Below are 72089 nucleotides of genomic sequence, written 5' to 3' on the forward strand. Positions count from 1 at the left end.
CTGGGCGAGTAAGTCCATTAGCTTTGTTTTGCCTTTTTAGAGCCATCTGAACCGACCTTCGGCACAGTTTAATTCTGCACACCGCCAAACATTGGGGTTATCTGTTCGGTGTACACTGCGCCGGTAAGTGTAATTGAACTCATTACTTTACTACGGTGCTTTACCTTGATGTATTTATAATTGGTCCCAGCAGTAATATTGTGAGTCAGATTATTGAGGACTTTATTTATTTTTTGGCAGCTGGGTAATTTGATCGACTTCGAACGTTTGATGTTTACCAGGCGGCCCACATTGATTATTTCACAGGACATTAGCTGAGCTTGACCATCAGGTAGGGCATAAGGCTGGCTTTTCCGGGAATTGTATTTATTTAGAAAAGCATTAAGTTTGTGTTTTTAACACTAAGCCCTTTGTTTGTCATTGGTCTTAGTTGGTGATTAGCAGGATTCAGTCAGGTACACCTTGTTAACATTCATCTCACTCCTTTGTGATCTTTTATTTTTCCAAACTCCACTCCTTTTTCTATCGTACAGTTGCTTTATATGTTTGTTGGCAGCTATTTGAGGTGTATGTGTCTCTATTAATTTCACTGGTACTCTAGAATTTACGCTCCACAGCTCAGCACAGTGCCAACCTTGGCAGTATCTTTTTGTTTTCATGTCCCCCAGCACTTGAGAGGCAGCTAGTGCTACGCTGCGGCACCTTTAAAAGAATTGTTCAAAATTTGTTTGAATCTTTCTGATTAGTTAAAGCAGGTAGTGCGCTTCCAACCCCCTTACTTCTGAAATAATCTCAGTCATAGATAATCACTCTGGGCTGAATCCCTGTCCATTGTCACTCAGTAACAAGGCAGAGACTGTTCTGGGTTTGGTTGGTTCCCCGCTGGAGGGGGCCTTGTCTGGCAGTTTGGGATAGCTGTTCTTAGGAGGAGATGGGTAAGTACTGATTTGCAAAATGCAAGCATTTGACTAGATTGGCAGAGTGGGTGAAAAACAATGAGTTGGAATGCTTCAGAGCTATTGCCAGTGTTTAGACTTTTTGCAAGCATTCCTCTCATCTCATTTCGCTAGATTGATGCTATACCCTACGAGGCCAAAGGTATACCCACATAGACGTCCATTGCTCAATGTACTATAGATTCAAGTTACACCACATTGACAAGAGATAACAAGGCCAAAGCTAGTCTGGGGTTTCTTGTGTTCCCTTCTGAAGAGAACCTTGTCTGACTGTTTGGTATGGATGTTTCCCATGAAGGTCTGGGTCAGTACTGATATGCATAAGTTTGACCTTATTGATGACATAACTTAAGTTGTCAAGGGTATTCCCAGGCATGAGTCCATTGCTCTCCAAGATATAGGATCCAAGCCATACCTCACGTACAAGCTCCAGCAATACTGAAACTGGACTGGGGTTACTTGTGTTCCCTTCTATAGGGGGCCTTGTCTTGCAGTTTGGGATTGATGTTTCCCACAAGGATCAGAGGCAACCATGTTTTGCAAAAAGGTGGACCTTTCTTTAAAGCAATACAATGGGTAAATAAAATGGGTTGGATTGCTAAGTCAACCCATGGACAGCATTCTTCCCATCTCCTTTTGTGTCATTGATGGTATTGCACTAAGGGGGCAAGGGTATGCCCAGATATTGGTTCTTGTTCACTGTGCCATTGGAATCAACCTCACTGATGAGGCATGACAAGGCCAAAACTTGATTGGGGTTGATGGTGTTCCCTTCTGGAGGGGACCATGTCTGGCCGCTCGGGATGGACTCTTATTATGAGGAGCATGGGCAGTACTGATTTGTATAATGTAGGCCTTTGTTGAATGTAACACAGTGGGGAAAAACAATGGGTTGGAAGGCTATCCTGAATGATTGCCAGTGGCAAGATATTTTGTAAGTATTTCTCCCATCTCCTTTTGTGTGATTATTGTTACGCTCTAAGTGGCCATGAGCATGACCAGCTGAAGGCCTCTTGCTCACTATTGCATCTGATCAACGCTCTGCTGAACCTAGCCTGGGGTTGCTTATATTCCTTTCTGGAGGGGACCTCATCTGGAAGTTTGGATAGTCTGTTTCCTTGAGGAGCAGGGTCACTACCGATTTGCATAAGGCAGATCGTTCTATAGAGTGGCACAGTTGTTGATAGATCATGGGCTGGAATGCTACCCAAGTGATTGCCAGTGATTATACTTCTTGCAAACATTTCTCTCATATCCTTCTTTATGACTGATTTATGCCCTAGGTGGCCAAGAGCATGCCCAGACGTATATTTTAATATTTAGAGGATTGAGCTATGGTCAAGGTAATGTAAAACGTTATGTTTAATATACCTATGAAAAATGTGTCATTTCTTTCTGTGTGCTATCGGAGAGTGAATCCTAAGAATCACTAAATGAAATGCCAGGTCAGAACACTTTTAGCTGCCCAAATCCTTCTGTACCGGATATGACATCAGCAATATTACAACTACAGTATTGTCACTGTGTACCATTTATATTTTGAAGCTCCAATTTGTGTGTCATAATGTGTCTATCTGCCTTATTGCATTTATGTGTGCCTTTTATTTAATTCACATGTTGTAAGATGGACGGGATATCAGTCATATTTGGAATTGGATAGCTGTCCAGAAGAAACAAAAGCCCCATTGTGTGCCCTGAAATTGAGTTTTGCTGCTGGGTTACTCATTCACAACATGATGGCTATCCCATCTGCATTATTATAAGTGCATAGTGTCATAATGTATTTGCACTAAAGCAGACATGAAATTAGTCACATTGTGACAGGCTAATCCGCCTGCAAATAATAAAGACTGGCCCAAAACCATGGGCAAAGTACAATATAGTTTATGTGGCTGCTATTCGCAACATGTTATAAGCTTGAATGTCCTGAACTCTATTTATTTGGGTTTTATAATTCCACACAACCTGTCAGATGTCACATCAGTGTTTTAGCTATTGCGTTATATTCGATTCTGTGGCAACTGGATGTGATATGCATGATGCTTAAGTTGGTGTAACCTTCGATAAAACCATAAATGTGAACCTCAGATTTATGATTTAATATTATTTTTTAAAAAACTTTTTTATTTAAGTATTTTCCCCATTTTTAGTACAGGGCACAGTAAGTCATAAACAAAAGACAAAATCAACATTTAGACCAAAGTACATATACATAAGCATACATAAGATGAAGCACACAAATGATTTTAAAGTGTTAACCAAACATATTCACTCCAAAAATGCTCTCAAATGATAAATAAACAAACTAGGGTTGGCTCTCCTTCCATTTTTTTATGGGTTCCCATATTTGTAGTCCTAGTTTCCTTCCCCTTTTGCCCCTCTTTGCATAGATTGTCTTCTCAAGATTATAAGCCGACAAGAGTTTGGCCAGCCAATGATGAAAAGTAGGTGGAAGTCGATCAAGCCATGCCGAGGCAATGCACATCCGCAGAACTGCCATAGCTACAAATAATAAATGTCCGACTTGAGCCTGCCTGGCGTCATTGTTTACCCCAAGCAGGATTATTGGTGATGTTAATGTAATTTCTATTTCAGTGACCTTTTAAAAAATACTTCTATAGCATCCCGGGTTGGTTGTAAATGTAGGTAGGTGGCGAAAATATGTACTATATCAGCCTCAAGGCTGTCATAGCGAGGGCATTTAATTCCATTTGTTGCTCCCCATTGCGCAATCCTTACAGGTATATAATACAATGAATAGAGTGTTTTGTAATGCTATGCCAGAAGGGCGGCTGAACATAAAATTCTCTGCCCCAGGTCTAGTGACACACGGAAACATTCCTGCCCTATACCTAACTTCTGTGCCCATTTTTTCTTCATTTTTCTCCAGGTCATCTTGCTTGCATTCAATTAGTTCGGCATAAAATCTTTTTATCGTACAGTCAACTCCACCTTGAATGACTTCCAAGATTGAGTTCTTTCCAAACCCAGCCGGTCCACCTTTTTTTGCCACTTGAAAACTTCTAACTTGTAAAAATGTAAAACAATTGCTTGAGTCAAGGACATATAATGTTCTCATATCAGAGAATTGCCTCATCCCTCCGCCCCCATCATATCTCCCAACTTCCTTATTCCCTGCCTCCCCCTTTCTACAAGCACAGCATCTGAGAATATCTCGCGAGGGAGTGTAGGGTTACCAATCAATCTAGTATACGCATTATACTTCCCCAGGCCAAATTGTTTCATGAAAGCCTTCCAGATATTGTATGCTGCAATCACAGTTTTGAATTTGGTTCTTTTGAAGTAGCTAGGGTCAGTATATTTCAAAAAGGCGTTCGCTGCCTCAGCACCCAACACCAATGCATATATAGCTACAGTTCCTAGTGCATCCTCCACTTCCGACTCTGCTCCCCCCAATAAACCCGTCATACATTGTTGGGCTGCTGCCCAATAGTACAACTTTAAGTCTGGTAAGGCCACCCTCCTCTCTCCCTAGGAAGCGACATGTACCTCAATGCTCGTCTAGTCTTGCCATGTGCCCAATCGAACCTATTTACCATGTGTTCTAAAATAATGAACCACTTTGTTTCGAACAAGTGCGGGTTTGCCCTAAATAGATAGAGAAACTTCAGGAGGAGGATCATCTTGACGATGTTGGTGCGCCCTACTATGGAGAGATATGAAGATTGTGCAATCTGTCCAGATCTTTCTTAGCTTTAGTGACTATTGGCCCTATGTTTGCCTCAATTAACCTATCCAAATCTGCAGTGATGGTTACCCCTAAATAAACTCCTGATTGTGCCACACAAGGATCAAAGCATTCTACATTCCCATTCTTAATGATTTGCATCTTGGAGGTGTTCAAGGCATATCCTGAGACCTGACCAAAGCGCAAAGCTTCTGCCTCCACCTGTCTTATAGCCTCTGTGGGATCTGGGGTAATGACAGCCATGTCATCAGCATATGCCAAGATCTTGCAATGTCCCCTATGAGTATCCAATGGGGGAATGCTGTCATTCAGCTCCATTTTGCAAATTAAAGGTTCCATATACATGGCAAAAAGGAGTGGAGAAGACAGACAGCCCTGCCTCATGCCTCGCTTAATCTGTAACGGCATTGTATATCATGCATTCACTCGAATTCGAGCTGTAGGGGCTACATAAAATACTTGTATTGCTTGAATAAAACCCTCCCTGAAGCTGGCGCGCCATAAAATTGACCATAGAAATTTCCAGGAGACCCGATCGAATGCTTTCTCGGTATCTAGTAGCATAACTGCCATCGGGTCTCCTGTAACTTCCATGGCATCAAATAAAGTAATGACCTTACATGTGTGATGTGTCGTGCCTCTTCCTGGGATAACGCCATGTTGATTAATGCTCACCTGTGTGCCTATTATCCTTGCAAACCTGAGTGACAATGCTTTAGAAAAAATCTTCGCATCTGCGATCATGAGCATGATTGGCCTGTTGATCCTGGTTCTGCAGGTGGCTTTCCTTTCTTTAGAATAATCACTGTATCTGCCCCTGCCCAGGCACCTGGTATAGATGCCCCTGATTGTGCCTGCTGTATTGTAGTGATTATATCCTGACTAATTATATCCCAGAAAGTTTAAAAAAATTAAATTGGGATCTGGTCTGGCCCTGCTGCTTTACCAGAGGGGAGACTTAAGAGGGTGTCCATAATCTCTTCTGGCTCCAAGGGTGCATCTCATTTCTTCCCATCCTCCTCAGGAAGAGTGGAAACCGGAATATCCTGCAGGTATGCCTGTATTTCAGAGGGGTCTTTTACTTGCGCCTCGTCTGTAGCGTGAGGTAGAACTGTCTAAAGACTTCACGTATCCCTTCAGGGTCTGTAAGGAGTCACACAGCAGTGTCTGTGATTTCCTTCACTTCACCTGTAGCTGCTTTCTGTCTAGCATGAACCACTAATGTGCGACCCACGGTTTCACTAAACTCGTAACACTGCTCTCTGTTTGCTAAAAAGATTTTGGCTGCCTTAGTAGCTATATTCTCATGTGCCTCCGCTTTTGCCCTAGCTACTTTAATAAGCACCTGCTCTAGCGGTACACCTGTTATCACGCAGTGAGCCAACTCTTCTTCAGCCTTTAATAACACCCTAGCTAGTTCTACCATCCTTAACCGCTCTTGCTTCTGATTAGAGGTGCTAAAGCTTACTGTCTCCCCCCAAACACCCACATTAAAGGCATCCCAAACAATTCCTGGTGCAGTGCTACCCCTATTAATCTCCCAAAAATGTTTAATCCACTGTGTCATGTGTCGGGTGTAGATATCATCTTTCAACAACCCTCTCTCAAAAGTCCACACCTGTTCCAACCTACTTCTTGCTGCTACATCTAAGGATAAAATCAGAGGGTTATGATCAGAAATGATCCGGGGGAGTCTTTCAATTTCCAATTTGGATAAAAGAGAGTTTGATACAAAAAAATAATCTAACCTGACACACACCTAGTGGGGAGCCGAGTAGTAAGTAAACCCTTGATCCTTAGGTTTTAAACTTCCCCATACATTTGCCAGTGCATTATTCCTTGCGAGACTGAGGATTGCTTGACAAATTCTCTTCTTCCGGCCCTGATATCGCCCATAGGAATCCAAACCCAGTCCCCCCGCCCCATTAATATTAACGTCCCCAGCAAGAACAATACATGGGAACCATGTGGCCAGTTCCAAATCTAAAAGATCAAAGCGCTCAGGATCATCTTTGGTTGAGCCATAGATTGACACCAGAGTAACCCAATCACCATCAAGCAAACATTCTACCAGCACCCATCTGCCCCACTTATCTTCAAGCTTCTTCCTTATTGCAACATCCTTATGTTTTGATAATATAGCCACTCCTCTGGTCCAAGCCTCCTGTTTCGAATATGCGAGCAAGTGAAATCCTAACTGTTCTAGTAAAAGCACTTTTGTTCCCTCAATGTGCATTTCCTGCAGACACACAAAGTCTACACACATAGGCCTAGATGCAGGTAATTTTATTTTACCACTTCTTAAATACCGAATTTTACCGATTCGGTATTTAAGAACTGGTAAAATAGAGGGGGGGGGTGTAGGTATTACAGAATCGGTAAATACCGAATTGTTAAGATTCGGTATTTACTGATTCTGTAAATACCGATTTGGTAATGCCCATTGATTCCTATGGGCATTGAAGCCCATAGGATTCAATGGGTATTACCGAATCAGTATTTACAGAATCGGTAAATACCGATTCCAGCAAGGGTGCAGGGGGTGTCACTTTGACACCCTCTAGCACCCCAAATACAGGCATGTGTGCCATGTGGCAGACAGACATGCCCTAAGGGCATATCTGTCTGTCACATGGCATAGGTGTGCATGCACACATGTGCATGCACACCTGGATTCGGTATTTTACCACCCAATTGGATTGGGTGGTAAAATACCGAATCTGAAAGGCCTTTGGGACTCAAAAGAGTCCCACCTACATCTAGAAGTTACCAAGTAGGTAAAAATACTGATTCGGTATTTTACCGATTCGGTAAATTTACCGATTCGGTAAATTTACCGGATCGGTAAAATTGGCCCCCTACATCCCAAAAACCCATTTACCGGTCGGTAACGGCCGAAATCGGCCGTTACCGGCCGGTAAATGGCCACCTACATCTGGCCCCTAGTTTTCAATAGAGTAGCTACTCATTGTCTCTTGAGGCTATCATTCAAACCACACACATTCAATGTTTCTATTCGAATACCCATTTAAAAACATCCGGCGATTGCCCTAACCAGTTAACCAACCAACATTTTTTGAGGTTTCCTTCAGCCTCCATTGCTTCAGCCAAGTCTAATTCCGCATTAAATGTGCTCTGTATATTACAAGTTGTGCCTTCTCCGTGAGCAAAATGATGCAAAGATGTGCCGTGCCCTGTCCCCGTGCCCCCCCAGCTCCCCACAGGACCCCTCCCTCAGGACCTCCCCCACTTACAGGCAAATTGGTCAATCCTTACCTATATATGACAGCTAGAGCCCAAGGAAGTCCCGTCCCCCCTCCCATATGTATCCTATTCTGATCCTAGTGCTGTGCTGGTGCTAGTGCTGTCTGTTGCTCCATCTAATAAACATAATACCATATTAGCTCATATCAGATCATAACTCCTTATCACTACTAATGACCTTTTTCCATTGGTTGTCTCAAAGCGACAGTCATGCTATTTTGGTCCCTTTTTTCTCTTAGCTTAGTTAGATATGCTTGAGCCGTAATTTTCCAGAAACCATCCTAGCTTGGCCATTTACCACCACCTTAAGATGACATGGAAACATCAAAAAGGCCTCGCACCCCAAATTTTGAAAGGGAGATATTAATTGTCTCACTCGCCACCTTCTCTCAACTGTGGCATGACAGAAATCTGGGCGGGCAAAGAATGTTGTGCTATTATAAGATCGTCTGGCCTCAGGTTTGGCTTTGTCCATGAACTCTTGTCTAAGTAAGTAGTTCCCCACATAGACCAATATAGCCCTAGGCTTGTCCGCCTGAGACGCTGTATATCCTTTCTTCTGGACAAGAGGGAACCGGTGGGCGCGCTGTATTTCACTCTCCCAGTTCCATGCTGTTATCTCAGGAAAAGCCCTCTGAGCAAAGCGATGACATTTGCCCGTACATCTTGCCCTTCCTTACCCTCTGCAACCCCAAGCAGTCTAATGTTATTCCGTCTCTGATGGTTCTCGAAGTCCTCGAGCTTCCACTGAACATCCGCCGAGATTTTCTCCTGATCCTGCTTAAATTCCTGCCACTTTGAGACTTCATCCTCCGGTTTCCCTGTCCTTTCTTCCACCTCAGTTATTCTGCCTGCCATATCTGCATAAAGTTTGTTCATTTCCCTTAGCGATCCCTGTATTTTCTTATTTGCTTGCTTGGCCCTTGGGCTTTCAGATCTAGTCTCCCCTTGCATTTGTTTCAAGGTAGTATATGACAAATCCATGGTGGTGGCCTGTGGTGAACTGGTGGAATGAGAGTGATGTACATTGCTTCCTCCCCCTCCTGATATAACTGGGAGGTAGCGGAGTAGTCCCAATCCAGCTTCTTAACCACCTCCTCCTGCGACGGCCTCCATGCCATCTTTGACTTGGTACGAGATCTGCTTTTTGTATATTTAGACTTTTGGTGAGCAGAGGCCCTATGAACTGAAGTACTTTCTACAGCCGACGAGTCAGATTCCAAATCTGATTCTCCTGTGCAGCTCTCTTCTGCTATTGATGATGAACCTGAATCGTCATCGTTTACAGAGAAGAAACCGTCGTCACTGGGTGATCCCAGTATTGAGGTAGCAGGATCCTTTCTCTGTGTGGGAGCCGCATATTTAATGGGGACACTCGTGATTTTAGCTATGGCCGTATTTTCTTTTGATCGTGTTATTTTTTCCTCTGCTATATCCCCCATATCCTTGGCGCCACCATTATTGCCAATCTCTTTAATCTGCGCGCCTGCTCCCGTGTCAAGAATATTGTTCAAATCAGCGCTGGTCGTATGGGTATCCTGTACTATGAGCCCCCCACCGCTTGTGTCAGTATACGCCTTACTGCCTGTCTTAGTTCCAGCAGGCATGTGTGATTGCAAGTCCGGTTCCGGCCTTGTGTTACCAACGCCCAATACCTGTGGTGTCTGTTGTTCTACCAAGGGGTCTGCCAAAAGGTCCGTCTGTGCTGTAGGCTGCTCCGTGGGCAAAAACGCCAACGGCGAGGTCTCCTCAGCTGTCATCCGTGTATCGGCATCCGCGATGAGGATCTCTCTCTGTTCATCCACGCTGTCGTCGCTCGGCTCTCTTTGCCTTTCGGAGATCCTGCGCGTTGAGCAGACTTTCTCGGAGAGAGACACCTCTGAGAAAGACTCATACTGGGTAGGTTGCCGCAGATTATTTTCTTGTACTGCAACTTCTTCATTCTGGCATGTTTTAGAGCCTTTTTTCGCGGCGTCCCCTTTATCCTTTTTTTCTTTTGATTTGTCGCTGGTGAATCCTTCTCCGGTCTCGTCTGGGTTTTTACCAATGTGTCTCCGAGTTTGTACCGTCGCTCTAAGGTTAGAAGTAGAAACGGGGGCCGGCGCGCCGGGATCACTTAAAACCGCCTTATCCTTGTCTTTGTCTTTTTGTTCTTTCTGGGGCTTTGGTCCTCTCATCGCCATGGCTTGCATCCAGCTGTGCCGATCTAAAGGAGAGTAGTACTTCTTTGTTCCAATGACCAAAGAGATAATTCGCTGGTGTGTCAACTTAATTTCACTTCTAGACAGCCAGTCCAGAAAGCGCTGAACTAGAATACATAGGCACAGCATACTCCAGGGTAAAGCAGCTGCATTTCACAGCAGTACTTGAAAGTCCTGGGGAGAGCGAGAGGATGCGACTGCTCCCTACAGTCTGTCAGCGGCCATCTTGCCTCCAGAAAAGCGGTTTATGATTTAATATTACAATGTACTAAATGTAAAGAATTGATAACTGGAACATGAAAAGATATGTGTGTCCATACACTTACACCAAATCTACAAATGCTTGTTCCAGATCCCACGCACATCGTTGGACACACATTAGATATCAACTTCACCAACTCAGACCTAGTCCTGTTCCAAAGAATTACACCAGTCATACGGTCAGGCCACTACCTCATTGCCTTCCAATACAAGACACCACAACTCACCCCAACTAAAATCACCTTACCCTCTACTATATATCAATCTTGGAACAAGCTGAATTTGGAAAACTATAAATTTGCTTACCTCCAACATAGATCTGGTCACAATCAGTTCTCTACAACACTCTATGAATAGCTGCAGTATGCTTTGGATAACAAATTCCCCTGAAAACATTTATGTATAACAAAATAAAAATCACCTTGGGTGAATGCAGAGCTAATTTACTAAAATAAATATAAAAAAACAAAATGCAGTGTAACTGGGTCAAAACCAAAAAATTCAAGACAAAATATGGCTACACAGACATAACAGAATATTTAAATCAACAATCAAAAAGGCAAAAAATGATATTATTCCAGTTGAATCAACATTGCAATTTGTGACAATAAGAATTTTGCAAAATACAGAATTCTGTAAGCCAAAATCCACAGAAGCTACCAGTCCCATTTCACAAGAATTCTTTGTCAAACTGGCAAATCATAATACAACTAAAGCGAACATGTTGGATTCTTAAAGAAAAAACAACAGCACCAACCCATTTTCAATAAGACCCTCCAGCGAAAAGCAAACACAGCCTCTACGTTCCTTTAAAGAATCATCACCAACTGATTTTTTGGATCTTCTAAAAGCGAAAAAGCAAGCTGTCTGCCCCTCTAACCCTTGACTCCCTAAAATCTTCTAAAACATTCTACTATCATCTGTAGTAACATTCCCAATTATTAACCTACCCTGAACAATCAAGATTTTGATAGCTACAAACCATGGACAATTCCTGGGCAAACTTACAGAAAGAGCTGCTTTAGCTCAGATGTCATGATTCCATTCTTTCTGACTACCAAACTGGATTATGTCCAGGAAGTGGCACTGAATCGGTCCTAATCTCTAACTGAGATGACCTTAAAAGGCACAAAAGACAAGAATGGACTGCTTTTCGTCTCTTGGAGCTTCAGGTGGCCTTTGACACTGTGGATCATGACACACTAATCCAAAGACTTAAAGAAACCTGAATAGAGTGCACAGCTTTCACTTGGATCACCATATACATTCACACTAGAACAAATATTATACATACTCTTCCATTCTATTCTAAACCATACAGCATTAAAGCACATGTCCTTCAAGGCGTCTTCATCTCACCAATGATTTTCAACATCAATATGGAAGCATCACCAGATCTTATCAATGAATTTGACTTCATCCGCTATATCTATGCAGATGACACACATTTGGTTCTGAAATTGAAAATTCTCTCAACAATATTGGCCTACCCCTTATAAGCTCTATGGCTAAAGGAAATTTCTGTTTTACTAGGACAGAGGATGTACATAAGCCTTCTGTCTGTATAAGCTGCACTGTGGTACAGATTTGACCGGCGCTAGTGCCTATGTGTGTGTGCCTAAGTGGTCCACCACCAAACTATATATGCCCTCTTCCTTCCAACCGTGAAAAAAGGGGGAGGGAAGGTTGACAGTGCCTCACGAAAGCAACACTAAGGGGAGGATTCTACCAGGCTGGTACTCGCCTGATTCCTCACTTCTCATCATCAGCTACTGTCAACCCAGAAATAAAAATGGGAGAAAAAGAGAAAGTGCATTCAAACCAAAAAACCATTATGTGTCACACGTGTTAGAACCCAATGTGATGTTGCCCATATCCCTAGTTGGTGGAATACAGATGTATCACAAATAATATGAGCAAAGCTAACTGGCAACTACTATCTTTATTCTGTGCTGTTAGCTCACTCTGTTAAAAGTCAACCGACATGTTTCATCACTGTTTTTTACTTTACCAGTGATTTCTTCAGGGTTTTGGGTCAGCATATGAATTGCACCTTTAGAATTCTTCCCTTATTGTACCTGTAGTCGGGTATAGGACACACAACACACACATTTATTATACATTAGTCCTGTCTCAACAAGTAGCACCGTTTCCGGTGCACATTAAAAGTATATAGTGCACTTCTGTTTTCCTGATATGAGTAGAAAACACGTTACCAGGTGGCCTCCTCTGACATGCCTACCCAGCCCCCGTGGAAGAATGTATCGTCGTTTGCAAACCCCTAACTCAGTAGTGGGTCCCTGTCAACCGCCAATCGGTCGGTATCTGTGGCAAGACAATAAATAGAGGTAAGTCATATAGTACATTTTACCCTCTATCAATGCCTGCCTCAAGACACCCATTGTTCCCACGGCCGTGTCACTGTTTGTCAAACTGCTCATAGTTCCACCCCTAGGTTCCCCTCAGCATGTAGTGAACCGCCGCTGAAACTCCTTACCATTAGTGCGCACCGGTGTGGTCTCAGCTCACCCCTCGTGTGTTTGAGCCTCGGTAGCGTACTGCTTACATCCACGGTCTTCCGGTCATGTGATCTGAGCGTGTGAACTTGACGTGACGCGTCATCGTAACACGACCGCGGGCACCATTTTGGATCTGGAGACTGGTACATTGACGTGACGCGTCGTCGTAATACAACCGCGGGCGCCATTTTGGATCGGGAGACTGGTGCATTGTATCGGGTCCCTGCCGATTTTCGGTGTATATCGTCAGTTAAGGACTGGAAAGTCACAAAACAATGGGCAATTGATACCTCTGTGTGTTTTTCTTGGAATGTCAAGTGGCATCAGGCATTTTTAAATTAGTTACAATTTCGTCCATATTGTTTATTATATCTGATGTTTGTATAATGCCTATACAGACTACAGTATCTAATCCTTGTTCTATACAGTTTAGGAGTTTTCTAATTAAGTCCCTAGCTTAATGCAAGACGGGTCAATATTAGTTGCAACACTGTACTTAACTATCATACACATGTGTCTATCTTTGCAGGTCAAGCATTAACTATTGGTGTGTCTAATGGGGGATGAATCCCTAAATTGCTGATACTTTGTTCCACTCGATAATTTCATTGAGGCCATGTTCATCTGTGGATTCTTCAAAAATCCATCGTGCCTCCTTCTTGAGCAGTCTATTACTCATGTTGTACAGATCTCCTTGTACTCTTTCAATCACTACCCAGCGTAGGTCCCTTGGTTTGTGCTTTAGGCTGGTAAAGTGTTGCACCAGTTTGGTCGAGAGTTTCGCAACTTTCAGTGTACTAAGGTGTTCCTGGATTCTGACTTTGATTTTTCTAGTTGTTAATCCAATATAATACAGTCCACAGGGGCATGATAACCTGTATATCACATTGCATGTGTTGCAGTTGCTGAAGCTATTTAGGTGCCAGGTTTTACCATTGGTTCTAGTGATAGAACTAGTTTTTGTGGTAAGGGGGCAAATGGTGCACTCTCCACATGGGTAGTGGCCTGGAGGGAGATTGGAGTGGGGTATCTTTACCTGCGGGCGTGTATGGACCAGCCGGTCCTTCAGGCTAGATCATCGCTTAAAAGCAAACCGAGGTTGTGGCATTCGCATCGAGTTGGTGCTCAAGATATGCCAGTGTTTCCTCAGTATTTGACGGATTTTGGTGGAATGTGGTCCAAAGGTAGTGATTACCGGAATACAATCCTGCGGTTCTTTGGTATGTCGATCAAGCAAAACCTCTCGAGGAGTGTTTAGTGCCCATTTCTTGGCTTGCTTCACCGTTTTTAGTGGATAAGCTCTGGCAGTGAGTTTATCGGCCGATCCTGCGGTCTGCTCTAAAAAACTGTCAGTTGTGGAGCAATTTCTCCGGTATCTCATGAATTGCCCCACCGGGAGGTTGTCTCGCAGGGCCCTGGGATGGAATGACCTATAGTGTAACAGTGAGTTCTTATCTGTAGGTTTTTGATGAACTGATGTTATGAGCTTATTATCTGTGGCACATATGTCTAGGTCTAGATAGGTGGCTTTATGGCGGTCCATGGACCATGTAAACCTGAGGCATCTATCGAGACTATTAAGCCACGATAGGAATTGATCCAGTGTCTCAGAGGAGCCCCTCCAGATGCACAGGATGTCATCTATATATCTCTTCCAGAGGACAATGTTCCCCTGGAAGAGATTAGATGCATGATGGATATAGTTTGCATCAAATTGGCGACATAGATGCATGCCAGGCTGGGGGCAAAAGTTGCCCCCATCGAAGTTCCGGAGGTCTGCAGGTACAGTTGTTGGTTATATGCAAAGAAATTGTGTGTCAAGGCTATTTTGATGCACTGCAGTACTTGGATCTGTGCTGTGTCATAGAACCACTCAAGCTCCCCCAGGGAGCGGGCTGCTGCCACCAGCGTCGCCTCCTGGGGTATATTAGTGTATAGTGACTCGATGTCAATAGTCACTAGGAGGTTCTCTTTAGGGTTATATGTGACTGTCTGGAGATGTCTCAAGATATCAGTCGTATCTTGCACAAATGAAGGCTGTGTAATTCACATTGACGTAAGAAAAAGTCTGCAAACTGGGAGAGTGGCTCAAGTATAGAATTAATACCAGAGACTATCGGCCTACCAGGAGGTGGCCGTTGTGCTTTATGGATTTTCGGCACAATATAGAACGCTGGTACCCAGGGGGATGGATTTACCAGGAACTCAGCCTCCTTCGCCGTTAACCACTTCTTTTCTCTGGCAGTGGCCACCATGGTTTGTATTATAGTTTGTAGTTCAGGCGTAGGGTCTCTGGCTAGAGGTTGGTAATGTTCTCTGACCCCTAAGAGTCTGTTTACTTCTGCCTCGTAGTCGGCGGTATTCATTACCACCACCGCCCGCCCTTGTCAGCCAGTTTGATGGTGATAGAATCATTATCTTGAAGTGACTTCACTGCCATACAGTCAGCTTTAGTCATGTTACTCAATTTAGTGGAGTGCTGTTGTCGTTCTAAGTCCGCGATGTCTTGTAGGACTTTTTGCTCAAATACTGCTACCTCAGGACCCACTTGCTGGTTCAAGGGTGTGAAATGGGTAGGTCCCCGTAAGTCTGTCGAAAACGTCATATCAATAGGAGTGTTCTCTCTACCCTCAAAGAATTTTCGGAGTTTGAAATTGAAAAGCCAAAGGGTATTGCACCATCAAAAATCATCAGTTGCCTATTGGCTGTTGACCAAATGGATGACAAGGAACCCTCTCAAATTGATTGTCTCCAAAACCAAAATACTCACCTTTGGGGACAGGAAAACTATGACCTTTGCAACCCCCTAACGATCTAGAATGACCACCAAAAATATCTAAGGAGGATACAAGAAACCTCAGAGATACCATGGGCGCCAAGCTGTCAAATGCACAAGGGTGTAAGGTTGCCAAAAGGAACTTTCTCACAATAAAAACACTGCAGCCCTGTCTTGAGGGCACTACACTGATTATCAGTCCCGAAAATTTCCACCTTCTAGCTGCTTTGTATCACACACAAAGCAATACATAACAAAGGACGACTCTTCATCTGGAAGGAAATTACCATATACAGCCAGACGAGGAAGACACCGTACCTCATGCGGAGAGAAATGTCCCTGCAATTGACCAAGAGAGATCCCAGCAAAGCGATACACAGACTCACACAGAGCCGATAATCAATCTATCAGATCACACCTTTCTTTTGTGCCAACCGTGATACCAGACTCATTCTAAGTGAAACTGGAGCTTCAGACTGAAATATTATTGCAGTAAAAAAATATATTCCTCGACACCGGCTGCTACAGATTTCAGACCTGCGCCTACATTTACACCAGCATCACATCTGATGAGTGAAAAAATACTGGCCTTTGAGAAAATTGTTCTCCACGAAGCTATGCAACTCTTGGATGGAAGGAAATACATACAATATAACCTCAGTAAGGTTGAGAAATTGGCACAGCATTCCCTTGGTAACAACAACTCTATTGTTATCAAGGCAGCAGATAAAGGTGGTGCAGTAGTACTTTAAAAGACAGAAGACTATGTAGAGGAAATATAACTGCAATTGGGGGTACTGGAGAGCTACCAACCAATTCCTCGTGACCCTACCTCGGATCTTAAAACTCAGATAGAAGAAGTGACAAAAGGCGGATTGACAGATGGGTTCTTTAGTCCCCACAAATATGATTTCCTTAACAAAAAGGAACCAAGGATCCCAATACTTTATACATTACCTAAGGTGCACAAACGGTAGGTGATGCCTCCCAGCAGATCATAGGTTTCTAGCTGTGGTTCAAAATTGGAACCACTAAACCAATTCTTTGACCATTTTCTTCAACCTTGGGTCCCTGAAACGAAATCTTTTGTGAGGGACAGTATGCATATCATACAATTGTTGGAGGGCCAGGCATTCGATGTCCACACACAGTTACTGGTACCACTGGATGTGTCCTCACTGTATATATCAATCCCACAAGACAAAGCACTGAGGATCATCAGGACCACACTGGAATCACGCCCTAGGCCACACTGGATCCCAACAGACTTTCTGATTTCACTACAGGAGATTGCCATGAAAAAAACCTATTTTATCTTCAAAAAGCAGTTCTTTTTCCAGTGCAAAGAAGTGGCAATGGGAGCCACGTACGCACCCAGTCTAGCGAACATTTTTATGTACCACTAAGAGGTGGAACACCTGTACAGTCAGTCCAATCCATACCTCAATAAGGTTGAGGTTTGGAAAAGGTATATTGACGATGTGATAATGGTATGGACCGGTAATACAACTGAGCTGACTGATTTCCATGCATGGCTAAATACCAGGACGAGAGATATTCAATTTGTAATGACAAGTAGCAGTGTTGCAATAGATTTATTAGACCTAACATTTCGGGTGGAGGATGGTCTGTTATACTGTGACCTCTTCCGAAAACCAATGGAAAGGAACACACTGCTATTGTATGGCTTACATCACCCACGGAACCTAAGGGATAACCTGCCATATGGGCAGTACTTAAGGCTAAATAGAAATTGTTCCAAAAGAAAATACTTTTTCAGGGAAACTCTGACATCCCGCCTAAAGGAGAGAGGATACCCAACCGGGTTACTGAAACGGGCAAAAAAGCGAGCCTGGTACTGCCCCCGGGATCAGTTGCTGGAGTTCAAGGAAAGACCAAGAGAGTCAAACAACATTGTCTGTGTAACAACATTTAATACGAAGAGCAACGACGAAGAAGATTGTAAAGAGGTATTGGAACCTAGTTGCAAGTGAATTACACACAAACCAAGATCCAGTATTTGCTTTTAAGAGGGGAAGAAATCAGAGCCTTCTTGGAACCCCCCAAATAACAGGATTTGATGAGCCACCTGGGCCTCCCACCCGTGACGGGTCACCACAGATGTGGCCAGTGCAAAGCATGTGATATGTGTTATGAAGGAACAACTTTTATATACAATACCAGAACTTACAAACTGCCACACTTTACCAACTGCCACAGTTCCCATGTGATATACACTATTCCTTGCCCCTGTGGCTTAATATATGTTGGACAAACAACGCAGAAAACAAAAGCAAAAATCCTACAACACACGAGCAGAATAAGTTGCAAAACACAGGTTGCACCCATGGTCGAACACTTTTCAACACATAACCATTCCCCTGAGAATATGAAATGGTGGGCAATAGAGAAAGTGGGCCTTAAACTACAGAGAGTGCAAATGGATCCATTCGCTCAACTCAGTACAGACTGGGCTGAACGAAATGGAAGAAACTGCAAAACAAACGGGACAACTGTAACCATGAGGTCACATTATATTGATAGATCTGTGCTCATTTACACTAAATAATTTCCAATTTTATCTCACTAACTGTTGTTACTGTACATATATGCACCCTGAACGTCATATGTTGGATAAAATACACGCCTGTTAAGCGTTTTATTTACATGTAAGAAGACCCTTCTATATCATTGTTTTGCCTGTCCCAGTGGTATGCTTTCTCAAATAACATACACCCTTATTGTGCAACTTTTCGTTTTTTTTCCGGGATTGGGACTACATGTCATCATATGTATGTGATCTATGATTTCAGAATATCTTTATGCACAACCCTGAATGTTTTCTACATTAACAAACATGATCGCTTTATTGAAGGGATGAAAGCAGGTATGTATATAATGATCAGATCTGTACAAAGTGGTACGTTATCAAAGTCACACTGAAGGGGGGACCAGATTTGTACAATACGGTTACACTGGAAAATACGGTACATTGATAAGCATAATCACCACATTTGAAGGGATTTTAGCAGTTTTGTACTTAGTGTTCACACTCTGCATGACCTTTCAATTGCCTTTTAATTCCCCTTTTAAATAACACTGTATATACATTCACGGCCTGATTATTAGACATACCATTCCTATTGGGAATAAACCGTGGAATCGGGTTCGGGCTGACACTAGCAGGGAACAACAAAGACAACATTCTCGGTCACTAATTGCCTCTTTAAACATCACTGTACATAAATTCACTGCCTGCCCAATTACCGTGGAATTGGGTTTGGGCTTTTAAACATCACTGTATATAAATTCACGGCTGTACAAATTATTAGGCATTTTCCTCCGATTACCAAAAAACTAAGTTTGAAAAGGGTCAAGGGAATATATTTAATGACCTGTCATTTCGTTTCCCTACATGAGACTTTATACATAACAACGAGAAATGACCGGTCTTGTATGTGTTGCAGTACTAGTGACTAGGAAAACAGGACTCATGCAAACAGTGAAATAGTTACAGCTCGCTGAGATATTCCCATCAGACCACCCTTTGGCGGAGTCTCATCATATGGGGTATTTGTTTAATCCATCCAACCAACCGCCCAAGCCATCAAATAATGGTGCGGATATGGATGTGGAGTAGAAACTCTAGCCAGACTGTTACTCAAAGGGTAGTGCTCAAGGTGTGTGGTGCAGTGCAGTGGTGAAGACTTAAAATTAACGACTCAGACAAAGAAGAATATTTTAATAGGGTTTGTCTGAGTGCCAAGGTTAAAATCACGCCTGGTAGTATGAATATATAACTACATTATGGCGCCGTGCAGGACGGTCAACATGTTTCAGCCAAGTAGGACATTTTTATCCAGCTTTCGTCAGGACCTAGATGATGAGCAAAGCCCATTGGTGTATTGGTATGGGAAAAGAAGCCAATGGCCGATGTTCAGCAGGCTGGCGATAAAGTATCTGGCTTGCTCTGTTGTAAGTGTCTCTTCTGAGTGTGTTTTCAGTGCTGCTGGTGCCATTGTAACTGTGAAAAGAACCAGTCTCTCGTCCAAAAGCGTAGAGAGATTAACCATGATCAAAATGAATCAGCACTTCATACCACCGGACTACAAAATACATGAATCACAGCAGGAAGTGGAGAGCCACTCCATAGACATAAGTAGTGGGTTACATGACCTACTTCTGTCTCAACCACCAGAGTTTGAGGACAAGCTCCTCATCCCTGACAACTAGACTTTCAAATTGTTACTTTCTTCCTTCCTTTATTTGTGTGTGTATCTGTCTTTCTGGTTCGAATCAAACCACAACAAATCTATCACCACCATCTCCTATTTTTATTTACCTATTGGAGTTGTACATCTATGCATTTAACTGTCCACTCCACTCCTCAGAGTCCTGCTCCATCTTCCTGACTCGCCCTAAATACATTTCCATCAAGCCAGATATTGGATGGAGATGGAGAATAGTACAATAGTGTAGCCTCTAACTGTCCCTCCATAACAAGTTAAACATATATGACTATAGTCATCTTCTCTTTTGTTTCCAAGCCGAAACTCATCACTGTAATAAGGCTACCACCGCTGTCTGCAGGCATCCACAACTCTTCACTGTCAGAACTTGAGCAGGCATCCAAAAGTAAAGTAAACTCATCATCACTTTCAGAAGGCTCAGCATCTCTGATCTGACAGCCAAAGAGAAGAGCAAGACAGGTATAGGATTAATGAATGATGCCATGCATTGCATTGGATGCTTGCTGACTATGAGCGAATGTACATGAAGTCAAACCATACTAGTAGTTAATATACAAAGTAAAAGTGACTCAAGTGACAGTCAATGTTTCCTTGTTGTTTAATAACCATATTGTACTCCTACTACTGCAGGTGCAGTCTGGACTTACTTAATCGGAGTCACTCACTACAGACTGAGTTGGTGTTGGAGAACACATACACTTACCACACCATGATGCTGCCCATACTATCTTTGCACGCAGTCAGTCAGTTGGATCTGAGATGATTGATGGAATAACTGCGTTTCATGAACTGACATAAAAGGTAAACACAACAATTCAACAAGAACCACAGCAGACCTAGGCTACATGTCCATGCAGTGGTGGTGTCGAATAGTGGTATGATGACTGACAGTGGCGCATTGATTTAGTCACTTGATTTGGAAAATGCTAGTTTGCTGTATATGCCTCTGTCAAAGTTTAATGTAAATAGAGTTTGGGTCACGGCCCGGTGCCGTGGGCCTGTTCTGTGCTGGCTCCTGTCCTGTTGTTCTTGTAGATTAATGCTGTGTAAATAGTACTAGAGTAGACACAATGTATTTAAGCTGCCTCAGTCTGAAAGTGTTCTCGCTCAAGAGTCTGCACGACAGCGTAATTGATGCTTTTTTAAAATTTATTTATTTTTAAATACCCCTTTTGTTTTTCCATCTACACTTACAGACCGGCCTTTAGCCAGTGCTATTATACTTGGAGCAACAACTCACACTTACCTTACCAATCCGCATCAGCCAGCCAGTGGCAGCCAAGAATAATATGCAGAGTGTTCATGGAAGGGAGGTCCAAGATGAATGACAAGATACAACTCCACAATTGAACATGAATAATACATAGGGCTCCCTGTTTTCCATTTTTACTGATTTTTACAGATAAATACAGACAGAAAACCTTTATTTTCATGTCTGTATTTATTTTTAAATGTGGATAAATATGGAAATTCGGTTGTTTTTTGAGTAATTCTAAATTCTGCTGCCATGACTGCCAAGTCAATAACTGCGTGGGTTGATACGAAAGGGGGTTAAAAACAAAAAGGGATTTTAGTAAAGCTAAGTAAAGAAGTAGATATACACAAGGCTGATACTGAAATTTGTACGTTTTCCTTTAAGTGCATTCATTTATCTTCGGCAGGTGTTCACAGCACTGAAACCTGGCAGGTATTTAAGCATGAGTGCATATTTATCAGTTAAATGAATGTGGAAAAACTCTAATTTCAGCTTCAATTTTTCACAATGACCAAAATAAATATGGATGAATACGGGAAACACCCGTTACAACGGACATATCGCAACGCAACTATTACATCGCGGCTGGCATCACAACGCATTTCATTCAGACGCATGGTACTACATCGCACTAACATACACATCGTTAGCGGTGACATCGCAACAGATGATGCTTACATGTAGATGAGCACATGATGCGTAAATGATCTGCACTAAGCAGCAGTGGCTACATAAAGCAGCTTGTCTATAGCGCAATATGTAGCAATATTTCAGAAGGGATATCTATTTTTATTGCTTACTGGAATCGCACATGATGGCACATTTTCATATTTAATGTTTTTTAACGCTACCTACATCACTAGCAATATGTAGCAATATTTCAGAAGGGATATCTATAATCTTTGTATGAAGCGCACATGATAGCACATTACAGAAGGGATATCTATAATATTTGTATATAGCGCACATGATAGCACATTTTCATATTTAATAGGTTTTTTAATGTTTTTTAATGCTACCTACATCGCTAGCAATATTCCATAAGGGATATTGATAATCTTTGTATAAAGCGCACATGATAATCTGTATTAAGCAGCAGTGGCTACATATTTCAGCCCATGCAAGGGATGCCAAACATATACATCGCTAGCTGATTATATAATATGATTGATAATAATTAGCCTTGAAAGAGGTATAATGCCCCACCTGCAATGTGGTTACCTCTAATGGTTAGGTTGAATTAGACGTAATTTTCACACTTGTGAAAAGAGGTAGGGTCTAGTATTGTTTAATATGTTTAGGCTTTACTACAACAAATGTACACAAATAAATGTAAATGTGGGATACTTGTATAGCGCACAGTTACTCTACCCGAGTGTCCCGGCGCTGTAGACTGCTGGGGAACCCGTCCTGGTTTTCCCTGTGAGATGGTCCCATTTGGGTATCTCCAGGGTGAAACCAGGCATCCCTGGCGTCTGTGGGGGCCGTTGTAGAGATGAGGCAAGCTAATGCCCAGAGTTGCCGAGTGTGCTCCCCGGTCGGAGTGGGCACCGATGCGAGAATTATCAGTCCGCTGATCCTGGTCCAAGACCCTGCCGCGTCGGGAATCGAACCCTGGTCCCGGGCCGTTCTCTGCACTCGGGTCTGCCGCCTCTAACCAGTGAGCCACACCTCTCTACACAAATAGTGCCCTAAAACCATTGGACAATCTTGCATGCTGTGGCCTGTGTAGTGAGCCTGTTCCAATGAACCCACTTAATGCATGATCCCCGCTCCCCCTTTCCCCCACCGAGAATAAATAAAGGCCTTTTCGCATTTCGGATGTATGTAATGACCCAGTAGCAGCCTTCTTGCATCTTAGTACCTATGAAAGGCGGTGGAGATTGCATTGCCTCCACAGTGCATCTCTTGTTAAATCCTGTGATGGCTCGGAACATAGGTGAGCCAGGTGGGGAGTGAAGTCACCTTTCATAATTTTCATTTCCTTAATGGGGGTGATCCAGTTTACATTACTCAGCGCACACCTACGGTAACATGTATTAACAGAGAACACAGGGTCAGATTACTACATAAAGGATGTGTTGTGGCCAGTCCAATACTTTATTTGCTCTTATTCACAAGCATATCGTACGACTATACAATTGAGAACCAAAAGTGATTCCGCTGCCACCAAGCGGACGATACTATAAACGCCCTGTGGCCCGTAACTCCCTTTAGCTGCACAACTCAGACTTGATTGATTTACATTTTTTAAGGCCATGATGTGGAGGAGAGCATATTTTGGGAGTTTGGCGTAAGATACAACTCCAGGACGGACACCACTGTGGCACTGAACTCCCTTTACACGCGGCTTCCTCCACATTTAAGTTTTGTGCTATAGCACACAACACTCCAACAGACTTTAAATCTTTGACTTGTGACCCCATTACAGTATTTCGAGCGTAACAAACGCAGAAATGGATAGAGCAACGGCGTGGGGCACCTTTTATACCACCCCCATACTTTGATCCTAATATTCAATGTAAGCCTTTTAATAATGAAGTTATGGCACGGTTATAAATGTATTGCCAAAATGTTAATTAAAAAAAAAAATCGGGAGAATAAAAAGGGAAGATTGATCGTTGTGGAGTCGCCTGGGGTCGGGGGTGAGAGGGGGGCAGTGGGGGCCAGGGGTTAGAGGCGGGATGAGGCATTCAAAAAAAAGAATGCAAAAACTGAGGGGGGACACCACAAATCGCATTGTAAAAACGTGTGATTTAGTGGTGTGCGAAGTAACCTACATGCGCATAGAAGTCAACGCATTGGCGTTGCAACATCGTACGATGTTAAAGTACGTGATCTTGTGGAACACGCGATGTAATGACCGCGTGGTTAAAGCATGCGGTGTAATGGTTTACGATGTGCGAACATACATCCGATAAATACAGATAAAATTAGCAAAGAATAAAAATGGATAAATACAGACGGAAATGTGAAAAAAATAAATACCATAAAACTGGGAGCCCTAATAATACAGTAACTTTAGTATCATATTCATCATTCATATTTTAAATAATTTGATTCTTTTTTCTCTTCCATCATTTTACGACTGTGTGTTGTTGTATTGTTGCTTGTTTGCTTATCGATCCCTACAACTATTTTTTCATTTTCTTTGCTAGCTTTCAGCCCGGTACAGTAGGTAATTAGGGTTTGTCTGAGGGCATACAGGCAAGGCAATTTTCATATAATACTACTTCCCTGTACTGCCTAATTGTGTAGTAGTAGTTAAGTACTACTCATTAACAATCAAGTTATCTTCATCATGCATGCATTTCCTTTTTCTGCCTTTATAGATTTATTGGATAGTGGATCATCGTCATCTTAAAAGATTGTTTTACTTTTTCTGTGTCCATGCGAACTATTTTTCTTAGTCAAACCTTTCCCCAAACCCCCCTTCCCATCCATTCATCAACCCCAAACCCTCTTTCCCTGGGCTGTGTGATTTTATATTGAGGTGTGATGTGTCTACATTAAATGTACACCAACAATTGATCACACGCTTGCTTGGGCAGATGTGGTGAAAGCAACACTAATTCAATTTCAAGGCATGGCGAGGATCTTCTTCTGCTTGCCCACCCATGCTCAGTCTATGTACAAGCCAATTTGTTTTCCAAAGGGATCCAGTTCGGCAGGGCTAGGAGAGCATCCTCAAAACCTAGACCAAATATATCCTCTCCAAATGTCCCAAAATCCATTCAATCCAATGCAGATGCAGCAAAGCATCTCATCTCCCCAACTGATTCACACAGTACTCCAAAATCCTGTGATGTCGCAAGTTGGTCCAGCCCCTATGATGTTCGGGACTCCAATAGATTTCAGCCAGGACCAATAAGGGTTCCTGAAGGGATGAAGGATTACGTACTTGGCGCATTCCTGGAATTGAATCAGAGTGGGCAGTATGTTGATGGAGAGGTTAATGGACATCCAGTATCTCTCCTAATAGACACATAGCCACTCATTCAATGGTTGGAACAATTGAGGTCCCTAACTTACCCCTCTCAGGAAAATAAGTTCAAGTTGTAGGCATTATAAATCCGCAATGTACCGACCAAATTACTGTCCCCCTTGAAGTAAGGATATTAGGAGATATTTGAGAGCAACATCAGTTTGTGATTTGTGAATCTAGTCCACTGAACATGTTGGGTTATGATCTACTCTGCAAATCTAATTGCATCATATATTGTACCTAGGATGGGGTCGGAACTGAAACCCAAGCAGCTGATGCCAAAATTCAAATTGCAGCCCCCAGAACTTGTTCTCAGGTTATACACAGTCATTAAAAAGGAAGGACTTTCAGGTGGATTTGAGAGAGACAGGAAGGATGTGTGGGATTTCACAGGGAAAGAGATTGAACAACTGAAAGGTGCTAAACACCCAAGGTCACCATCTGACCTGGGCTGTTTTTGCACAAATACACCATTATAAAATGACCCCAGAAGCTATAGCAAGCATTATCCCTGTCATTGAGGGCATGATAAAACAAAGCAGCATGAAAGAAGTTTTCATGCGTCCATGTAACGTCTCAATCCTGGCCGTACAGAAAGCAAACAAAAAGTAGAAATATCGTCCAAATTCCTCTGAATGATTAACCTAATTGTCATTTCATGCTATCCTGCGGTAACGAACTCCGCCTTGATCCTGTTACAAATTCCCCCAGAGTCTAAGTGGCTCACAATCAATGATCTTTGTCAAACCTTCCTCTCGGTTCACTTGCACAGTTTCTCCTTGCATTCCAGTTCCAATAAAAGACACTTCTGTGGTGTTGTGCTCCATAAGGGTACACTAAAAGTCCATCCTATTTTAATCAGATAAGTAAAAAGAACTTAGGGGCATATTATCAAGAACAGCGATAAAAATTATCGCTGCTTTAGCGGCAGGAAACTGCAGCTAAAGCGGCGATAATGGGCTTGATAATATGCTATTGCGAATTCCCACAGCAGCCCAGGTTTTGGAGTTAACATGGGCTGCTATGTGAATTCACAAGGGCATATTATCAAGCCAATTATCACTGCTTTAGAAGCAGTTTCCTGCCGCTAAAGCGGCGATAATTTTATTGCCTTTCTTGATAATATGGTTGTATGTCAGTACAACGCATGCTTTTACCCCGCATGCCAATACAACGCGGGGATTACAATGCAAGTCGTTACAATGACTTGCATTGAGGGGCGCTGGATAATGGAATAGTTTAACTCCAGTCCCCGTGGATGATAGGGAAGGTGTTGGATAGAAAATTAAACTATTCCCTATCCAACAGCGCCCTTCAGCGAAAGTCGTTGTAACCACTTTTGTTGTAATTCCCGCGTTGTAATGGTAGTGCGGGGTAATAGTTGCGTCGTAAAGGATGTTCCCCGATAATATGCCCCTTAGAATCCCTGCAGTTACCATGTACTTTGATCTTAATACAATATATCAATGATCTCTTGATTGTCTGAATGACCAAGGAAGGTTGCAAACAAGATACAATTGTTCTGCTCAACCATTTGACAGAAAAAGAGCATACGGTTTGACTTGAAAATTGTAGTGCTGTGAGAGGGCGGTCATGTACCTGGAACATCAGATATAGAAGGGAGTGAGGCATGTGTCCCATGAACGCATAGAAACAGTCCTTTAGATGACGTTCCCAATTCTTTACAGGAAGTGCTAATGTTTTTGGTAATGGTTGGTTACTGCCGACAAAGGATCCCAAGCTTTTCCTTTGTGGCAAAGCCTTTACTGAGGTTGATGTACACTGATGTAAATGACTCAGTACAAAAGGATAATGAAATCATGAAAGCCTTCCAGGAGCTAAAGAATCTGCTTTGTAGCGAGCCAGCTCTTGGGATGCCAGACTTTATGAAAGAATTTGCACTCTTTTGTCATGAAAGCGATGGGTGTGCTCTGTTGGTACTTCAACGCCTCGTCAGAGGTAGTAAACACTAAATAAATGCAAATACAATTACAACACAAGCCTATGGGAAGACTAAGAGACCCATTGGGTATTTTTCAATTACTTTTGACCCGGTGGCAGCAGCATTCCCTGATTGTGTCAATGCTGTTGCAGCGGTGAGTCTTAGTATTCAGCAGACTGAGAGGATAGTGATGGGTTACCTCCCTATTGTCATGATGCCCCATTCCATTGGGATTCTCATGGCATGTACTAGAACTCAATACCTGCTGATTAGCTGCAGATCCCACAATGAGAAAAACATACTGGCAGCGGAAAATGTTCCATTCAGAAATGTAGCACACAAAATCCTTCTTAACTGTTGCCAAGCGCAGAGGGAGATGATTGGGACATATTTAACCATGACTATATTAGCATTATAAAATTGAGCACAAAACCGAGACGTGACATACTGACTGTACCTCTACCTGAATCTGATCATACCTTATTTGTTGATGGGCACTCTTCTAGCGAACGATGCAGTATTTTAAGAGCACTTTATGCTGTATCTACACTGAGCAGAGTTGTGGAAGTCTCTTACTTGTGCCATGTAACGTCTGCACAAGTAGCTGAACTGATTCCCCTTACCATCGCCTGCTGTACTTCAAAAGGCTCAAGAGAAACCATTTACACTAACAGTTAGCATGGTTTCGGATTTGTGCACGACTTTGGCCAGCTATGGTTGCAGCGAAGATTCCTAACTTTTGCGGGTACTCTCATCCAGAATAGACTGCTTGTTTCGAATCAGTTTGCTGCTTTGCAAATGCCTAAGGAAATTGCTGTAGTGAAGTGTGCTGCACACAAGAGTGGCAATTATTTCGTTACGAGAGGCAACCGGTATGCCAATTAAATTGGTTGATAATGCGCAATTGAGTCCCGTACCTTCCATTTGGATGAACCATGGAATGCAGAGGGAGAAACTCTCTCTAGCATGTTACTGAATACTGTACACACCTTCAATGGGCTAAGGAAACTGCATCCTATTGCTTCAGAGCTAAAGAGAGCCAAATGGGAAAAGACGGGGTGTGTGAGGGATGCCAGTGACATTTGGGTGTCTAGTAAGGGAAAGCTAGTTCTTCCTCATTCACTGCTGCCTGCGATGGAGTGACACATGCATGGTCCAACACATGTGGGCAGGGATGGAATGGTGTCCAACTTCTGATTATATTGGTATATTCCTCATTACAGATCAATGGCTGACAATCTGTTTCAGCTCTGTGTTACTCGCCAAAACAAACTGTGGGCAAAAGAGTTGCACTGACCATGAGCCACGCTAGAAAGTCAGATGGTCCTTCAACCATCTCTAAATTAATTTTGTGGATCTGCTCAAATGTATTCAACTCAGTTATATCCTCCTCAATATTTAATAATCGTATGATGGGTTGTGGCATATCCCACAAAAAGATATGACAGCCAACACAATAACACAGTGGGGTTTGATACCGCAAATCATGATGCCAGTTCATCTTAGACTCAAATCAAGGAAAACATTTCAAGAGCAAAGTGATGCAGTTGCTGTGTACAGCCTTGGTGAATGGCCATCAGGTATTGTAGAAAGACTGACCAGGACAATCAAAGCTAAACTGGCTATAGCCTGTGCCTCCATTTTATTCAAATTGCTTGATACTCTTCCTTTGATGCTAATGAGCATTAGAAGTACCCCTTGTAAAAGAACTGGATTGTTCCCTCATGAAATGCTTATGGGAGAGCTATGGGATTCCCCTCCATCCCAGCAGCTGCTCTTGTGAATATCACGGAGTACTTTGTCCTTAAGTACTGCAAGGAATTGTCTGATGTGGTACTTTCTATCTCTTCTCATAGCGACACTGCTACTCCAGCTGTCCAAGGTTATCCAGGACATAATCTGAACTCTGGTGATTAGGTTCACATCAAGAAGCACATTCAAAATTCCTGCTAGGAGAAGTGCTCTAGAGGGACATACAAGTTGATCCTGGGCGCCAACACTGCTGTCAAGTGTGCTGGTCTTCTGAATTGGATAAATGCCTCCCATACTAAGAGGGCAAGGCACGAAGAGCAAGAAGTGGAGCCAACATCCACAAATTCCTTGAGTCTCTCCAGGTTTGAGGCATCTGAGGCTTCAGAAGAAGAGAGACCAGGCTGAAAATCCACAGTTTCCATCAGATGAGCATAATCCAGAACAAGAAAATGCTGTTGCCCCCAGGGCCACTCTGAAACCAATGTCTGGATTAAGAATATGTGTCTACCTGGACAGTGAAACCAAAACAAATTTATTGTTGTAACGGCCATAAAAAATAGAGGTTGGTTTGAGACAAGTATGCTCCACCTCAGAGAGTGAATCAGCCTCAGCAGAAACAGAGATCTCAAGCACCTTCAAGGACAGAGAAAAGCTGGCCTAAAACTACAACTGCTCGAAAAAGACTGTGATGACTAAAAAGAGACCAAAGAATATTGGGAAAGATAGTGAGTTAAAAGAACTGGAGCTAGCTGACTAAACTGATATTGTGGATGAGAGTTTGGACTTAGTCAGCATTAAAAAGAAGACAAAGATCAATCAAAAGTATACACGCCCAGGCTGGATGTATCTTGCCAAAATCAGATTTGATTCTGATGAATGCAGGACTGACATTGTTGAGCCTCCCTGAAGAATAATATAAGTCATAAAGAGGGTCTATTCACTTTGGGCTACTGAAAAACATTGAAAGAATGGTGAGAGAGTTAGTGTAATCGTCAGAGGATGAAAGATCCTTTATGTTTCCAGTTGATGTTGAATAAAAATCCTGGTAGCTTTTGAGATAGGGTAGTGACTATAGGGTAGAAACTAGGTGACCTGCTAGTATCAGTTAAGTATTTGAGATTTCCTTGTCATGATTTAAGCTAACATGGTACAGCGACACTGCAAAATTTTGATTGTAAGCTATGCAGTTGCAATTTCTGTTTCCATGTTTGCATAGATGTTAAATGTTTATTTGCTGGGAGATGACATCCCTCATGTTCTGCCAAACTCCACTCTTGAACCTGTAGTCAGAACCACCCCACCCTATAGTAGGGTGTTACATGTTTCACAGCATTAGAGTGTGTATAGTTATAACGTATATTATCAAATGTTAGCTGGATATGTGAAAGTTATGGAGTACATAATGGCTGCGTCTGCTCATATCTTCCAGCCTCCTCTGCATTGAGGGACAGCATATATTCACCTACCCAAGTCCTATTATTTCTCCTGTTCTAACTAGTTGAATATTTTTTACCAGCAAAATTTGATCAAAGTGTTCTATTCTGATTTCGATGATTAGTTAGATAATGTGGCAATTGTCAGTGGTTAGAATCTATATCTTTGGGCTACTAAATTACTAATACTTATTAGTAGTAATTACTAATTACTACTAATAAATAAAAAAATGTCGCTCTCACAAAGGGATTAAATCAAGGGATCAATGTGATTATATGGTGAAAGTCTTTACCCCTGTGACTAACGTAAGCATTACTAACCAGAGCATGCATGTAGTAATGTGGAAAATTAACCAAGATGAGACGGTATTTGTAGCTGAATTGAATGAGAGGATAAGGATAGCTGAAGAAAGCAGAGAAAGAAAGACAGATGCAGAACAACCTATTGGAGAAGGTGAAGAGATCCTAAAGGATCCACCCCAAAGGTTAAGTATTGATGTCACCAAGAAGTGATCTTTATATATAATACAGCAGACAGAAGGAAGTGAGACTGCTGAGAAATTGGGATGGAGTGAATGTGAGCGTGATTAATTAATTATGGGATAAACCTTTTAAAATGTAGTACTGAGCATAAAAAATATCTATTATGTGTGTTGTAAGTCAGCTTTTTCAGTTACCACACAACCAGACAGGTAGTTGTCCCATGCAGCCCTAGTTTTCGTAGAATTTATCATGCTACTGAGTTAGACTTCCCTCTGGAGCAACATCTAAGGAGGAGTAAAAGTAGTTTTAAACGGATCCTTAGCAACATTTTTAGAGCGTTTATACCATCAATAGGGGTAGCATTAAACAAAGTAAAGATCAGAAAGTTGACTACCTTAGTTGATCAGCTTGCCACTATCAGAGCAGGTGCTCTGACTGAATTTAATAAAGAAGTGCTTGTATTGAGAGCCATGATTATGCAAAATCGCCTTGCCTTGCAGTTACTCCTTGAGATGGAAGGTAGAGTTTGCAAAGTAATTCAAGCTCAGGAATGCAGTGTTACATACCATGCATAGATAAGCAGCTTGAACGCTATATTACAAACATTATGAACATAATGCATGAATTAACTGAGCTAGATGATCCAGTTGCCTGGGAAGGATCTATATTTGGATCCATTGGAAAGGGCTTTGTTAGGATAGGAGAATGGCCTTGTGTTGTAGCTGGAGGAATTCTAAAATTGCTTCTAACCTCACTTTTGATCATATTAATTGACAGTGCATATGTGCTTATATTTGTAAACATTTGAAAAGGAATTTCTTCATAAATGGTACAGGTTGTGAGTATACAAAGCTGTAAGCAAGGAGAGGAAGAATGTGAAAGAGACTTAATGTAAAGTTTGGAGAAATTCAAGGCAAACTCTATGACACCCTGAAGGATTTGGGAACACCAAAGAAGAAAAATCCAAAGTTAATGAATGAGGTTTTTTAATAAAGAAAGAAAGTGATGACTTAGGAATCCTTTGTGGGAATGTGTCTGAGATTGTCGTTTATTCTCACATTAAAAGCAAATCAGCGACTTTATCCAAGTTTGTTTTGAGGATCTTTCCTCTATCTTGAGTTACCAACACTCCCAGATACTTTAATTCTTTAGAAAAACCTAACCCCCTGTGCAGCGGTATTCCAAGCCATAATCTCGGTTTTGTCACTATTAACTTGGTAACCTGACACTTCCGCAAAAGACTTTACTTCAGCCCTTAGCTCAGATAGAGTCAAATTAACATTAGAAGAATATAACATAAGATCATCTGTATGGATGAAGTCTCTAAGGAGGTGGAGTTTTTACTGAAGAGACTGCAGATTCTACAGTTAAAATATGACATAATACAAAACAAGGATCCTTTGTTCTGCACAATTTTATGAATGGAGATATACAGAACGATTTTGTTAGGTGTTCTGCTAGCCAAAGCTAGTGAATTGAGTGTATTTTCGCTTCTTGGACATACATCAGTCTGTTGGGCTGTTTTTACAGTCTTTTGGAACACTATTGAGAAGCGTTTCTTGTAAATATGACTTACAACTAGTATTTGCAAATGGTTTGGTTCAAGTACAGTCTGTGGACTGTCCTTTGTTTCTGTCCTGAGTATTGATTTGTGGGTTAAGTGTGTGTTTAAATGTCTATGTGGTTTTCTCATTAGTGCAACTTCTGTAAGTGAATAGCGATGGCGCTATTTACGAAAGGCATGGCGCTCCGTATTGTGTGTCCTGAGTGTTTGACCCTTTTCTGTTTATGTCTGAAAGGAGCTAAAATGTGTGTTTGTGGTTTTTTTATGTTTTCAGTCTATTAAGCAAAATTTTGTAAGCATATTCTTGGGTCTGTTGCTCAATAAAATTGTCCTTTTTAGGAAGAAAAAAAGTGTCACAAACATTTTGTCATGTTTCAAGTTAGGCTTCTGTGCTTGGGCTTATAAATGAATGCGTCAAAAATGATAGGCAAGAAATGCAGCTTGCTTTTATATGTGGTATTATGAATAATGATTGGGTTTATTAAAAATAATTATTCATTATGAAAAATAATTATTAAAAATAAGTGCTACAAAATTCGTTTTTTACTATTCATGAAGCTTAATGCTCATACTGTGACCTCCTAGCATTATAATTTAATTTAAGTTGTGCTATCCTGCATAATGAAGACATTAGCATATGGAATTTTACTTAGCGCAGACGTAAAAAACTAATTTTTCTAAAGATTTACATGGGATATGTCTAATGTCCAATCTCTGCAATTTGTAAAAGACATTCTGAGGATGATTAATATGTAACACAATTATATGATATTTATTTTAAGTGCCCCTAATATCAAAGTCGAATTTGGGTAAAATAGACCATTTAAAACAGCATTCTTGCCATTTATAATAGCTTTAAAGTGCTTTAGGCTTCAGTAAATGTATACATGTAGGTATAATACAAATTTGCAGATTGTCCCCATTTGGGGTTTGCTTTTAAATGGCCCAGTGAGATCCAATTAAGGTTGCTGAAATGAGTACCATTGCAACAAGCATTTGTTCTAAAAAACTGGTATGTGTGTTATTAGATTTTGTGAATTATTCACAGTAAATGTTGTTTAATAATCTGGGAATAGAGATATTTTTTTTGCGTCTAAAAAGGAGAAATTATTTTTTAAAATAGAGTAAATTATTGCAGGTTAGGAGGAATTGGGAAGGCTTTTTGTCTTTGTCAGCCTCACAGTGAGCAGAAGCTGGGGGCTAGGAGAGCTGCAGAGGCTGGCTCAAGTCGCGCTGAGATGCTATCTTTAGTTTCCCTGTAAACAATGGAGGAGGCTGTCATGTTGACATTTGTGACCTTTTAAATTAGGGCCTTGTCTCTGTAAAATGCAAAATGACCTTGCTAAACAGGCCTCTAAAAGGTGGGGTTTCTAGTTTCTCCACAAGAACATCAATAAAATTAATGAACTTAATTCCAAAGTGAAAATATAAAAAAGGTTTCTTTGAAAGTCCCAACATCATGTTAAATGCTCTGCAGAACTGATACATTTGTGTCTCTGCTCTGAAAAAAAATAATGTCTGCTAGTTGCTTTTATTTGACAGAAAACGAAGTGTTGCATTAAGTCTTAGACAGAAAATAAGATGCAGCCCTTTTCTAAAATTTTGAAGGCTACACGCCTAAGTAAGAACGATTTGCCAATTAGGAATTATTCTTCACAGTGGAAATTGTAGGTGCCAAAATATTATGGAGTATCAGTGTAACAATTTTACTTTTAGAAAGGTCAAACTAAGGTGGCTTGATGTTGCAAGCTGACTGACAAGATGGTAACAGTTAAGTAATGGAAATTTATTTTTGTGTTTGTTAATGTGTATCATGTTTTGTCTTCTGATTAAAAGTCATAATTGATATTTGTTTGTTATGAGAAATGTTCCTCTTTTGTGTGTTGTGTATTTTTTTTGCTTCTGCCTATAGATCATTCATGGATTGTTCTGGGTGATTTAAGGCTGACAAGACACGTGAGTTTGGTTGGTTGAAAGGAGATGTGTTTTTGCGTAACTCCTTTGGAAAGAAATGTTCATGTGTTTTTTATGTTTGTGTATTTGGTCCTATCATGAATTGTTCTTGCTGGCCCTGTATGTTAGAAGAGAGACAGTAAAGTTGTATTTGACAGCAGATATCCACTAACTGGTGATCTACTGTCAAAAGGAGGGTAAGGATTTTAAACCTGACAAATTAAGCAGGCCCGAATATTGGGTTTTGGGCTGCAGGTTCACAGTGCATAAAGTACATGACATGGTGTTGTGTGTCACCGCTCATTCACATATGCTATTGTTTTGTCTATGCTTTTTGTGCTTGATATACAGCAAGTATATCTGGTGGCTTGACGTTTTGTGCAGTTTTTTTTTTAATTTTATGCATGTTTTTGTTTTATGTTGCTGCTTTTGATACTATTACAAGTTTACCTGTGTTGTGAAGGGATATACATGACAATGTGTATCGCTGCACAACAGTTGGGTTGATTTGCTAAATTTCACAGATAATGATATTTTCATACTGTGCACAACACAGACAACACTTCACCAGTGTATGTCAATTTGGCTATGAATAGTATTCAAGAAAAATAAAAAAGATATACAGGATCAAAGTGTGTCAGCTGCTGTTAGTCACTTACTGCCCCCTTCCCTTAAAGGAACAGGCAGCCCTACATTTATGTATCCTGATTGGACGTAAGGATAAAATTATAGATTTGTGACTCTTGTACATGGTGACCTAATTTCTATATTACATTAGTCAGTTTTGTTCTGCTTCCTAAGTAGTGTATGGCTTTGTACCATAAAGGAAACCAGGTTTCATTTTTCCCTGAAGAAGGGACTGGAACATTAGCACACTTCCAGACTGCAGTAATGTACTAGGAACACCTGTATTATGTATAATTCCCTTTTGTATGACCAGATTGGTTTTTAAGAATTTTCTTTAGGCCTACTTCGAGGTTTTCCAGTCTGACTGTCAGGGTAGTGATGGACTGGTTAACTGACTCAATACTATAGTAAGACAAGTTTTCCACCTCAATAGGAGATACCTTACATTTATTTTTTTGAACATGACAAATTTTCAATGACTATTTTAATTTGGTTTTTTACCCTTTTGTTCCTGCTTCTTTAATTTTTGGTGACATCAGATGTGTTCTAAAAAATGGAAATACCAGGACTCTCTAGTTTTTGTCTTTTGTTTCAATATTTTGATCATTAGCTTGTGTGTTGCGTAGTGCACCTGATGCACAGTTATTAAAAAGGGAGGTATCTACATGTCCCTGATAATCTGTATTATGCAATTTTTCTTTTGAGATGTTTAGATAAGGAATTTAGGAACACCTAGACTTAATCACGTCGCTATCTACCCTTAGATGATGGAGGATATGCTCTCACACGGAAACCCAATTGAAGAGCCTAGAGGCACTGTTTTTCCTACTGCCTTTGTCCTTGTATTGCCTTTAAGAATGACAGTGTATTTTAGACCAGAATTGTCCCATGGCGTATGGTCACTCCTTTGAAGATTGCAGGCTACCTGCTTGCAGTCCCCTTGTTATACAATGAACTTTTTAAAGCATCGCACTTGCTCCATCAGATGGCATTGGACATCACAGAACCAGAATTTCAGTGCAAAAGAGCGAAAAACAAGGATACCTGTTGTTTTGAGGCTTCCGTTGTCCACCTGTCATGTGCTGGTAACCTCTGACAGTGTGCAGTCCCTTGAGCCCCCTTGGCCTGAGTTTTGGCCACACACACACCCCTTTTCCTTTGCTCCAATGGAAGTGCAGTGCATCGGAGGATCCAAGATTGGCAAAAGGCACTACATTCTGGTGCCCATGAAAGAACAGCCTGAGCGTCCTCTGACACTGAATGATGAGTGTTGGAGCCTGAGAAGGGTCCCGGGTCTGCACGAGATGATCTGTGCCCATGACCAATGAAGAGCACAATATCTGTAGTGTCTGCCGCAGAGGAGAGATACTGGTGCACTGCATTGAGACATTGAGACTTTTAAGTGAACTGTGAGCGTTTGCCAGGAGGGCACTCCAACGGATACTGAGAAGCATTTTTTTTTTTTCATGGGAGGCCTGAATCAAGAGGCCCATGCAGCAACAGGAGCAGACTTGATGGACAATAGAAGCCTGCCAGAGAGGCTTGGAACGGACTCTGGGCATGGTTGTGGTTTCACAAGTGTTTTCCGTGTGATTGCATAAAATGGGTGTTAGGAGACTGATTCTTATTGTTTTGCTGGGATTATTCTAAAGTAGTATTCTGTTTAGTAAAAGCAGAATAAAGTCCATTTTCTGTGGAAGGATATCCCCTTTTCACCTCAGAGCATTGATGAGGATCACCACTGTTTCACCTGAACATATAATAAGTTACTGAAATGCACAGGAGCCGTAGGATTTGCTTTCTGCTTAGGGTTGTGAAAAATTATAATTTTGTTTGTAATAGAGGTCATTACTTTCTCCTGTTGTCTATATGTTCTTAATAACGTGTTTTCTAGTGTTTTTAAGCATGACGTTGTCTTTTATGGATTGTTTTTTGCTACCCAATTGACATCTGTACCCACCTCCCAACCTATGTCTCTTCCTACTACTACTTATTTGCATTCTTTCCATACTTTACCTGAACATGAACTGGTTAGGAGGTCAGAGTTTACTAATAATTCCTTTGTACAGCTTCTGCATCAACACCAGTTAGTAGTGAACATCACTAATTGTTGGGTGTGTGGTCTTATGCTACGTACTACAGATAGAGGTATTCCCTATTTGGTCCTGCCATATGTGGCCTTTGTGCTACTACGTGTGTAAGGAGACCTGTCCCGAGAGAGTTGCTAAGTAATAGGATTATGCTCCAGCAACATCTTGATGATCTGATGAATATAGACTTGGATTCAGATTGACGTGAGTTTAGGTTATTGCCTATGTAAGGGCAAAAGGAGGGTTCTGAGGTTCCGTGAATTCTGAACCCTTGGGTTCCATTTTGTGCATGGCAGCCATTTTATGGTTGCCCTCACATAGGCTGATGGCTTTAGCTGACATTTAGATGACCTGAGCGAACTGACCCTGTTGCCTGAAGCTGACCTTGTTGGGCCAGTTCCTTGCGCAGTAGCTGATCAAGATTAAGGATCAGAGCACAGGAGATTGTAAAGTTTGGTATGCACATACACACCCCTTATCCTACTTCTCATCTGTTTCTGTTCCTTCTTTTATGGCCTGTTTACGATATGGGATGTGGTCTTTTATTATGGGTTTGTCCGGCTTGTGTAAGAAGGAATGTTGGGCTTTTTGCATGCTTGCAAAAGCTAGGAACGCCCCCTACTTTTATGCTGAGTTTTATAACCCTAAGCATATATAAGGCCTCTATTCTCTGTATTCCTCAGACTGCCTCATGCCTCATTCAGTTGCGAAGGCTTCTGTGTGACGTAGCCTCACTCATTTGAGTTTAATAAAAATGTTCTCTTTATATTCTAGCTTCTGTGTCAAGTTCTTTGTTATATTAGTGAGACCCCTGAGAATGAAGATTTCAGTTCTTCAGTGCTCCTCAAATTTGCCTATCTTTTCAATATTATTCCTTTGGAATTTGATAAAACCGCTCTTTTGAAAATACAGGGTAAGATCTCCTCATTTGTATGGGCAAGTAAATGGATCAGGTTATCCTGGAAGAAGCTTAGGCGAAAGATGGTTAAGGGAGGCTTGGGTCTTCCGGACCTTCTGTTGTACTGTTGGGCATATCAACTAAAAAATTGCAGAATGCTACTATCAAAACCAGATAGCTCCTTGTTTAGTAGTATGTTTGAAGCCATGCACTCTGATATGGATAAGGTGGGTTTTATGTATACATTTGGAGCCCCTAAATACTTTAAAAAGATTAGGCTTAAGACTTTATATATGGCGGCTAAACTATGAACTGAATGTCGAGCTGTTTTAGGCTTGCTGTATTACAGTGATTGGGCTCCAGTGTGGGAATCCCCAGGAACGCCGGAATGCCTTACAGACGCACTATCGCTCCCATTAAAAGAGGCCGGAGTCCTATTCTGGAAGGACATATTGGTTGGGAATATCTGTTATCCTTGAGAAGTATGGTGGAATATTACCAGCGGAGCCCTTTCTAGATTTAAATTTGACCAAATAACATCTTGGTGTAGAAGTTTAAACAGGTTACTGCCCGAGGACACCTCCATGGAAGATGAGCTGCAAGATCCAAAGGTTAGAAAAAAGGAAGTTGGTCGTTGGTACAAGCCTCTTCTTGAGGTAGCAAATAAGAACATGGAATGCCCATATCTCGTCTGGGATAAGTGCTTGCCGAGTGAAGATCTGGAAAAGTTATGGCAAGTATCTTTGGAAATTGTATATTCACTAATTAAATCTGCTGCACTCAGGAAAAACTATTTTTTCACACTGCATAGGATATACTGGACGCCCCTCAAGCTCGCGAAAATAAGGGGAGGTGGAGAGGCTAATTCTACGAGATGTGGAGCCCCGAACAAAGATGATGTCCACATCTTCACGGCTTGCCATCGGATCCAAGAGTTTTGGGGCAGCGTGGGTAAGACCTTGTCTGATCTTTTGGGCATGGAGGTAGAGGTAAGCCCCTCTCTCTTATTATTTTTGGTATTATATTGAACCCTGATGGCTTGTTAGGTTTCTCGGGCCTAGAGAGTAAACTGGTATTTTACCTCGTCCTGTTGGCAAGAAGGGAGATCTGTAAGCTTTGGCGCCAGGTCCTCCCACCAACTTGGAGAGCCTGGTGGAATGCGGTACGATATTTTAGATATTTAGATCAAAAGGTCAATCAGAATAGGGGTTGCGCAGACCTGGGGTTGTTCTGGAACAGGTTAGATGGTACCGTCGGTGTTTAATCTACCTGTGCTATCCGATGATTAGACCTCTCAGTCAGCTCCTGATGAGTGGTGTGGTTGGGTGCCACTTCAACACCATCAACTGAGTTCACTCCCCCTAGATAATAAACGACAAGGGCGGTATAGGTTGAGAGGTCGTTATATCTATGGAGGTCATATGAGGGTTTTATTTTTTTTTTAAAAGCAAATCAGCCAAGCTTACCTTAAGCTAAGTTGTATTTACACTGTCCTCTATCTTGCACCAACATCACAATATATCACGCAATGACTATTGGTGTTCTTGCTCTAAATAAAGAAATTGTGAGACTCACAATACTAAACAGAGGGGCATATTCTCAGTAACGTGTGATAACCATCGCAAAAGTAACTTAATGCAACTTCCAACATCGCAGCCTATCGGAGGAAAATGATGCTGTGTTAACTAAGCATTCTCAACCCAGCCTCACCATGCGATAGTCTCCATATAATGCTTCAACTGACAGCGTTAAAATCAACGCCACGCCGCAAAAATGCAAAATGCAAATCCAAAAAAAGCTGCGATGAGGCCAATCGCAATACAAAAATCAGTGAAAACCAGCGACAGGCCTGCAATTCACAAGCGTCAGGCGGGAAAAATCACCATAAAAGTAGAAAAAAAATGGACAAACAAATGCCAAACAATAGCAACGCACAATGGATGTTGCCGGAGCATGTACAGAGGAGAACCAGAACCCCACAAGCCCCCGGGAGGACCTGCCTGGGACCTCAGGGTCAGGAAAGGACAAGAAGAAGAAGAGTAGAAAGAAGAGGTTCAGTCTGATGGAAAACAGGATCCTGATAACTGAGGTGGTAGAACACCATCAACAAATGTTCGTCACCTTCACTGTGTCATTGGCAACAAAAGATGGACTATGGCAGTCCGTTGTGTACAAGATGAATGCAGTGGGAGTGCTGAAGAGGACAATGGACAAGGTTGAGAGGTGCTGGAATGACATCAAGCGCAAAATCAAGCTGAAACTCGCCAACAACTGGAAGGCAACAATGCAGACTGGAGGTGGGAGTCCTGCACCACAGGAGGAGCTGGACGATATGGAGGAAATGGTGTCTACAGTCATCAGTGGGGAGACGGTGGCTGGAGTCGTGTGACCGGACACTGCTCAACATGACCGGACACAACAGCAGCAGGTTGAGTAATGACCAGAGACGGGGGACGGGAGGAGATGTGCACAATGGCACACATGCACAATTGAGCTGAGCACATCTGCGGACAAACCATGCCCCAACCCCAACTCCCACCAAGAAATCAAGGTACCCAAGTATACAACATCTTAGCACTGTAGAAGCACAGAAGTCAAATGCACATTGCAGGAAATGATAAGGGGCAGCAAAATCAGAGCAGCAGGGGCCACTCCCCCAAAATGCAGCAAACACACATAACATGCAGAGCACATCAACATTGACAACAATGTGGCACAAACCGCAACATGTCCACAACAGAACACAGGACACACATGGTGCCGACTGGGTGTAGACACTGGCCAATCAGAAACACACACACATGTCTATTGTCGAAATGTCCACTGTCCCCCATCAAATAGGCAGCTCCTCCCAAACAGCCACGATGTACACAGTCATGCAGTCTGTATGTAAATATGGACAATGCGACAACATACATGTGAACACATTGATAAACTGCATCTGCCCTTCACAGCAGAGAGTCAATCAACACCTCCTGCAGAGCAGCCTGAACCTCTCTTTTCTGATGACGAAGCAGACCACCACAGCTTAGACTCCGATGCCCTCCAAGAGTTCATTTACAGCCTCCACTGCCGACCTCCAGGAGTAGGGCAGCCCAGCAGCAACAAGGACCCCCCACCCTCTGCACAGACCACACAGCAGGCGGCACCCACCACCACGGATACTTCCCAGGACCCCCACAATGAACACATGGCCTTCCAATGCCGTGTGTTGGGATGCCAGAAGCAGCTGGCTGAACAGGTGCAGGTGGGCTCTGACCGCATGGAAGACAAACCAGATGCCATACGTGGGTGTCTAAGTTGCATCAGGGACCACTCACAGTCCCTAATGGACACCCACAGTCTGCTCCATCCTCTCAAATGGACCATGGCTGACATCGCTGGAACCCTGACTCAGAGAATAGAACAACTGTCCAGTCGGAGTGGCTCTAGCGATGTCACCCGGGAGTTAGGACACATGCAGAGGTTAATGGAGACCATGGAGCGGGCTAATGCAGCAAGAGCAGCTGCTACTGCTGCACATTAGCGAGTGGTAGCTGGATTCCTAAATGACCTCAAAACCATCCCTTTGGCATTGCTGCCACAAGGCCTGGCGTTCATGCATGCTGCTGCTACCACTACATCCACATCTCCGCCCCATGAAGTGTCAGTGCCACACAGTGTGGCAGACATTCCACCTCCGGCCCCTGAGGTGTCACTGCCACACAGTGCTGGAGAAAGGCCAGCACCACACACACCCGAGGCACATGGAACAGCAGAGGATGAAGATGCGAATGAAACCGCCTTCGTGGTAGGAAGGACGCAGTAGCCTTCATCTCCGCCATATGGCCGGTTTCAGCTTGGTTATGCCCTCTGCATCATCATCTTCTACTGTCCCTCGATGCACCCTGCGACACTCACCTTGGACCTCGACATGGACTGCCATATACTGTGTGATCGCCAATGACAGAGCAATCAGACTGCAGACTGAACACTTCCTCTTCCTTTGGACTTGTCATTCCCTGAAGGACTCTGGCTGGCCCTCCATGGGCCATCATTGTAAAGTGGGATTTGCATGGCCCTGTACTGCTCCAGATGCAATCAGTCAGACGTGAGTCTCTTGCTCACTTTGCCACTGGATTCAAGCAAGCCTGGCTGAAGACGGCTATAATGCCAGAAACCGGTCCTAGGAAGCTTGTTTCCGGTCCAGGGAAGGCATGGCTTGGCAGTTCGGGCTGGACTGTTCCCATGAGGCACAGGGTCAGACTGATTTGCATATAGCCATGTCTGAACTGGGGTGGCAGAGTGGACTAAAGAACGGTGATGGATTAAACTCAGATCTGTTGACTGGGTGTGAGTGTTTGATTGGTTCAGATGCTCCGTCCATCACCACCCCCTTTTGTACCACTTTGTTCCCCATAAGGTGGCAGGGTATGCTCAGACGTGAGTCCCTTGCTCACTTTGCCACTGGATTCAAGCAAGCCTGGATGAAGACGTCTGTAATGCCAGAAACCGGTCCTAGGAAGCTTGTTTCTGGTACAGGGATGGCATGGCTTGGCAGTTCGGGCTGGACTGTTCCCATGAGGCACAGGGCCACACTGATTTGCATATGGCCATGTCTGAACTGGGGTGGCAGAGTGGGCTAAAGAACGGTGATAGATTAAACCCAGATCTGTTGACTGGGTGTGAGTGTTTGATTGGTTCAGATGCTCCGTCCATCACCACCCTCTTTTGTACCGCTTGTTTTACCCCCACACCATACCCATCCATTACATGCGTCACAGGACATGTGACCCTGCCCATAAAAAGGACCGGGCGTACTTGCTCGATGCCATTTACAACCTCTCTCGGGGTGTATATGTGTGGTGTGCATGTAGGCATAGTTGCCCAGGGGCCTGCGATATCACATTCCACCAGTCAGGAGGTGACATGATGTCATCCACACCACGATACCCAATCATAGAGGGTTCTTGACTTGTGGGGCACAGACTTGGCAGCACCGGATACACTGCGGCTGCCACAGGCACACCGCCACGGGACGGCAACTTTCGGACACTGAGGTAGGGGCACCTTAAGTGCTGAGCGGGTGTGCAGACAGCGATGATGCTCCTTCCCGGTGGTCCGGACTGCTCACGTTTTGTGTACCCTGCTGGACCGCAGTGTAGGCCTGAGCAAGCGGACAACGGGGCCTACCACCGCGTGGCATGGCCTTACGGGTCACAGAGTTAGTGGCACCTCAAGGGCTGAGTGGGTGTGCAGCCTGCGATGATGCCCTGTGGAGCAGGGCTGCATGATGTGGAGGGTGCAAAGTCTGAGGGCCCTAGGTTTGTGGCTTTCAGCAGCAAGTGGTGGGCCCTCTTTTCTACACGCCGGTGGCGGAAGATGAGCAGTGAGGCCAGGGTGCGCAGGGGCGGGCATGCATTGCTGGTTGGTGGGAGGACCTGGGGTGCAGCTGCCTGGGCGCGCTGGGGCAGGCATGCACGGCTGGGCAGCAGGAGGGGCTGGGGTGCAGTTGCCTGGTTGCACAGGGCGGACATGCAATGTTTTTGCGTGCAATTGTATGTACTGTGCCATTCATGTAGCTGGACTCTGTTTCAGATGATGGGTCTGTCGCAGATGTGGGACCTGGTAAACTGCACTTCATACCGGCACATGGTTGGAGACACACCGGTGGCAGCAGGTGAGCAGTGTGGCCTGGGTGCCAGTGACAGCACTCTCCGTCCCTGTTGCTCACTTCTTTTCTTTGTTTCTCTCTCCCCCTCTCTGTCTGTCTATCTCTCTCTCCCTCTCTGTCTGTCTATCTTTCCTTCCCCATCTCTGTCTGTCTATCTTTCTTTCCCCATCTCTGTCCATCTATCTCTCTCTCCCCCTCTCTGTCCATCTGTCTCTCTCTCCCCCTCTCTGTCAGTCTATCTATCGCTCCCTCCTCTGTCCATTTATCTCTCTCTCCCCCTCTTTCTCTCTCTCTGTATCTCCCTCTCTCCTTCGCTCTCTCTCTGTCCCTTGATGTGCGCAAGACAACCCTTCTCATCATGATTTTTGCCTTGTCTTCATTTCTGTTCTGTGTATATTTGAATACATTTTCATTTGTTGATTCGATGATGAATTTGTGATGCTCATTTTTATGACGACACATGCATGTCACCTGATGTGATTGTGCGACATCAGGCGGATTATTTGGTACATGATTCTGTGTAGTTGATGTCGCATGTCTTTGGCCTGGGGGGCCCGGGGAGGGGGGAACTGGGGGTGGTGGCGGTGGATGTTGTGGTCCTGTTAGGGCTCCGAGCTGCATGAACAGTGGCTCCATGGCATCTGTTCCCCTTCAGGTGTGGCTCTGGGCTGGGCTCCCTTTTATGGTGCAGGCTGTGGTTCGACTTTACAACAGTTCGGAGCAGGTGTTAGTTTCCTGCTGCTAATGCACCTTATTGCATGTTTTGTGGTCTCATCCTAGTTCGGCGGTCTGACAGCCGACTGCTTGTCATGCGGTCTCCTGATCGACGTGATATAGGGTGACAGTCCGACCGTCCGCTATCATAATCGGGCCCTTCGAGTTTTCACAAAGAAAAGGTGATGTAAAGATACTATGTTATATATTTTACAAACATTAATTTAAGCTGGTACTGTTTTAATATTTTCAAAAAAAGCATACACTTGAAGTCGTTTTACATAGGTCATTTACTTTAGCAAAACCAATTGGTCTGGCGTTGACAGAGTGGTTAGTGTATTTTTTGTGTATTTTTTTATATGATGTTTGTTTCTAGTAAAACGCACACATGTCTGAATAGACATTTGATTTTAAGAATGTTAAAAATGAGAAAAGTAAAAATGTATTACTTGTTTTGCTAAGCATAAAATGATGATATTTATAGGGGAATGCTCAAAAGCAAATGAAACAAAGTGACAAAATAAATAGAGGTCGACAAAGACATGGACTAACAAGGCAAATGAGCTAGACAGACAGATAGAAAAATAGATACAGACAGCCTGAAAGATAGAAAGACACAGAAACTGACAGATAGGGATAGAAACAAAGAGAATTAAAGAGAGAACAGCAGAATGATATAGATAAACACAGGTTTTGATAGATACTCATAGCCAAATAGACAGAGATAATTAGAGATAGAAAAGGGTAGATGAGAATAGACTTAGAGATAGAGATAGAGATTGATAGCGTTAGAGACAGGTAGTTACCTCACCGCACCCGCTTCGCGGGTGCCGCAGCGCATGAGGTTTTCTTGCCGAAAGTTGGAGTTCCATGCGGGAGGGTACGAGGAGAATACCTGCTGCCCGGGTCATTGCGGATTTGTGAGATTTGCTAGGGTAATACCTGTGTCCTGGACACTGTTGGCTTTGTGAGAGATGCCAGATCTTCTTAGGTGGACTCCAAGTCCCAGGATTCCTTGCCTGACCACAATTGGATAAGGACTGAGCAACGCTCACAGCCCCAGGAGCTACTTCAGACCTTGCTGCATCCACTTCGCGGGTGCCGCAGCGCATAAGGTTTTCTTGATGAAAGTTGGAGACCATGCGGGAGGCCATGAGGAGAATACCTGCTGCCCTGGTCATTGCAGGTTTGTGAGAGTCGCGAGGGTAATACCTATTCCCTGGACACTGTGGGCTTGGTGAGAGATGCCGGATCTTCTTAGGCGGGCTCCAAGTCCCAGGATTCCTTGCCTGACCACACCTGGACCGGTACTGAGCAACGCCCACAACGGTTCCCTCCATTAAGCCATCCACAATCCCTGCGGCGCTGGAGCGTCCTGGGAGAAGCCCGGGACAAGGGCGGGACCGTCTGAGGCCATCCGAGGCCAGACGAGGCTGGGCTGGGCCCACCCCTCTGTCAACCCAATTCCTGGACAGTAAGCACATTTAATATTGGACTGCTGCACTTGGCTGCAGGGGGTTTGATAGTGGGAATTTAATTTCTGTCTGTATTAAGTGCTTTTTTCCCTGCATTATGGATAAAAGGAGAGTGGGAGACAGGGTGGTGGGAAGGCTCGATGCTTTCCTCATAAGGGCGGAATCAGTATTAATCCATGAGATCGAGGCTACTGAACGCAGGCTTTCCCTTGATCCCTCTCTCTTAAGGAGGGGATCTCTACCATGCGCTCAACTACCCAGTACCCAGATAGTCCCTGATACTGCTGCCTCCAGTAATCATTCGTCGTTTAGGTCACCAAGTTTGCTCCCAACAAGCCTAGAACAGACCACCCTCCAGCCCCAGAGTAATGTTAGTAGTCCTGCCATGGTAACAACAAGAGGGATGAAGGCTATGGGTGCCATAAACAGGGAACCACCAAATAAAAAAAGGAAGGTGCGAGGTACAAAGACTCTAATGTCACACCCAGCCCCCAAGGGTCCGAGTTGAGCTTTTGTATTTGGTAACCAAAATACTAATTCTTCAGCTAACCCCCCATGACAACTAATACTCCCCCCGCTGACCAAAAATGACATCTGTATTTTATTAAAAGAGCATTTGACAGCCCTACTTGAACCGATTCTTAAAATACTAGACTCGATGGATTCTAGACTATCTAAGATCGAAGTGGCACTGGGGCGACCGCCCCAAGTGATCCAGGCAATGCCTGGTAAGCAGGCTCTAACCAGTTCTACTTCTGTACGAGTAAGGGAAATTCCCAGGGACCAGGATGGTGTTAAGGCGAATGCCTAGATACTGGGGGGAGGCTATCTTCAAGCTGGGAGGCTCGGGAGTACGCTCGCTCCCGCCACAAGTGTGGATAAGACCTTACCCACTAGAAGGCCACTTGAGACAGAGGGAATCCGGAGGTTGGTTAACAATAGTAATGATGGCCGGATAGAGAAGTATCCTTACCTCCACTTCCCACCGGAAGCAGCCCCCTTAACAGTTATTCTAGACAATGTTCCTCCTCTTTCCCAGGGCTCTTACGAGCACTGGTCAAACCTTAAAAATAAGGCCCTCCACTTTTTGAATAAAAAAACTGGATTAGAGGATGCCTTATTTCAAGAGTTTAAAATGGTCAGACGTATAGAATGGGCTGGACATGCCACAAAGACCATGCCAGGAGACTGTGTAGCCTTGAGCTTCAGGTCCCCTGGCCTGGTCCGTCACATACTCGAGATGGCTAGTCATGACCCATTTGAGACGGTTGCATTGGCATCCTTCCCCTTGGTTTCTTTTATAAGCAACACATTTCTTCTAGTAAGGGGGGTGTCCGAGGCACACAGGACGATTACCTAAGGCCCGATTTTTCTATCCAGCTTAGCAATCGCTTTGAGGTATTTTCTACCCTTGAAGAAATTGATTGACTGGGGATGATCGTACAGGGGGAATTAGCATGTGGGGTTAGCGAGGAGGCAGAAGGGGTTATTATGACGCCTGGTTGCCCTATCCCAGCAGTTATTAAAGTACTCACCACCCCCAAAACTCCTGTGGCACTGATGCCCTATAGACATCAAGTGGTAAAAGTAGTTGGCACTGGGCGATCTGTCCCTGCCCCTTAGAAGACTCCCATGGTTATCACTTCATGGAATATAGCTGGTCTGGAATCAAAGGCTGCATCAGATGATTGGTCTCTCTACATTAAAGATGAAGACATTTGGGCATTCCAAGAAACATGGTCAACTAATCCCGTGTTCCATGCTGGTTATTTAAATTTTACCAAACCAGCAATAAGTGGCCATAGGGGGAGACCAGTGGGTGGACTAACCTGCTGGGTAAGGCAACTCGAGGGGAACACCGTAGAGGAGATTCACTTAGATAACCCTGATATTTTGGTTATTAGAGTCAAATCTATTAAAAGCCTTGACCTACTCCTGCTTAATGTGTATGCAAGGGGCCAACCAGGCGGTAGGTGCTCACATGTGATTACTGCCTTGGAGTCCTTTTTGGCAGTAGAAACTCCTAATGGTAATCTTATAATTGCAGGAGGTTTTAATACCTGCTTTGAGTCCCTGGATACGGAAGATGGTAGACTCAGTGTTGAGGTGGATGAGATCTGGGGTGTGCCTCAGCTGGACCTCCTGCCCATTAAAAAATGGACTGAGGTCGCCCTTCAACTTAAAGGGTTGTGCCTGGATTGGGGTCATAGGGCGGTCAACGGAAGGACAGCATCTGATGCCCTGGGTGTGGCGACCTTCGATGTTGGGCGCTCCAAAAGTCAGATAGACTATATTCTAGTGAATGTGGAGCTGTGGCCCATAGTCCTAGATATGGAAGTACAAAGTCACCCTGAAAGCGATCATAATCCGTTGGTCCTCACCTTGAATTACAGGAGCTTCTGTAGTTCGTTTACCATGGAGGCTGACATATGTCCCATCCAAGTAATCTTGGCTAAAGATCTGAGAATGGTCCGATGGGCCAAGGTGGCCCTTGATGATAGGAAGGTGCAAGGGATTAGGGCTCTAGTCTCAGGGTCATTAAAGGAACTAAACGAATGCGGCACACAAGAGGTCCTTAATGTTAATTTAACTCGGATCCATAATGAGCTCTTTACTGGGCTGAAAAGTTATTTTATTAATATCAAGCCAATTAGGAATATCCCCAATCTTAAACCTAACTCCTGGTACAACGAATCATGAAGGGTTGCCCATAAGGCTTTAGTGGTAGCTATTAAATTAAGGAACCACTGTACCATTAAACAGTCTCGAATAACTTACAAAACAGCCTTGAGAAAGGCAAAGAGAGACTGGGATGAGGGGCGTTGGCAGGACCTGTTGTTAGCATGCAAAGGTAGGAATATGACCCAGTTTTGGGATTTGATAAAATGGTGAAGTGGGCAAAGATCAATTATTCTAAATATTAATGTTGAACCACAGCAGTGGGTTGCCTTTTTCGAAACCCAATTCCAGAAGAGCAATGCTGGCGAGGTACCTGCCCTTCTCAATACCCTGGACACACCTCTGATTTTTAGTACTAAAGAGGTTGAGATAGTTCTGAAGACTATCCCAAGTGGCAAGGCTCCCGGGCCTGATTGCATTCCAGCAGACTTATTTAAGCTGGACCCCGATCTTTGGATCCCTTACATTATGAACCTAATTAATGCGATAGCAGGGGGAGCGCCAATTCCTGCATCTTGGTGCGGCGTGGAAATCATTCCGATTTATAAGAAGGGTGATCGTTCCGCGCCGGCCAATTATAGGCCTATAAGCCTTATCGATGCCTTGCAGAAAATCGTAGCAAGAGTTATTCAAGGTAAGATCCAGTTTTGGATACTAGAAGAGAACGTTCTTACCCCGTTACAGGCAGGGTTTCGGGCCCATATGGGGACCCTAGATCAAGCCTTTAGATTTGTCCTGCTTTATTGGAAGCAGGTACTGCTGGGTAAGGGTATGATATTCGCTGCCTTCGTGGATTGAAAATCTTCGTTTGACCTAGTTCCAAGATCTAAACTGTGGGATGTCCTGCTGGGCTTGGGGATGCTCAAGGAACTGGTTTCCCTAGTGGTAAGGCTTCACAGTTCCAACTATGCGCAGGTCCGCTGGGGGAATCCAGGGTAGGTCACAGAGAAATTTGCAGTGGGGAAGGGCATCCGTCAAGGGTGCGTGCTGGCCCCTACATTATTTTCACTATTTATAAATGGGGTTGTGCGGTATTTTGACAACTACCCTACGGATGCACCTATGCTAGCGGGCCGAAGGGCCCCCCTGCTCAGGTTCGCAGACGATACGTTGATTTTATCCAGGACGAGACAGGGGCTACAGTTGGCTCTGTCTCGTTTTGAGGAGTTCTGCTGCGATCATGAACTGGTGGTCAACGTAAAGAAGACTAAGTTTATGGTTCTCCATGGGGCTAGGCTCGTAACATCAAGAGTTTTCATGAGCGGAAAGCTCTTGGAGCAGACTAATGTCTTCACCTACCTGGGGGTTACCTTTGGCGACAAATTGAGTTGGTCGCCACAACTGAAGCTATTGGTGTTGAAACACTCGCAGCTATCTGGAGCTTTGATAAAGGAACATAGGCAGTCAAATAACAAGCCCATAGTTCCTGTTGTCAAAATGTACTCCCCGAAAATAATCCCTGCAGTCCTATATGGGGCTGAGATATGGGGAGCATGTAACTTGTACCACCTAGCTCTGGCCCAGAACAAATTTCTGAGATCAATCGTGGGCCTCCCCAAATCCACTCCGCGTATCCCCCTCCTGTTAGATCTTGGTTGCCATGCAATAGAGGATATTGCACGGTACATGATGCTGGCCTTCTGGAGAAGGCTCTGGATTACCCCAGAACTATACTTATTTGCTAGGGGCATGACAGAAGTTAGGGGATTGGACTGCGCGAACAAAATTACATGGTTAAGCAGTATTAAATCCTTGCTCATTGACATGGGGAAGAGGGATTTCTGGGATAGTCCAGAGACTGCAGAATTTCTATCTAAAGTTTCCTATAGAGCAGCATACTGGAACCTCATTAAAATTAGGAGGTTTTCCGCCTTGACTTTTTCATCCCTGACTAGAGATTTTTGTGAGCTTAAAGAAGAACCCTATATGGAAAGCTATTGGGATCTAATAACGAAGCCTGGAGATCGCAAGCTTTACCATCAGTTCTGAGTGGAGACACTCCCAACTAGGAAGTTCACATGTAAATGGACATTAGGTACAGGAGATAAATGTCCGTTTTGTCCTAAGCACATCGAAGATATTTGCCATCTCCTTTATGTCTGTCCAGCCTACAAGCATCCTCGAAGTATGTGGCTTAAACCCCTATGTAGATCCCTGGGAACTAGCTCTGTATTGGTCGCTAATAGACTACTGAAAACTGGCTGCAACGACATCGCAGTCATAGAGGTGGCTAAGTTCTTGAGTTGGTCGTGGCCATTCAGAGAAAAACAGGGGGTCTTTATAGCTACCCATAGCTACTCTACTGTACGGCTTGGTAGGGATTTTAATGTAATTGGCTTGTTTGTATGAAAAGTCTTATGCATGTGATATATTTAATCCTGTCTTAATGAAATTTTTAAAATGTGAATATAGGTATTTATATTTTTATTATAGAAAGGCAAATTTATATCGATCGTTTTTATGGTGTACACAGATGCATTGTGTATTTTATTATATTCTCCGTCTTTTAAGATGAATAATTGCAATAAAGACTTTTTTTATTGAATTGAATTGACAGGGCTAGAGCAAAAGATAGACACATACAACGACAGATCAGTAGAGATCGAGCAAATGAAAAGAAACAGAGAGACAGAGGCAGAAATGAAGATATAGATAAAGATATAGACAAATGTCTGCATATATATGGACAAAAATAAAAATAGACATAAGGGCATGCAGGGACCCATAGAAAAGACAGAGAGAAAGAGAGATAATTAGACAGAGACCGAGACAGATAAATAAATTTGGAAATAGATATAAATTGGCACAGGGAGATATGCAGCATAATAAATTCAGAGAACGATCATGAAAGAAAGAGGCAGATAGAGATAGAAACAGAGATAGAAACACATAGGCAACACATAGGAAAATGTAGAGACAGATCTGTAAAGATAGATAGATAGATAGATAGATAGATAGATAGATAGATAGATAGATAGATAGATAGATAGATAGATAGATAGATAGATAGATAGATAGATAGATAGATAGATAGATAGATAGATAGATAGATAGATAGATAGATAGATAGATAGATAGATAGATAGATAGATACGAAGTGCCAGGTTGACAGATAGAGATAGATAGGTAGGAAGATAAAGAGACATAAAGATATGCAAATAAAACCAAATAAAATCAGATTGGAAGGTATCTACAGATAGAAAGAGTTGATTAGATGGAGATATACAGAGACAGATAAAGAAATAGCTAGTGAAAAATAGGCAGTCAGTGATAGAGACTGACAAAGGAAACACCAGAGTTAGACAGAGACATGTAGATAGAGTGCTGCAAATAGACCGACATCTCTATAGTCAGAAAGATACTGACTGACAGATAGTGACACACAAATATAAAAAACGAAGATTGATACAATCAGAGAAAAAGTTAGACAAAGGCAGGTAGAGATAGGGAAAGGTGGAGTCAGACAGAAAAAGAAACATTGACTTACCAACAGACTGACAGATAAACACAGAGACATAGATAGATAGGGACAGAAAGATAACTACACAGACAGCTACATTTTGACAGACAGACTGTGATAGAGACTGAGCCAGTACAGACAGATATAGACTGACAAAGATACGGTGAGGCTCAAAAAGACTGAAAGAGGCAAATAGCTACTGTTAGGTGGAGGCTGTGAGATAGTGGATTGTTTTTGCACTGTGGTGTAAGCCCTGGATGAACCACAAAAAGTCAATCCTGGTTAGCTTGGCAAAAAAAAGCAGTTAAGCTTAACGCAGAAGCAATGTATAAAGTATGTATGCAGCACATGACAGTAATAAAGTGAAAACACAACACAAGGAAAATTTAAACCAATTTAGTAAAATAGATAACACACAAAAGAAAAATGTTCACACCAAAACAACAAAATTCCAATCTGTAGAGCCATAGTAAACAAATTTGTAATTTGTTAGCAAAAATAGCACCTAAATGAACAAAACACCAACCATGGACATCTAATCATGCGAGACCAGGCTTAAGTTGAAAAATATGGCAACCATGATGGATTGCGGTTTGGATACAAGAAGTGGATTGGGCCCGGTCAGCGCTTACGTTTGGACTTTTGAAAATTGCTGAGAAAAATGTTCTGAGAAGGAAAAGTATAGTGTGGCAAGGCTACAGGAGGTGTTCTGAGAGGGAGCATTGTTGTCGATTATCCATATTCTTAGAAGGTAAAATACAGTGGGGCTAGGCTACAGGAGTTGTTCTGGGAGGGAGCGTTGTCGTCGAATATCCTTAGGTCGAAGCCACAATTAAGATTTTCACATTTGGATTTTGGGCCTATTACGGGTTTGGCATCCTGACATCCAACTGCCACAACCAAAGTCTCTAGAAGTCCGCTGCACCGGCGGTCTTCAGCCTGCCATATTACGAATTGTGGAGCCTGAAATGCTGCAGAGGTCTGCAATGTTGGTGATGTGTACTCCAATGTTGACAGGGCCGCGGTTTTGCACAAAGCCTATTATGACAACATAGTTGTACTGGTAGGCTCCTAACGGCGGTTACCCAAAGGATGTAGATAACTGCCGTACGCTCTCAACAAAGCACCACAACATGGAGCATTGGATGAATTGAAAAACTACACAGGTGATGTACTTTTGCCAAGTGGATATGTCTGCAAATCACACTATAAAAAAACACACCATCCCTGACCAGGATCCTTTGCTTCTCACCTGCAGCACACAATACAAGACTCACCTTTACACTATTGTGAGCTAAGGCAGACCTTTTTTTCATCTTCCACCATCCCTTTTAGCACTTTCCACATCTTTTTTATTGTATTTTTCACTATTTCACCATTATCCCTTGTTTTGTTACCTTCCATTTAGTGACAAAAATCCACGATTCACAGAGGCTGAGTTGACAGTCATGGGGGATGAAATCAATAGAGTAGAGTCACACATTTTTGGATCCCAAGTCCAACGTACACCTCTCAGTAGGAAAATGGAAATGTGGGACAAGATACTCTACAAAATGAATGCTATTGGTATCGCCATGCACACATAGCAGGAAATTTGGAGGAGATGGTACAACCTGAAGTTGAAGATTCATTTCATGGCCTCCAAGCACGACATGGAGGCTCGTTGAACTGGCAGTGGCTCTCCCAGCAGCGCATTACATCTCTTTCCCTTGTAGGAGAAGGTCTTGGCCATCCTGCATACTGAGCGCATGACAGAATCACCTGGGGGAGTGGAGTCTGGTAAGTTACACTTCAATAACTTAACATCCTGTTGCCTCTCAATTCTGCAATTGCTATTGTCTCATTTATCTACTTTCCAGACATGCTATCGGCAATGTATCTGAGATGTTGGGTTTTCAGTGATAATGTGTAGTGTTGCATATAAGATCACATGTATCAATCTCCATTACATGCCACATGTTAGAGGCTGTTTCTAAGCATTTAAAGAGAAAATTATCATCCCAAGGTTCTTCGTATGTGTAAAAATATAAAGGTATGGTCGTTCCAAAATGCATGTTGCCAACAGATATGTAACACTAACCATTTGTCAAGTGTTGGTAATTTAACATAGAAAACCCTACAACTACTATAATGCCATGTGACTGTAACTCTAACAAAGATAATATACTCCATCTGCCCCTTCTCACTTGTCTCCCATGTTACAATTGATGTTCACTTAACTTAACATACAGGTTACAAATTGTCAAGTGTTGGTAAATCTACATAGAAATCACTGCAAATACCATGATACCCAGTTATTATAACTCTAACCAAGATTCCATAGTCCTTTTGTCCTTTTTCACTTGTCTATTTTGTTACAACTCATGTTCACTCATCATGCAGGTTACCATTTGTCAAGTACTGGTACTTTGAGCTAGAAAAACTAACACTACTATCATGAGGCCCTGTGACTGTAACACTAACCAAGTTGCTATACTCCTTTTGCCGCTACTCACTTGTCTGCCATGTCACACCTAGTATTCACTAATCGTGGACTGTGCAATGTACATACAATGCTCTACTCAGATAAATGTCTGACTACTTTGCTTGATGGTGCCCTGGTCTCCTAAACTGAAACTATTGATGGCATGAGTGACACTATTCAACTGTGTATATGTACAATATATGTAAGCCATGAAGGAAACTCAGCTGATTAGCAGTGGCAGGTGACCCGTTGACTCTGCACTCTTTACATGATAAAAAATGCTAAATATACAACCAGGGTGTGTGTTTGCCTTTATTGTACACAATTAGACCTTTTAATGGTCAAATACATATTACGACTACACTGTTGGTTGACATTTTTTGGAGATGTCATGTTTATCTCTAAAGCCAAAATGCCACATACTAGCAGCACATCTAATGAGATGATCAATTCTACCACATGTATTGAATGTCTCCAAATGTATAGTAACAAACTTCAACACCAGGCAAATAGATTGGAATACTAATTTCTACTTATTTTGTTTCATCCTAGGTCTCTATGTACTGTGACAGCAACTGATATGGATGTAGATACCGCACTTTCATCAATAACACTGTTCTCTATTTCTCAACAGGTCTATTGGACACAGCACCTGGCCAGAGCATGACAACCAAACAGACTCCCCCTTCACCCCAGGATGAAGCCCTCAGTGATGACAACACCCCTAGAAATGTTGACATGGATGATGATCCTGACCCATCGTGTTAGCCAGGGCAGATGGCAAGAGGGGGGCTCATTGTGCCCACAACAACACCCCCCACCCCAGCTGCAACAACACAGCCAACCCCTGCACCCCCATCCTGTGTACTTAGCACAGTCAATACCATCTTTTGTCCCCAGTCCTGGATTCTGAAGTGGCTATCACCACCCAGTTACTGAGGAACCAGGAAACACTGGGAGTGTGCAGTCTGTGCCAAGGGCACAGGCTCTTAGGGGTAGGGTTCATGAAGGGTAACTGTGGGACGGCTTAGTGAGCCCACTGGGGCCACTGACATCCAGGCTGCCATCACCCAAATCCTGAGAGTCTACCAGGACCCCAGAGGTGTGATGGGCCAGGTACTTACGGAAATCCAGTATATTAAGCAGGTGCAGAGGGACACTTGCTAGGAGGTTACCAGCATCAACACTAATCTGGCCTCCCTGATTGGGGTGCTGCAGGAAATAAACATCACTCTCTGCAGGGCTTTGCCACCTGCATCTACCCCTTCCTGTGGTCCAAGTACATCCAGGCCATCAACATGTGCTACAGCCACAGGAAGGGGGAGCCCTGTCAGAGGAAGGCATGTCTGCAGAAACCCCTGTCTCAGCAGCAAAGAATACCCCCAAACCAAAAGGAGGGGACATCAACCCAAAAATCCAGGATGTGGGAATGGTAAGATACCCACCAGCACCAGTAAGAAACATATACTCTAATTTCCTTCTGTATGTGCAACACATTCACTTTTTAGACTACTCCTGGACACATTCCCATATCTTATGCAGGTAATATGTTGAACTTTAGACTCCAGACAATTTTGACTCTACAACGATGGTTTCATCCACCATGACTGAATATTTCACTTTTGTTTTTCCCAGTTTAAATTTGTGTACACTTTTTGACCTTAATCTTATTCACTTCAATAAATACACAAGTCAGCAATACATTGTCTCCTGTTGTAGCTCTCACATCAACCAATGTGTATGTACTTCCATGTGAACTTTGCAATGCCAAAACCGGGTACAATGTTCAATTCACTGCCATGTCAAAACAACACATACATACAAGTGCCTGGTCTGATAACATCTTTATTCCATTTTTCAAATCATAGGCTGACATGATGGCAGAAACATAACAAATATAACATGACTCAATTCTTCTGTGTCAGAGATCATATATTCAGTTGCAGACCTTACCAACATTGAAGGAGGGGATACATCTGACAATATCTTCTACAATATGCAGCAATAAGATTGGTCTACATCATCAGCTGGAGCCTACCTCACACAAGGAATCCAACATCAATTAAACAAATAAATAGACACATGTCAGTACAACAGTTTCTGATTACAGGGTCCTATAAATCCAGTGTTGCTTGAATTAGGGTGAGTGTCTGAAAGGTATCAGCGCTCCAACCATCATCTCCTTGTGTTTGATTTTTTCCCCCTAAATTGGCGGGATATACCCAGATGTGGGCCCCTTACTCACTTTGCCATTGGATTCAAGCAATCCTGTCTGTTGAGGGGTGCTACCCCAAAAGCAGTACAGGGAGGCTTATTTCCGGTCCAGGGAAAATATGGCTTAGCAGTTCAGTCTGGACTGTTTCCATGAGGAACAGGGTCAAGATTGTTTTGCACATGACTGGATCTGAACTGAGGTGGCGAAGTGAGCTAAAGAACAATGATGGATTTAATCCAGATCTGATAGTGATCAGGGGTGAGTAACTGAAAAGTGTCAGCACTCTATCCATCACCTCTATGTGTTTGCTTTGTTCACCCTAAGTTGGCAGGGTATGCCCAGATGTGAGTCACTTGCTCACTTTGCTACCGGATTCAAGCTAGTCTGGCTGATGACGGGTGTTACCCCAAAACTGGTCTCAGGATGCATGTTTCCGATCCAGGAAAAACCTGGCCTGGCAGTTTGGGCTGTACTGTTCGGATCACTGAAATAATATCGACTGACAAAATATCGACTTGCCAAAATATCGTGGACAAAATATCGACAGTCAAAATATCAAGTTTGTATCTACAAACAGGTAAGTACAAAAATATCGAGTACAAAATATCGTTAACAAAAATATAGATGTAAAAAATATCAACTTTATTAAAAACAGTGTTAAATTAAATTAATATTAAATTTTAATTACTAAAATATACTTAAAATGACTTAAATTAAATTATAATAATAAAATATTAAATGAAAATAATAAAAATAATTTTTTAAAATCTTATTTGTTGACCCTGAACCCTAAAAATACCCCTTTACCCAAAAACCCAAAACTGACCCTGAACCCTAAAAATACCCCTTTACCCAAAAACCCAAAACTGACCCTGAACCCTAAAAATACCCCTTTACCCATGACCTGAAAACTGACCCTGAACCCTAAAAATACCCCTTTACCCATGACCTGAAAACTGACCCTGAACCCTAAAAATACCCCTTTACCCATGACCTGAAAACTGACCCTGAACCCTAAAAATACCCCTTTACCCATGAACTGAAAACTGACCCTGAACCCTAAAAATACCCCTTTACCCATGACCTGAAAACTGACCCTGAACCCTAAAAATACCCCTTTACCCATGAACTGAAAACTGACCCTGAACCCTAAAAATACCCCTTTACCCATGACCTGAAAACTGACCCTGAACCCTAAAAATGCTCCTTTACCCAAAATTTATCAATATTATTTAATTACCAATTAATTATTAATTAACAATAACAATAAAGTAAATATATTAGAACATTAGGTGTAATTATTTTAATAATTAATATTATTTTTTCAAATTTAATTACTTTAAAATAACACAAAATTATATATATAAAAAATGTACTCTAATTAATTAACAATTATTTACTAATACAAAATATATTCAAAATTATATTAATTAATTAACTAATTAATATTAATTAATTATCAATTAATTATTAATTAAAAATATTAACAAACATATATTAATTAATTAATTATTATTAAATTACTTCCCACCCTATTCCCCTATAAACCCACAACCCGCTACAGAATTACATTACGCAATTATTATCAAAAAAAAATTCATGTAATAAAATATTTTATAACATTAATACACACTATTCACACATATTATTATATAAAAATACACTATAAAATATTATATATTATTAAAAAATCGATATTTTTGCTATCTATATTTTATACAGTCGATATTACTTCACTTACCTGAAAAACGATATTTTTGTAGTCGATATTATGTCCAGTCGATATTTTGTCCAGTCTATATTTAAAACTCGATATTATGTCCAGTCGATATTTTGGAGTCGATATTTTGTCTCTATACCGTACTGTTCCTATGAGGAACAAGGTCAAGACTGATTTGCATATGGATGGGTCTGAACAGGGGTGACAAAGTGAGCTAAAGAACAATGATGGATTTAAACCAGATCTAATAGTGACTCAGGTGAGTGCTTGAAAAGTTTCAGCACTGTGTCCATCATCTCCTTGTGTTTGATGTGGTGGAATGCCTCACACAAATGTCAGTAATGTGCCACAAGCACTTTGGCCTGCAATGAGGAGACGCATCAACAGCTACATGCAGTTCATAAACAATGAGAATTTAGCCAATGCAAATGCAGATTTTCATGATTTGGGCCCAGTATAACACTGTATTGGATCACATGATGGCACACATGTTACATTAGGACCAACACACTACAAGCAACAAGTCCAAAGGATATCATGTAAATTGCAGTCTATCGTCATGCAAGCTGACTGGCTACCAGCTTTCTATATCAAAAATCTGTGACAGACATTCCCAGGACCAATCCATGTCCACTTCACATGTCTGAATGGCATCATATTTATGGTAATGTCCCAACTCTGAAATGTCCAAATGAAGATGCAGTGGTGAAGAAATCTTATACAGACCAAGACAGAGACATTAGCTAAGTAATCATACATAAGGCACAATTCACATGGTCAACTTCTAGAGAAAAAAGTCCAAGACAAAATGAAAAGCTAAACAAAGCTACACTAACAAAAGAAAACCCTTTTACCTTATACTGCCAGAGCCTTATATTCCTATTTTGTAGCATTAACATCCTCCTCACATCATCACAACAAGAGTTGCAATAATAGTCAAAGTCATAACATCTCACACCATACTTACTCTCAGGAGAAGAGGTTTTGGATCACATCATGATGCAAGGCTATTCCTTTCTTTTCACCCCTATCATCATCATTTGCTATTTTAGGCCTCTCACCCGGTGGTTCCTCGTGGCCTGCATCTTCTGTGATGTTAGGGATGTTCTGTTGCAGGACAATGTTGTGAAGCATGCTGCAGGCCACGGTACTCTTATACACCTTTCCAAGAAAGTAGAGGAGGGCTACCAGAGTCTTCTCCAGACATCTAAGTCTGGGTTTCAGGAGCCTAAAAGCCTGCACCACTGGCCGCCATTTTATTCCATGGGCCTCATTGAAGCGAACTTCCCCTGGCATAGTAGGATTCCTCAGCTGTGCCAAGAAGCATGGCCATTTGGTATACACTGAGTTTCCTAGATGAAAGACAGACAGACGTGCAACAATGAGTGACACACTTTCAGACTGTACTACCTGGGATTACCCAGACAAAGTTATGATGGATTACACTTACCTACAAGGCAGGCCCACTCTGGTAGTAGTTGTGACATCAGCTGGGGTATGGTGCTGTTCCACAGTATAAAGGAATCATGTTCAGATCCTGGGAACCCGGCACAGACGTTTGCGATATAGAAGTCTGGTAAGCAGACAACTTGCATGTTGATAGAATTGAAGTGATTCCTGTTGCAATACACTTATTACCATACTTGCGGTGGTAATAGGGCAACATGACTGCCCTCAATGGATCCATTCACATGTTGGATGTGACCAAGTCTATAGAAATCACCCTTCACTGTAGCTAAAACCTCACGTCGGGGAACTGGATGTAGCTGCCCATGTGTCTAAACATTGCTGTAAGCCCCTCTTAGAGTACAACTGATCATGGGTTGTGACATACCACCAGAAATAGTGACAGTAAATTGAAAGGAACTTGTGGCCAGAAAATGCAACACTGACATGAGTTTCACAATTGACGTGATGGATGTAGGATAAGTAATGTGAGGCAGGAGGTCATGCTCCAACTGATTACATAAATCCTGTATTGTTTGACGATTCAAAATGAAGTCTCTGGATCACAAATCTTTATTCTGTGGTTTGAAGGTCTAGAACTGCATGGTACACTGGAGGCTGGTGTCTCCTCCCTCTCCCAGGGTATCTATTAGGCCTGGGCTGTAAACTCTGCTGTGCTCACACTCTGCTCAAGCTCCACTTGGTGCATAGAGGTCTGAAAAACTCCACATAGCTGTGGGGAGCAGATTTTTTCTTCTCTTGTGGCTCACTAACATTAAGTTCACGAGCGAGGAAAATCCAATGCTAGACCACCTCCCAGTTAGATTTCTCAGTACGGGCTATGGCTGTAGGTTGATACCGCCCATGTTGAAAAACCTGCTGCTCACGCTGAGGAAGCTGTTGCTTGAGTAAAACATCTACTGTAGTGGCAGAAAGAAGCTGCACCCTCTTCTAATGTGTGTAGTGCCATTTGCACAGATTTTACAGTGCATGACAAACATCCAGCAGTGAAAATCATCAGTGCAACTTACCTCACTTGCAGAACTCCGCGGAGCACTGCAGAGTTTTTTTTTGTTACTTAGGCCTAGTGCCAGCAAAGAAAATGCCCTCCCCTCCAATTAGGCAGTGAAAGACAGACTTGGTGGCCCATTAGGATGGCGGGCAGACTGCCCCCGTCGGGCTGGCTGTAGTGACCGCCGGTCTGGCGGGGGCAATCTGCCCGCCATCCACACAGCAAAGACCCCAGGGTAACATGGTTGGGGTGTCTGCAAGACACCGCCATCCATATTAGAATGCCTGCGGAGATGTGCCTTTCCATGGTGGCAACAGCATGTGGTCTTTGCCTGCGGGGCCCGTACTGGGCCCCAAGGATGTTGGGGGGTGGGAGTGCACATGGGGGGTACCTCCCTGCATTTGCATGCACAAGGTGGCAAGCACCGCCCAGTGCCTGTCACGTTGTGCATGCAAATGCATGACGTGCATGCCCAGCATTGTGGTGGGCGGTGCTGTGAGAACCGCCTGCCCCAATGCTGGGAATCTGGTTTGCCACGGTGGCATCCTAATGTCAGGTGTGGGACCGCGTACCCCTTGCGGAAGGTCCCAAATTCCGTTATGGTGTCGGGCAGACTTTGTCCGCCCGCCGTCGTAATAGGCCCTTTAATTGGGTTACCATGGGCACGAAACTCTGCAGTGCCCCAGTGTGAATGCACGTGCTGCACTAATGTTCGATTGGACATTATGCACAGTTACTAAACAGTACTTGTGAAGAAATATAAGTTCAGTCAACACATGGACCTTGGAGAAGCTACTCACACACACACACCTCAGTTGAGGGCACTGAACAATGTAGGGATTCCTATCTTGTTCCTTGTCATGCTCAGCTGTCCTTGAATCCCAAATCTACTCTGCTTTCTAACTTTTTTAACCAAAACCGTTTTCCCAACGCAACAGTCTGCACTGAAGATCACCCACTGAAAAATACATCACTAGCCCTGCTGACCCTCTATCCCCAGAACAGGGTTCGCACAGTGAAAATGCTCACAATGCAATAAGATGCATCTTATTTATTATTACAAATAAAGTCATAGAAATAGCTCCAATATTCTTGGTTGCATCATGGTTAATCAAAAAGAGCTCTTAGACCTCTTATCCACATTAATGACAACTTGTGAACTCCAGAGGATTGCTATCGTTGGCGCGGTGCAATATGACAAACAACACTTTCGCAAACGTGGAATCTATCAGCCTGATTGATGAAAACCGGAATCTGCGATTCTCAATTTGTGAAAAACTGCGAATCGCAATTGAGAAATCGCAGAACGGAATTCATGATGTTTTGCGAAAAAAAAAGCGAATCGCACGCGGCCGCAAAAGCCGTTTGCGATTATCGATAATCGCAGAAAAATCGCTATTTCCGGCAACATCTGTGTCGGAATTGCGATATCGCAAATAGCGATATCGCTAATTGCGAGATCGCAAAAAGCGAGATCGCAAAATCGCAAGATCGGGAAAACGGGAAGTCGCATTTCGAGCACAGTGATGACATCACAACCAGGAAGCAGCCAGTTCCCACCCCCATTCACCACAGTGAGGCAGACCTCGAGTCAGCAACTGGGAGAGCTCCTGCAATTCTGTTTGGGTTTCTACTCTGAAACTACAGTGCAGCAATGTCTGAGGATGCAGTTCCTGGGCCCAGCAACACCACAAGGCGGAAGAGAAAGTTAAAATTCTCCGAGCAGGAGCTGGAGCATTTAATAGAAGGGGTGGTGGCCAACCACTCCAAACTGTTTGGGAAGGACTCTAGGAGGGTGCCGGAGCAGGCAAAACGCAGGATCTGGCAGGGTATAGCGTCCACTGTGAACTCTGTGGGTGTGGCTGATAGGTCGCTGGACGAACTCAAAAAACGCTGGTACGACCTCTGAGGTCGTGCCAAAGAGAAGGTGGCTGAGCGTCTTGGAGAGTCATCGGGCACTGGAGGGGAAGGACCTACAGTCCCTCCAAACACCGCCTTGGAGGACCAAGTAGAAGACACGCTGGAGTCTGAGGCGTGCATCGGAGTTAATCAATCAATCAGTGACACTTATAAAGCGCGCTACATACCCGTAAGGTCTCAAGGCGCTGGGGGGGGGTTGCCGCTACTGCTCGAACAGCCAGGTCTTCAGCTTCTTCCTGAAGGAGAGGTGGTCTTGGGTCAGGCGCAGGTCGGTCGGGAGGGAGTTCCAGGTCTTGGCGGCCAGGTAGGAGAAGGACCTTCCTCCTGTAGTCGCTCTTCGGATGCGGGGGACGGCGGCGAGGGCGTGGTTGGCTGATCGGAGGTGGCGTTTGGGAGCGTAGAAGTTGACTCGGCTGTTGAGGTAGCTCGGGCCTTGGTCGTGTAGGGCTTTGTGTGCGTGGGTGAGGAGGCGGAAGGTGATTCTTTTGTTGACGGGGAGCCAGTGAAGGTCTCTCAGATGTCCGGAGATGTGGCTGGTTCGTGGGATGTCGAGGATGAGTCTGGCTGAGGCGTTCTGGATCCGCTGGAGTCTCTTCTGGAGCTTGGCGGTGGTACCGGCGTAGAGGGTGTTGCCGTAGTCCAGTCGGCTGGTGACGAGGGCCTGGGTGACGGTCTTCCTGCTCTCGGTGGGGATCCACCAGAAGATCTTCCGTAGCATGCGTAGGATGTTGAAGCACGCCGAGAAGACGTTGTTGACTTGCCTGGTCATGGAGAGGGAGGAGTCCAGGATGAAGCCCAGGTTGCGTGCATGGTCTGTCGGTTTGGGTGTGGTGCCCAGGGCGGGAGGCCACCAGGAGTCGTCCCAGGCGGAGGGTGAGGAGCCCAGGATGAGGACCTCCGTCTTGTCCGAGTTCAGTTTCAGGCGGCTGGTCGTCATCCACTCGGCTACCTCTTTCATCCCTTCGTGCAGGTTGGCTCTGGCGGCGGCGGGGTCGTTGGTCAGGGAGAGGATCAGCTGGGTGTCGTCGGCGTAGGAGATTATGCTGAGGTTGTGTTTGCGTACGATGGCCGCGAGGGGGCTCATGTAGACGTTGAAGAGGGTGGGGCTCAGAGATGATCCTTGAGGGACGCCGCAGATGACTTCGGAGGCCTCTGACTTGTACGGTGGTAGGCGGACTCTCTGTGTTCTTCCGTCGAGGAAGGAGATGATCCATTCCAGCGCCTTGTCCTGGATTCCGATGTTGCTGAGGCGCCTTACTAGGGTGCGGTGGCAGACCGTGTCGAATGCCGCGGAGAGGTCTAGGAGGATGAGGGCCGCTGTTTCTCCATTGTCCATCAGGGCTCGGATGTCATCGGTGGCGGCGATGAGGGCGGTCTCGGTGCTGTGATTGGCTCGGAAGCCGGACTGTGAGGGGTCGAGGGATCCGTTCGTCTCGAGGAAGGCGGCCATCTGCTTGTTGACGGTCTTCTCAATGACTTTGGCTGGAAACGGGAGGAGCGAGATGGGGCGGTAATTCTTGAGGTCGGTGGGGTCCGCTGTTGGTTTCTTGAGTAGAGCGCTGAGTTCGGCGTGTTTCCAGCTCTCAGGGAAGATGGTGGTGTTGAAGGATGTGTTGATGATGTCTCGCAGGTGGGGTGCGATGACAGCGTCGGCCTTGTTGAAGACGTGGTGAGGGCAGGGGTCGGTCGGTGATCCGGAGTGGATGGAGTTCATCGTGCGGATGGTGTCTTCGGTGCTGATCGGGGTCCAGGCGTGGAGGGTGGTGGTGGAGGGTGGTTGTTCGGTCATGGTGTGCGTTGGTTGGTTGTTGAAGCTGTTGTGTATGTCCGCGATCTTGTTGTGGAAGTATGAAGCGAGGGAGTTGCAGAGGTCTTGCGATGGGGTGATGTCGTTGTTTCCTGCGCTGAGGTTGGAAAGCTCTTTCACGATGTTGAAGAGTTCCTTGCAGTTGTGTGCGTTGTTGTCCAACCGGTCCTTGAATGCTGTTTTCTTGGCGGCGCGGATCAGCTGGTGGTGTTTCCAGGTGGCAAGTTTGAAGGAGGTCCTGTTGTCCGGTGTCGGTTCCCTTCTCCAGACTTTCTCGAGGGCTCGGCAGTTCTTCTTGGAGCTCTTGAGTTCGTCGGTGAACCATGGGGCCTTCTTGCTGCCGGGTCTGCTAGGCGGGGTCCTCAGTGGGGCGAGTTCGTCCGCGCAGTTGCTGATCCACTCCGTGAGGTTGTCGGCGGCCTGGCTGGGGTTCGCTGAGCTGGCAGGAGGGTGCTGGCTCAGGGAGGTGGCGAGCTAGTCTGCTGTGATCTTGTTCCAGCTTCTGCGGGCCGCCTGTTGCTGGTGTTGGTGGGTCCTCGTTCTCTTGAAGGTGAAGTGGATGCAGCTGTGGTCCGTCCATTGAAGCTCTGTGGCGTGGCTGAAGTCGATGTCTGTGCTGGAAGAGAAGACTGCGTCGAGTGTGTGTCCGGCGAGGTGGGTGGGGGTGGACACCAGTTGCTTGAGTCCAAGGTTGGCGAGGTTGTCGAGCAGGGTGCTGGTGTTGCGGTCGTTGTTGTTCTCCAGATGGAAGTTGAGGTCTCCCAGGAGGATGTAGTCAGCGGAAGGGAGGGCATGCGGGCTGACGAAGTCGGCGATGTCCTCGCTGAATTGTGTGCGTGGTCCAGGGGGTCGGTAGATCAGGGTGCCTCTGAGGGTGGTGTTCGGGTTGGTGTGGATCTGGAAATGCAGGTGTTCGGCGCTGGTCAGGGTGTTGTCGGTGCTGGTCGTGAGACGGATGGTGTTCCTGTGGATGATGGCGATGCCTCCTCCCATCTGGTTGGCGTTTCGGTCCCTCCGGACGATCTTGTAGCCCTCTGGGATAGCGATGGCGATGTCGGGAGCTGAAGAGGCGTTCATCCAGGTCTCCGTGAGGAAGGCAACGTCAGGGGCTGTGGCGTCTAGAAGGTTCCAGAGTTCGATGGCGTGTCTGTGGACGGAGCGGGTGTTGAGCAGGATGCACTTGAGGTGGGTGCTGCTGGTGTTCGACTTGGCGGGTGCTGGTGCGAGGCTGGTCCGGATGCAGGTGAACTTGCAGGCGTGGCAGCTGAAAGGTCCGTGGGTACGTCGTGGAGTGGCTTGATGGCATTCTGGGAGTCGGCCGGTGTTGAGTGCGGTGAGGGTGGCGGCGGAGTACGTCAGGCGTGTCGGTCGGGGTCCTCGTGGGCCAGGGGTCCTGGCACTGGGCGCGGTCAAGGCGCGGACGTCGCAGACGGGCTTACCTTTGGCGCGCCTTCGGCGCACAAACGGCGCACCCGCTGCGCGTGACCGCTGCGCGTTCGCACGGTCGCCATTTAAGGCGAAGTGCGCGGGTGGGCGGAGCAGCTGGGAGGCGGGAGCGGGGAGGGTACAGAATAGAAAAAGGGGCGGGGAAAAGCAGCGGTGGCGGGAAGGGAGAGCGGAGGGCGGCGAGGTAGGCGGACAACAAGGAAGGAAAACCAAAACACAGGCACAACGAAATAAATAAAAAAACAGGCACAAATTACAGTAAAAACAAGGCAAAAACAACAACAGCGGAGGCAGCCGGCAGCCGGCAACAAGGCAGGCAGCGAGGCAGAGGGCAGGCAAGGGGCACACGCAGCAGCTGGTGGCCGTGCGGCGCGGGGGTGTCCCACAAGGGGAGTGACTCGTCTGGACTCATCCCGCCCCTCCCAAGACATCCAAGGTAAGTGGCATGCGACTGCGACCCTGTCCCCTATGAATGTCCATGACCAAATAGCCTCCCATAATGTTCCATAGTCATGCCATCGTTGCACATCAGGTAATGCCCTGAAGCATTGTGGGACATGTAGTGTGGCCACAATGTAGAAGTACCAAAATGCAGCCAGACAGGTTCCAAAGTACGCAAAGCCATAGCCAGTCAGGGAATGTCACCCAGCATGCATGTAGCAACTGCACGTGTGACAGATACAAGCAACTAATGAACGTCCACTTCCCCTCACAGGTGGTGCAGACAGCAGCGACAGCAAGAGGCTGCAAATAGATGAGGAGGCACAGGATGAGGAGGAGGTGCCGCCACATACACAGCCACCAGCCCCTGCCGCAGCAACAACTCCTGCAGCCAGGTCCACCACCAGTGTGCCTCCTGCGTCTGCCGCTGCTACTACTCCCGCAGCCAGGCCCACTACTAGTGTGCCCCCTGCCTCTGCCGCTGCAACTACTGCCGCAGCCAGGCCCACTACCAGCGTGCCTCCAGCCCCTGCCGCACCAGCAACGCCTACCATGACACCACCAGCAGCTGGTGCTTCAACATCAGGGCCCGCGACAGCGGCAACACAGCGGCCACCCACTGTGTCAGGGCAGCAGAGCAGACGTGGCAGGTCTCGCCTGCAAACCAATGCACCTATCAGCAGGAGGGGGAATGGACAGCGGCTGGCGAGAATGAGCGTGGAACGACGCATGCTCTGTATAGATCAGCTGCAGGCACGCCGGCAAGGTGCCATACAGCTACAGCTGTACAACATTGGGCGCAATGTGGCCGGAGTGGGGGACCGGATGGACCGCATGACGGCAGCCATGGCAGGTGTGGGGGAGGGAATGGCCCGCATGACTGCAGCCATGGAGGCCAACACTGCTGCAATTACATCGCAGCGCAACGCAGCACGCCGCCGCCACCGTCAGCTATTGACCCGGCTGACGGCCTACACCAGGTCAAATTATGTAATAGGCAATGCCACCTCACAGTTATCACGGCGGTCCCCTGCGCAGCAGCAGCAGCTCATCCAGTGCTACGAGGATGTGGCCAGGGTCCTTGAGCACCTGACCACTGCCGTGACAGCACTACACCCTGCTCTACCTGCCACTGTTGGGGGTGATGATGCCAGTGAGGGGACATCGAGTGTGAGCAGCCACTCTGCCTCACACGTAGGGGCACTCAGGCGCAGCACCAGGCCCACTGCAGGTACACGTGCCTTGGATGAGGATGAGCCGCAGAGGCGCTTGGGTGGTACGCGCAGGAGGCGCACATGACTTCATAGGACTATTACAGGCACAGGCTGAGTATAAGCCTGCCTTGTCCTTTCACACAGCAGTATGCTGAAATACTGTTAGCAATGACAACATTTAAACTGGTACCATTATTGTGAATGAAACAATAATATATAATTTTGCAGCACACATTGGCGTTGTGTCATTATTACATTTTGCATGCATTTGTGATCTGTGGGGTGAGGGTGCACTAGAAACTGTTCAGTGTGATGTGGTTGCGATCAATCAATCAATCAATTAAGACATTTGTAGAGCGCACTACTTACCCGGAGGGTCTCAAGGCGCTTGGGGGGGGTGCTGCTACTGCTCGAACAGCCAGGTCTTGAGCTTCTTCCTGAAGGAGAGGTGGTCTTGGGTCATGCACAGGTCGGTCGGGAGGGAGTTCCAGGTCTTGGCGGCCAGGTAGGAGAAGGACCTTCCTCCTGTTGTCGCTCTTCGGATGCGGGGGACGGCGGCGAGGGCGTGGTTGGTCAATCGGAGGTGGCGTTTGGGAGCATAGAAGTTGAGGCGGTTGTTGAGGTAGCTCGGGCCTTGGTCGTGTAGGGCTTTGTGTGCGTGGGTGAGGAGACGGAAGGTGATTCTCTTGTTGACGGGGAGCCAGTGCAGGTCTCTCAGATGTCCGGAGATGTGGCTGCGTCGGGGGATGTCGAGGATGAGTCTGGCTGAGGCGTTCTGGATCCGCTGGAGTCTCTTCTGGAGCTTGGCGGTGGTTCCGGCGGAGAGGGCGTTGCCGCAGTCCAACGGCTGGTGACGAGGGCCTGGGTGACCGTCTTCCTGGTCTCGGTGGGGATCCACCGGAAGATCTTACGTAGCATGCGCAGGATGTTAAAGCAGGACGCGGAGACGGCGTTGGCTTGTCTGGTCATGGAGAGGGAGGAGTCCAGGATGAAGCCCAGGTTGCGTGCGTGGTCTGTCGGTTTGGGTGCGGTGCCCAGGGCGGGGGGCCACCAGGAGTCGTCCCAGGCGGAGGGCGAGGAGCCCAGGATGAGGACTTCCATCTTGTCTGAGTTCAGTTTCAGGCGGCTGGTCGTCATCCACTCGGCTACGTCGTTCATCCCTTCGTGAAGGTTGGCTCTGGCGGCGGCGGGGTCGTTGGTCAGGGAGAGGATCAGCTGGGTGTCGTCAGCGTAGGAGACGATGTTGAGGTTGTGTTGGCGTGCGATGGCCGCGAGGGGGCTCATGTAGACGTTGAAGAGGGTGGGGCTCAGCGAGGAACCTTGAGGGACGCCGCAGATGACTTCGGTGGCCTCTGACTTGTACGGTGGTAGACGGACTCTCTGCGTTCTTCCGTCGAGGAAGGAGATGATCCATTCCAGTGCCTTCAGATGTCTGTGGCCTTCAGCTGGGTTCTCCCCGCGTGCATGGCGCACATGTCCAGGTGGCCGGTCGTCCCCTTCCGATTCACTGCCAGAGATGTCGACAGGTATCTGGCGCTTGGTAGCAATGTTGTGTAGGATAGCACGCACAGCCACAATGCGGCAGCACACTTCAGGACTGTAGTGCATGGCCCCACCTGTCTTGTGAAGTATGCGGAATCTGCTCTTCAGTAGGCCAAAAGTTCTCTCTATGCAATTCCTTGTGCGTATGTGTGATACGTTGTAACGCCGTTGCTGTGGTGAGCAGGGTTGAGGTATGGGCTGAGGAGGTATCCACGCAGGGCGTACCCACTGTCACCTGAATGAGAGGAGCAGAGGGTGAGTGCCTGTGCAGCGCAGCTAGTCATTCGCAATGTAACATTGTGGGCAAAGTGTACTTACCAAGTAGGTGTCCTTCCCCGAAGTCTCCCCTGACCAGTCATGTGTGGAGGCCGCTGTGCCGGAATATGAATGAGTCATGTGTACGCCCCGGGTACTGTGCCACTATGTCCGTGATGTATGTCTTTGCATTGCAGACCATCTGGATGTTGAGGGAGTTGTAGGACTTGTGATTGCGGTACATGTAATCCGTTGCAGCAGGTGGGCAAATGTGGACGTGGGTACAGTCAATGCATCCTATCACGTGTGCAAAACGGGCAACATTGTAGAATTGTAGCTTGGTCTCATCCAATTCCTGTTGGCTGGTGGGAAATTTGATGTGGTGGTGTAGCTGGGTCAGCATTGCGTCAAGGAAACTACGTAGGCAGCGGGACATGGTGGGCTGGGATATCCCCCCAGCTACCGCAACTATCCCCTGGAAGCTCCCAGAGGCCAGGAGGTGCAGGCTACACAATACCTGGACATGTGTTGGGACGGCATTGGTCCGCCTTGTTGGGTGCTGCATCAGGGGGTCAAGGTCCTGTATAAGCTTGATGATCATAGCCCCATTCAGCGGTACTTTGCGTATATTTGCTCTCTGGTCTGGCCCAGCAGGGTGACCCGCTGGCGGAATATCCTCTCCTGGATTCTGCGTCTCCTCCTTGCTGCTCGCTGTAGCCTTCGCCGCCTGACCACTATGTACATTCCTGGCATTGTGAGACTCCTTCTGCTGATGCTGCTTCCCCTTAAGTGTGTTTGGTCAGGCCTGCACCAGTTATTGATTGGCCAATGGTTTTTCAAAATAATTTTTCCTATGGGTTTGATGGTTACCACCTGCTTTGGGTTGTCCTTAAATTGCGCCTCGCAAAATGCGATTTTTGGCTTTTTCGCTAATAGCGATTTTTCATGAATACTGATTGCGAGTAATGTGCGATTTCGCAATTATTTTCCCAGAATCCGTGCTTTCTCGCTATTTCCGATTCGCAATTGGTATCCTGCCGGCATTCTGCGATTATTTTTGCGAATTCGCAAATCTGTGTTTGCAAATTCGCTAATTTAATGGTGAATTCCGAATATGGGATTTGCGCCTGCGATAGCATTTTCGCAGCTATTGCGGGCGCAATTTTGCTTCATGAATCAGGCTGTATATGCTCTGCATGATCCAAGCACTGTGCCTCTGGATGGAGGGTCCTCCTTGCCTGCAAGGATGCCATAGTCATCAAATAAACTTCATAGAAAAGGAACCCTAGGAACTCTGCTCTTATGATATACAACCTCCCTGCCTCTGGTCACAACACATGATGTTCAATTACAATAATATGAAAGTACACATACGACTTTTTAATTTAAGCTACGTTTCCCCAATCATGATTACCAGCGTTATCTTTCAAAATGAACATGACATGGGCACTGGTCAGGTATTAAGGTTGAGGATCTGCTTGTTATAGTTTGTCATCAAATATTTGCATTCTGTTCCATGTGATGTTACGCTTACCATTGATTGTTTACCTTCCACGAACACCCTTTTTGTGGTGACATGAATGTATTCATGAGCCCCTGCAATGCAACTGCGTGGCTGTTGGTAAATGTCCTTTATTTCAGAGAGGGCGACAAAACTCACAGATCGCCTTCAACTTGTCAAAGTAGATGGCTCAATGTGAAGGAACTTTGTCCCCCAGAGTTTTGGGTTTCTCAAGTGAGATTTCCAAAATATTGCTGAAAACAATCTCTGGATACAAAGAACTCAATTGGGGGCAGTACTTGAGGCGCTGGAATAAGGCAGGTTATTGTATTCCGAGTCAATCTCTTTGTCTGAATATTGTTGTCAGGTCCAATCCGACAGAAACATTTCACACAATCGCAGGATCTCTTCGGGGATGAGAAATGTTAAAATGAGGAGAAGGGGTGGCACAGTGCTTGGATAAATACAGCAGTGACATATGGCTGTTGGCTGCAGTATCATGATCAAACGGTACAATTGTTTTCAATGACAGAATTTGCATTTTAACCACGCATTTTCTATCGGATTAATGCGGGTAATAACTCACACCTGTATTTCTACTGTGGGGAACTCCGGAACGGAATAAAAAAGTGCCCACAGACTGGCAGAACAAGTATCCGGGAGCGCGATTCATTACAGATAAATGATAACCATAATTCAAACCTGTAAAAATAATATACTTGAAATACGTATTTCAGACCCGTACTTCCTGCGTTGCTATTTGTCAACTCAGTTTCAACACAGAAAAACAAAAATGAGCTTAGAGATTTAAATATTGTATCTCTGATCAGATAAGGGTGAAAAATAACAACACAGGCTATTACATATTCAATCTCTAAAGCAGATGTTTGTGTTTCTGGGCATACTCCGTTTCAGGTGGACACGTGAGCATCTGTTTCTAATCATCCAAAGGATAAAAGTAAAGGAACGAGAGCACCACTTTTATTTGCATTTCTGAAATTCTTTTACAATGTATTAGATACGTATTTCCATTGCACTCGATTAATAATTCGCTTGTGATTTAGAGCAAGGGAATGGTCTTTCGTTGACCCTTGTTCCATGGATGTCACACTTATTGGTGGTGAGAAAGAAGAACGTGCGTGAGAGCGCACGCCAGAAAGAAGAACGTGCGTGAGAGCGAACGCCAATATTGAAAGGGCAGTGTGTT

This window comes from Lissotriton vulgaris, chromosome 4_1, assembly GCF_964263255.1.
Source record: "Lissotriton vulgaris chromosome 4_1, aLisVul1.2, whole genome shotgun sequence".
Classification (NCBI taxonomy): Eukaryota; Metazoa; Chordata; class Amphibia; order Caudata; family Salamandridae; genus Lissotriton; species Lissotriton vulgaris.